Raw genomic sequence first — 69,757 nt, forward strand, 5'->3', positions numbered from 1 at the left:
AAAAAAATCTAATACATGAAAGTAATTTAAAATATTTTCAGTATAATAATAATAATATTTTTTTTAAAAATTCATAAACCATGGTTAATGACCTCTCCATGGTAAGTTTCTGCATTATATCGCAGGGGCAATTAAAGATGTTTTTTGGTTTTTATCGATTTACTATCGGCAGGATTTCCGTCTCAGAATCATTCCGAATCATGAGTATATTATTGAATTTAACCATTTTTATGTATGTTCGAGTATACATAAATGGTTACAAAATAAAAGATTTTTAGAAGTATACTTAGTTTTTGCTATGTGTTTAGAGGTTATCTAATTATTTTGAAATGTCTTTTTACTCATATTTTTTTGTCAAACAGATTCATGCTAACCGAAAACCTTTTCTTTTATGAGTTTTTAAATCTATAGAGAGTATTGAAACTTAAAAGAAAATTTAATTTTAGTAAAGTTTTGATTATGGTAAATAAAATGATTTTTCACGTGTAAAAGCTGTATTTGATTAAAAAAAAAAAAAAAACCACATTTGTATAGAATATAGAAACTACTAAATTTTTGTTTGTAGAAATATTATTTTTAATAATATAATATAATGTAATTTTTATCATTGAAAATAGTTGTACTATTATCTAAAGCAATATTATGTTATTGCATTTATTTTTGATTTAATCAATAAATATTTGATATACGCTTTACGATATATAATTTAGATTATATATTTAATTAATTAAATTATACCAAAAAGTATATAAAACTTTTCTATAATGATAAATTAATAAAATATCTGGTCAAAGTATGAACCGGGGAGATGCAAAGTTTAGAATGTAACACAATTTCTATGCGTCGTAATAACTAATAATGTGATAATTACCGACAGAATTCTGCAAAGATAAAAACTTTTTTATAAACAGAAAATACAGCCCTGCTTTAATAGAATATTTACGGATTTGGTTAGTTACAAAATTATTAGTGTGTTCGATTTTAACTTTTGCGCGCGACCGGTCGGAACTTTTCACGGTTATTGGAACTAAATATATTTACTATATTTATATTATACCTAACCTACTATAGTATAGGTGGTAACTACTTTTGTATTTAAATAAATAAAAGAAATAATCAACAACTAAAGAATAATGTAACTAATTTATACAACTAAAACTGTATAGGTAGAACAAAACATATAGATGACTAATAACCTACTTTATTAAACCGGTATAATAAATTTACAAATAAAATTTATTCGCATAAAAAAAAAACTGACCGAAAATAATAATAATTGCCGATGAAAAGTAATTAATTACCTATGCAACTTCGGCGTTCATGAACTATAATGTGAACACTCATAGATAGGTTCAAAATAAAATCGCACTACTCGTTCAAGTCGACATTAATTTATGTTATTTTTTCAAGTAATAATAACGATAGAGTATAAATGGTATATCATTGTTAATTTGTTATGGACGACGTCATCATTTCGGGAAAAAAATAAATAACAATACTAAAAATAAACTAGCAATACTGTTGATCAGGAATCTTGATTCAGGACAATGTTAATGATGTCGATTACGCGTCGAGACCATGGCATTGAATGTGTTAAATATTATGAATTAAATAATATGGTTAACTTTCAGTAAAATTACGTAGATCATGAAAAAGCTTTTGATGCCCCCCGTGGTCATGGCGTCTGGTGCACGCGCACCTCTGGCACCCCCCTAAGCATGGCCCTATATGTAACTATACTCTGATAACTGATAATTTTGATTTTGACATGTCGGCCGTGCACGTGGCCCGGAGGTGCGCTTTCGACACGGTCGTCGACCCGTTTTGCGGCTGGCGCGCACGTGCCGAAAGGTGATCGCCGTGGACATCAATCCGGCCAAAATACGGTTGGCTCTCCGGAAGGCCACGAAGCTCGGAGTCGCCCACCGGATTGAATTTCGGTTGGGCGACAGCTTCGCGATGCTGTCCGGAGTGACGTCCGACGCGGTGATTACTTCACTGCCGTGGGCGGTTCCGGCGTGGGATCGAAATCGGTGGTTTAGTGCCGAAGATTTGTGCGGCCGCCAGAAGGGCGAACTAGCCGGCATTCTCGAGATGGCGCGTAAGATTGCCCCCGTTGTCGTTCTCCTCAAGCCCAAAACCATCCACATGACTCAGATTGTGGTAGTGTCGAAAGACAATGGTTTTGGGCGCTTGGAGATCGAACACGTCAGCGTTGAGGGATGGAAAAACTTCTCAAACGCCGTTCTGTACCTAGAGAAGTTGTGCGAGGCCGGTGGAGTGATCGAAGTGCTGTTAAATCTGAAATCGGTAGTAACGAAATCGGTAGTAACGAAATCGGTAGTAACGCCACAGAGACCATATGCGTAATCGCATGTTTAATCGGCAGTAGATGGAAGACAATGTGATCCAGAACATTTTTTTTTTCATCAAAACATTTATAATTCTTGTATTGTTTACTTATTTTTTTTTTTTATTCCTCAGCGACATGGACGGACAAGTCCAACCGGTAGTCTCGGGGGTGAAAAATTTCACCACCGAGACTATACACTTAGTTGACCCTTTCTTCTTATTTTATACATTTTTATTTATTTTTGTTCATTTTTTTACATTGCATACATTTTTATTCATTTTTATTCATTTATATACATTTTATACATTTTTACATAATTTTTTACAATTTTTATAATATATTTATTTTTTTCATATAACCAAGATTTCTCTTTTTATATAACAATTTTAACTTTTATTTTTATATTTTCATAATTTTTACTTCATTACCTTTTTTCTGTGTAGAAATTTTATATTTTTTTGATCTTAAAATTAGTGTTTAAATAAATAAATTATTGTTTAATGATTTGTCATGTTTTGGTTTTTTTTCTTTCTTCACAGGGTTTTTTCCTCTAAACCTATACACCTTTCATTTTAAGATGCTATTTTTTTTTCTAAAATATTACATATTGTATTATAATATATAATATATCAATATATATTTGTCTTTATATATTGTATTACATATTGATATTACAATATTACAGTATTACCGAATAATTACCTTGTTTTTTATATTAACTTAACAACTTTCATTTTTTCTTGAATGTGGAGTTTTTTTTTACTTTACTGCCCTACGTTTTTATTTGTACTTATTGCTAATGATAATTTTTTTATGATATTAAAAAAATACAACTAATGTTGTGATAAAAATTGAGTATAATTTTTATTTTATTATAATGGTCGAATCGTATTGTCTCTTGATTTAATTTTTTTTTTCATTTTTATTATTGTGAAACTTTTAAATGTATGCCAAGCTCATGGAGCTGAAGTTGGCTCCCTGCCTATATCGAATCGAATTCGGACCTATCCCCAAATTAATAACCTTTTAATAACTCCTTGTTAGTTACGAGTAACTCGTACTCGAGAGTCTCGTATAGAATTTTTATTTTCATACTCAGGATGTGACGGAGAGTTTGTCCAAACGGTAATGTTATATAATGTATACTTATAATATAATATATGAAGACCTTTATGTAAGTGTTTTGTCAAGTTTACATCGGAAGAAAGAAGAATCTATAATATATAAATGATGCCGAAGAAATAAAGTGATTTGTTATAAATGTAATTAAAAATAACAAGTTAATGTTTGGTAAAATATTTATCTACTATTAAACTTGTAAAAATATATATAATTATATATATATAGTTAAATCAAGGTGTGATGCTTATTTGATTTTCTAGCATGATTCATTTATTATTTATTTTTTCAGTAAACCATATTTTTATTTCGTTTTTTTGTATTTATATTATTATTATCATTGCAGTACACACTTGAATTTTGAATGTATTATTTATAAAACTAATATAAAAATATAGTCACCCACCTACGTATATTTTTTTAGTAAAGGAAAACTTAAATTTTTATTGATATTGTGTGTATTTTTGTATTTCATTAGAATTCAGAATGAAAAATACTAGATGAAACAAATAAAATGGTTATATACTTTTTGTTACAAAATATTTTGATTTATATTAAGCAATGTCAAAATATCACTGTTTATACTCATTGTTCATGGTTTTATATTTATAATTTGTTCTATGTTTATATTTGTTTATTTTTAGTTTTATAAAAAAAGCACCAGTTAAAAATGTGTTTATAATTATGTATTTATGCATAGGTTACCTCATAAAAACATAACTTAATTATTTGTACCAAAAAAACCTAGACTCATAATATATTGTACCCATAATAATCAATTAACTTATATATTTTACTAACAAAGTAAAATGCACACTCTTTAGGTAAAATTTGTATAGTTTGATGTATTTAAAATTAATTGTAATCATAATGATTTCTAATTCCAAAAGAAAGTTGATATTGCACTGATAATAAATCACCAATAATTAAATTTATACAATCAAATTATTTATTCATTATTTTTTGATGATTATAAAAGTACTAAATATTACATCTTTTTTTTGTTTATTAAACAAAAAATAATTGGTTCTTAATTAATATTGAATTGGTCTATAAATTCGTATGTCTTATAATTAAATTTTTTTTTAGAATAGTTTATCATAACGTTATATTTTAATAAATATCATAAAGTCAAGAAAAATAAATCATAGTTATAAATGTAGGCAGGGTGTATTTTATATTTTGCTTAAAAAGTTTTTACTGAACTTTTAAAAGTTGTAATACCAAATATAACGCAAATAAGAAATAATGATAAATATACCTAACCTACTCTATATTAGTCTACACATTCTTGTTTTTCATGAAAAAAATCGTCTGAAAATTAAATTATTTTAAAACAACAGTACATTTAGTAAAATTTCTTTTACCGCAAGAGTTTGGTTAAGTTAAACATGAGGAGAAACATACATTTTAAACTAGAAGATGCTTGTAAAATGTATACCAAATATATTCATGGAATCTTTGCTCTTCTACGCATTACCTTGAATAATAATTTATTGAATTCGATAGGTTTTTCAATTTTATTTTTAAACATAATGTAACATCATACTTGTTTATAATAAATATATAAAAAAAAAGTCTTTAAAGAAATAAGTTAAGAATTGAAAAAATAACAATATAAACATAAATACAATTGTAATCAGTTAATGATCTGACAGAAAACCAGTCTTACATTTTTTCGGTTGATCTACAATAATATTACATGCAATATAAATCATTGATAAATTAATACATCTAATATTGGTCATCGAAAGCCAAACAACTTTAAATTTTTTGGACATATTAACCAAATATAACAAATTTCACAAAATATCTTAACACTTACGTGGAAAATGGAAAAACATACTTTATAACATTAAAAGAATAAGTTAATCACTAATCACAATTCATAAAAGTAGTCAATTACATTCGCCATTTTTAAGCAACAGGTATGAAATAATGAAATAAAATCCTTTTTACATTTTTGAATAATAGGTCAACTGTTTTTATTATGATTTTTTTGGTATTCGTAAAGTAAAAACAATACTTTCAAGAATATAAAAAATTAAAGACATAATATACGATTTATAGGTAAATTTTCAACATTCAATTTTGCACACATACTGAGTTGTACCTATATCAAAATATAATTTTATTTTATTTTACTAGTATAAATGTAAAAAAGAAAAGAAACCTAGCAGGCTCAGAATGAAAAATAAAATTTTAATCTAATCCAAAAACTATTTTCAAAATAATTCACTCTCGTAATAATTCGAAAAATAAGGAAAACTATTGAAATGCTGTGAGAATTTCCATTATCGACTTGTAACTATTAATAAAATGTAATTAATGGTTATTTCTAAGTAAAAAAATGTTTAATTATTGTTAATTCCCTTTTGATTTACATATTGTAGTTTGTGTAAAAAGATTCCATGTCAGGATGGCCGAGCGGTCTAAGGCGCCAGACTCAAGGGGATCCCTTGGCCTACTATGTAGGCTTGTGTTGAGCGTTCTGGTCCTCATCTGAGGGCGTGGGTTCGAATCCCACTTCTGACAAATTTTTTGCAATTTAAATGTAAAAATTGAATATAGTTTTGATTAATTTATCTATACAAAAAAAAAAACCATTATTACCTACATTTTAAACTATTTTTGCTTGTGTTTTTATGAAATTATATTGAAATATTAGTTATTTATGGATATGAGTATTAGAGAAACATAACAATTACCTTGTTTCTATACATATATATATTTTTTTGATTCACTTTCGCATAGTGAATCTGAATTTAAATATTAAAGTATTTCTTTCAATCAAAAAACATCAAATTATTATACAGAGTACATTTTTTATTTTTCTTATTATTTATATTACCATAAAGTGTATACTTATTATTTTTCTGATTTTAAACCTTAAAATCATATAGATTATCAAAGATTTTGAATGTGTTCGCTACACCGTTTTAGAACTTAAAACCCCTCAAAATCTCAAATCCTATTTGCGCCTATGACGGTATTTGAAGATATATACAGCTAAACTAATTATTTTATGAGATTAGGCATCTAATTTTAAGTTACGTTAATGGTTTTATGGTGACAAATTTATACATTAGCCAATATATGTGTTTGAGCCGTATATATACATAACACCAAGTGGTTAGTGCAAATAATTCGCAATAAACTTTTGTTCAATTATTTATTGTAATTTAGAAAGTTTAATGAACTTATTTTACCTGCAGGTTTACAGGAAGTTTCTACTTAAATTGTGTTTTAATCTATTTAAAAGGATTATCTGACAGAGTTCGAGAGAGAGATTAGGTAAAATAAAATGGATTGAGTGGATACAATTTTAATAGAATAAGCAATACAAAAATAAAGATGTTTATTCGTAGTATTACAACATTTTACGCACTAGAGTCTAAGACAAGTATTTAGGATTAGAATAATCCATAACAGTGGTTCCCAATCTGTGAGACGCAAGGTAAATATTTATTTTATATATTACACTATTATATATTTACTATTAAATCGACAGTAATTTGCTTTTATTAAAAAAAAATAAAAATTTTTATTTTATTTATTCGTGGGAGACACTGTTAATTTTTTGTTTTGTTTTGGGGATACATGAACCAAAACATATCGGAAACCAATGGTATAGTTACGTTAGGGAGGAAGGGTGTAAGGGTATTCCATCCCCAAAATTTTTTTTTTTTACTGATATTTAATTATTATTTATTAATATTTACATATTATTGTAAAATTGTATTAAAAATTAAGTAACAAAATAATTTTCATTAAATACGGGACATAATAATAATACCATTTTAAATGTAATATTATTGTATAGGACCTCGTATTAAGATATACTATAAGAATATTATGAATTGACTCTTTAACACCCCCCCCCCCCCAGAAAAAAATTATATACACCATTCTATAAATTTTAATTCTTTTAAAAAAAAAAAAAAAAAAATTGGACTGGATACGAAGAACGAGTTAAGGCACTCGTTTCATAAATTTGAAAACGATAATAAATGATTGCAACCGAAAAACAATTCTGAGTAAAAAAAAGTTTCATTGATATAATATGTTCAGTGTTATGCATTATCTAGATGATTTATCTAGATAAAAACCTTAATATTTTTATCTTATCTAGATAACAATAATTTGAAGTATCTTTTTATCCATGTTTTTAAATAAAATGGTTATCTAAGATAAATTATCTAGATAATTTTGAAAAAGATAATTTTTTTTGTGGGGAGTGAAACGAGGAATAATAAATACTTAATTTTACCGTATCTACATTTTAAATTTTAAATATACATAGTCTAAATACGAAAAAAAGTATTGTATAATTATTTACACAGAAAACAAAAATGAACGTATTTCAAATAATACCATTAAATTTTATAACGATTAACTTTTTTTTTCTATATAATCGACGACTGGGCGATTCCCACTGCCCAATGCTTAGATACGCCCGGAATTTAATATACGTGTACCTAATAGCTAATATTATACTCTTATAATAATAATATAGACAATAATTGTGTTAACACATGGCCATAAAACGTCAATCTTTGGCCCGAACGTTCCATAAATAACAATGTATAAACTTAGATTAAAGTAATAAATAATGATAAAGCCAACCAGTAACCACTGAATAATGGCCACGAATACATAGTATTAGTGTATATAGATTTTAAACCGTGTTAGTGAATATTGAGAATAGCATCAAGGTAACAGCAATCACTTATTAGTTATTGGTGAATAAAATAAATATACCGATTTATATGGAATAGTTTTAAAATTATGATATATTTAATCAATCTTGAGTTTCATAAATTTAACTTCCTTCATCGGCACCTGTCGAGCGCTTGTTCAGTAGCGGAAGTCAAATACTAACACCAAGAAGGAACCATTTAGGTGATAAGACATTTGAAATGTTGTTGTGTTTTATCCAATAAAATTAATTTGTAAAATATTGTATTATTATATATATTTATTTGCGTTTAACTGCATGTAAATCGAAGACAAAGTAATTGAGTGATCACTGATGACTATTAAATGAAATATGAATATTACACGTTAACAATGTAGAGTTACATACATCTATAGAAAGTATTTTGTAGATTTCTAACCCATAAATACCTAGGTATATGTTTAAATCATAAAAATCATAAAACTAGGTACTTTTACCTTACTAGGTATTTTTAACTATACATTATTTAAATTATAATAAATTAATTTGATCTGTAAACTGATATAATAACATAAAATAAAAATAGTTTATTTATAATATCTTAAAATATTTATGTTAAAAAATTTGGGTAATGAAAAATAAAAATAGGTTTATGTACAGTTTTCTGTCTAAATTAGCAAAATTAATTAAAATTATTTTAAACCAATTAAATCATAGTTCATAATTAATTTTTTTTATTCATAGAAAAATAATAATTTTATAAATGTAAGTTCTGATTTATGAAACTGTTTAAAATAATGTTTTTATCTAGTTTTATCTGTTTTTTATCTAGGTAAATGTAGTTATCTTTTACCTTTTATCCAGATAAATTTTTAAATAATTATCTAGTACCTTATCTAGATGAAATTTTAATGTATTATCCGTTATCTTATCTAGATAATATTTTGGTTATCTATGTACAACACTGAATATAACTTAATAATAATAATAATAATAATACTAACTTATTCCAAATTCTTAACGCTCGAAAATATATCTAATAATTAAAGGTTCCTAACTGTTTTTTCATATAGTATTAGAAAATACATCTTCCTGAAAACACTTATGATTGTACCCAAAACTAAGAAAAATATTAGTTTGAATCCTAGATCAACTTTTATGATGCTGGAATCACTAGTGACTTCTGTTTTCTAATGTGTTAATTAACAGCAGTTTAAATAATTGTGAAAATATTTTTATTTTTAAAATCATAGGACACAAAATTAATTATTTATTTAATAAATGTATAAATTGTCAGGGAAAGAAATTTAATTATTATTTCTAATCTTTTTCATTTTGAACGAATCAAGGTTAGGTTTTACGAATATTGATGAATAATTTGATAATAATAAAATAGTTATTTAATAATACCCCAGACTAAGCATTTATTTATTTATTTATATCTTCGTTAATTTAATATTTTTTTAATTTTTTAATTTTTTATTGTTTTATTATTTGATTTTATTTAAGATTTTTAATATCTTACCTATATAAATATGACTAACCTAAGAATTGTTTTTTTAACGTTAATTTTATAATACTTAAATCTTTAAAATTTTCCTTAATGCTTAATAACACTACAACAAGAATTCGAAGAATCACTTTTTTAGAATCATCCTGGATTACATTTTTAGCCATATAGTTGCATACACAAAATTCTAAGAGTAAATTTACTTTACCTGAAAAATTTTTAAATATAAAAAAAAATAAAATACCTTTAGGAAATTAAAACATTTTATTTTTTTATTTATAAATACACGCACCTATATGCAATTCTATAATATGTGAATCCAAAGTATTTCTATTAATTTAAACTTCTTAATTCAATAATCTAACGGATATTTTTAAATTACAATAAATTGAACGTGGTTTTATTTTTATATTTTTATCATTATGATAGTAGTGTAAAATATATCTAACATAATCTAAAGAATAGAATGGAATGTATCAAGTATATTGATGAACTGAATTAAATTTCATAAGCTTGGTAATACTGGGTTTGTACAAGGCTTAAACGCGTTAAAACTAACACTGAATTTGTTAACTCGTATAACTCGTATATTGAACAGTATTGTTACAGTTAAATAACTGATAAACAATGTTTGACTTCATCAAGACCAAGTATTACTCAGTGGATTAGATGTGAAAGTTAAATTTTATCATTAAAATTATAGAGTCTTATACGATTCCAAATGATTTTCAATTCTTGATTTATTATTTGCAATATCATAATTTCACGACAAGTTAAAGTTTTTTATTTGTTTTTATTTATGTTGAAATATTTGGAGTGAAAAAGAAAAAAAAATTTAGGAGCAACAGTTCTATCACAAAATTAACATTTTGGTTTTAAATTCTTTAGTCATTTGTATTTCAAGAATTTTAAAAACAACTTTTTATTTATAGTTTTTTCTTCTTTGGTCCAGTATTTTTGCTATTGTATTTATTTTATTATTCTGTAGTACTTTCCTACTTATATTTATTTGCTTCATAGTACCTTCTATTTTTGAGTGAACTCCGATACAAAGTGTGTAGTCCGAAACTGAAAGTATGTAGTACGCATTCCAAAAGTGTGTACTTAGTTAATACTAATAAAGAAGACTATTATGAAGGTATTTTTCAGATAGGCAGTTTAAGCAAGATAACTGACGAGGACATAAATATATCTATTATATTTTAAATTATAAATCCCATATTAAAATAAATAATTTGTAAATAGTTTTCACATTTATACCATGCAAAAGTATATTTTCAGTTTAAAAAAATAATGACAGATTGATAGTTACCTAATTATAATGTGCAAAAAAAAACTATTTCTAAAAATTATCACAGAAATTATACTAAAAATTATTATCAAATGGAAGGAAGTAGAAGGAGCTCTGAATCATATCATTGTAAATGTGTAAAAAATGTGTAGTACAAATTTTTATGAAAAATAGGGGCTGCTTCATAGCATAATTTTATTATTGTACATTCACGACGTAATTGTTGTAATTGATAATATTGTCTTTCATGAATGCATCTCTTTTGAATAAAAGACAATCGAAAATGCACGTTGCATCGGTCAGATCCCAGCCCACAAAATCGTTTTCGTTACATGTATTATTCGCCTAGTTGTATTTTCATGAATATTCCAACATGTATAACAGTGTATAGGCCTGACCAAATCTAGTTACCAAATTCATACGTCACACACGCAAACATGGTTAACCACATAAGTTTAGTGCACCAACGTCATTTCATTATCCCACGTACATAAATTTTGAATTGAGTTATTAAAATCGATTTAAAATATTTATCAACGCATTATATAATAACTACCTGCTGAATTTCAAATACGCATACAGTATCGCTTTTGATAAATTACGAATGTTATTTTTTTATTTTATGGTTCCGTTTTTTTTTTTTTTTTACTATCTCTTAGTATTAATATTAAAACAATCTATATCCAAATATGATCAATATGGTTAATATATTTTTTTCCATTCTCACGTTCAGCTGTGCTAAAAAAAAAATCATTTCAGGTGCGCATTTACTGTGTTTGTTCAAAACCATAATTAAACATTTTATTTGTGGTTTTTATTTCTCGTATAAAAACATTGCAGTTGTAAGGTAATTTTATTTCAAGTGACTGGAAATCCTAATAATACATTTTATTGTTCCTTCAAATATTTTATTTTCTTAAAATAAATTGCTTCATTTCTCAAAAATGTTGTCACTTAGCAATATTGTACCCATCGTTGGAAAACATTGGTTTGTTCAAAACGACAACTAGATAAAAGTTTGTTCATTGAATTTTAAAAATGAGTTTAATATATATACTACTATTTGTCAAAATAAAAATGAATGATATATAAACGTTAAAAAATACATTGTTTATTACGTCTTTTATTTCTCATTGTGGATTAATGTTTTCTTTGTTATAATTGACCTCTCTTCAGCCAGTTTTGTATACATGGAATATGCATAAGAATGAAAAAAATAAACAGAGAAATAAATAATTAGCTTTTTAAATCTAACTGGAAAAGGCATATATGTGATTAAATACAAAAGAAACTATAATAACACTATTGTGAGGTAGATCAAAATATAAGTTCTACAAAAGGGTCTTCGGACTTTTTTTATTTTTATCGATTGTAGTCCTTAAAATCGTAATGAGTATGTGGTGTTTCGTCATCTGTTTTATTTGGTAAAATAATGTACCCAAAAGTGTTTTTATTATTGAGTTACCTTGACTACGCAATTATTGTACTAAAGGGAAAATGAAAATTTTAATTAACAATGGACACGACAAAAGTTTAAATAAGATTGGTCAACTTTTTATAATTTTTTCCTACTTTTCCAATCTTTTGAAAAGACAGTTTTGTATTTGTTCCAATACATTAAAAGCTTAATCAAATTAGGCTTTTAGTAATTTTAAGAGTAATTAATTTGACAAATTTAATTTTGTAGGTATAATAGAATAGGTTTAGGCAGTAAAAAAAAATCCATACAAAACACAATAAGTTTAGAAGTCTTATAAAGAAGAAAGTTCTTAGTTTTCCCTCCATTTTATCCTTACAAATGCGACTTTGTGTTCTCTTTCACCTTATGAATTTATTTATTTTCTAAATCGTTTGATTTCTTCTTGATACAGTATTATTAATAAAGTGATAGTATTTGTATATATATATTGGAAAAATTGTATTTTTATATTCAATAAATGTAATATTAAATATTATATTTACTTTTTTAAATCTAATTCAAACATTATTCTAAAATTTCACGTATGTTTTTTTTTACTGATATGGTTAGTTAGTGTTTATATTTAATCCATTTACTGAACTTAAATAGAAATTTAAACCAATTTTGGTTTACCAACATTTTTAGATTTAGTATTAAAACAATCGATCTTCCTACAAAAAAAATCAAAATATGTTAGGTTTGTCTTCAATAAATATATTACTCAAAGTTGCATTGTCCTTCAACATTATGTTTTTTTTTCCACTTAGCCAGAAAAGCGAGTAATCAGTATAAACATGTTCTTATAAAGTTAAATACAGTAAAGTCCCGCTAATCCGGACTAGATGGGACCGGACTCTTTCCGGATTATCAAAAATCCGGATTAAACGAAATTACGTTTTTTTTTTTAACTTACTTATTAATAAATACTATAAATAATAACACAATAAAATGTATTAATTAATTATTATTATAAACGTTATAAACGTAACGGTCTACCCTGGTACACAATCACCACTAAACGATACAATATCACAATACATATGTACCTAATCGAAACGATAATACATATCTTAATTATGGGTATTCCCGAATATATATACTATACATGAGTACATACTAAATACCAAACAAATTGTCCGGATTATCCGGATGTTCAGATTAGCGATGACCCGATTAGCGGGACTCTACTGTACATATATTTGCAAGTGTACTCTGAAAAAACTAAATAAAAATTTAATTATAACTTTGAAAAAAAACTGTTAAGGTAAATAAAATGAGATATATTAGTAATTATGTGATTTGTGTCTTGTCATTATTTTTGGCGAGGAAATATTTTTAAACATCATGGTCAATATAATTCATTTTTATTATTATCAGAACAAATAATTGTTATAATTAAATGAAATTCAGTATGGGTACTTCGCAATATCGATTATAACAAAATACATTTTTCACAAAATGATAACGAATCTTTTAACTTATTTTAGGATTAATTTCATGATGGGAGTAAAAGAACACATTTATATGATGATTTGATTAATAGCGATTGATAAATTCCTACAGTTAAAACTTTTGACAAAAAGTAATACGTTATATTTCATTTTACTTTATTATACATAATATATTAATTTTATCAATTCATGATTCTAGATACATTTTGGTTTGAAACACTTTTAATGTATTTTTATAATTTACACATTATTTATTTATAAGTTATATTTGTAATGATATGATTTATAATAATTTTCCGTTAATTAGGAATCAAGATATTTTAGATGTCTTAAAATTTTACAGTACACCTAGGTAACGTAATTTTAATGTTAAATTGAACTGTGGAGTTATTTTGTTAACGGTACAGTTTGAAAATTTGCAATTTTTTTTCAAGTACTGCACTACACCAGTAACAAAAAATTAATGAAGATGACACACAAGTGTGGGTGAATTTTTGGAGTTATAAAGAAAAAATTTAATTTATCAAAAACTACTATTCATTTAATTTTGCCGGTTTTTCGCGTTTATTGGTGAGATTGTTGAGACATTTTAACCTCTCTATTACACCTAACTAGACAATATTTTCTATTGGAAACCATTACTTCTTTTGAAAATTGGAAAAATTCTTCTGGTCGAAATTGTTCAAAAAAAAAAAAAACACTTTATGGTAAAACCAATACAATCCTGGCTTCAGTTTAAATCTAAAATAACGAAATTATTTATTAATGAAATACGCTCGTAGTACACTTATGAATAAATGTAATCTTGTTACTTCCAAGTTATTTCATTACAGTGATGAGCAGTTCACATTAGTGCCCCATGTATATAAATTGCTTTTGGTTTTTTCATGTTTTGCTGCGCGCTTAAACGTTAAACAACATTATTAATAGTAAAGCACTAAGCCCACCGAATATGCGTCACACGACACGCGTACATAATGGGCTCGGCGATGGAGATCGACGGTAATAATATTTACTGTTTATAAAGATCGAACATCATACCTTGTTTGTTAGAAAGAACGATGTCTGAACTCGTCTCAGATCGTAACAGCAATGCAGTGATTTGCCACGAGTATCCGATGCTAATTTTAAACATCAACAGGACAAAACGGGAAGCCGAAAAACAGTATTGTGTGGCTTTGTTAAAGATACTAACAGGTTACTTTGAAACATATACCGCACACCGACTACCGGGATATGTTGTGTGCAAACGTGTGGCACGCGGCGGCATTGAGAAAATCAATCGGGTTCGAAAGACAAATCGCTTTTTTGTAATTGATCGGGTGAAGAGCGGGAAATCATTGGAAATGGGAGGGACATTTCTGTGGGCGATTGAATTCCGTGTGCGCATTTAAACTATTACAAACACACGAATGATAACAACACATCCCACTCGGGTGATTTTTCCGCGTTCGGGATACGCTCTAAAATATTAGTCGGACGTCAACACGGAATTGCTAGATTTGTATTTTTAAAATTACGGTCAATAAATCTAGTAATATAATGATAATATTATTGTTGGTAATACAATCTTGAGTTCCAATAGAGGAGACATCTCTACGGTTTAAAATGTTGAACAGTTCGAAGGCAACGTTTTAAACGGGTAACGAATAATTTTTTTTTTTTTATTCGTTTTTTTCATTTTACGTCAATATTTTCCATTGCAATCCACTGTATCAGATAATGTCAGTTATAACGAGTAGGTTTTATATAAATGTATGAAAATGTCAATAGTGCTTCATAGGTGATTATTTTGATCTCGGTTTGTATTTATTTAATTACTTATGTCATACTGCAATCAAATACGAACGTAAACAATGTACGTTTTTGTACAGTTGTACAATAATTTGATTTATTTAATATTTGTAATCGATACAAGTACATAAATTATATAGGTGTATGTTATGTTATGTGTATGACAAATGTGATCCCTGCGGTATTACTTGCCATACTGATTTATGAATTTTTTTATATATAATTAACTATAGAATATTAACCTTGTTTCACATACTTATCATATTGGTTTTATCTTCTTATATTGCACTGCTCATTTGGACATTTTGTTATAAATGTATTGCATTTTTTAAAAGCAAACACAAAACAGTAATCTACCTTTTTACGATTGGTTGTTTGTTTTTCAAGAATTTCAATTTTCATCACTTTTTAACCGGCAGTTATATTCATCATATGACTCATCAGTAGGGACCAGATTTATATGCACAAAAAATCCTCAAAATATGCTTCTAAAAATACTGTAATATGCTATAAAATACGTATTTATTTTTAAATATCTACTTAAATATTCATTTAAAATGCTGTTTAAAATTATGTACAAATATTATAAATGTAGTATTATAAATGTAAAAATAATTATTAATTAATACGGTATTAAAAAAAGGATAAAAAAGCTTTTAAAATATTTTGTCGTCTTTATCGCCATTTAACATTCTTTATCTTCAATCTATAAAGTATAAATACCAACATTAATAAAAAGTGAAAACAAAAATTGAATTCATATTTTACCTTATTGCATTGGATAATATGAGTATGTAATCTTATCTTTGGAAATAAGAACCGGTCGCAATTTTATCGATATTATGTAGCTGTGATCGTGAAAATACGACGAAAACGAATATATGTGCTATTAATAATAATATGCACTATAAAACTACAAATATGCATTGAATATGCATTTAGTAGGTAAAAACGTTGAAATATGCAAGATATGCAAAATAAAATTAGTGTTATTTTGATAAGAAAGATCTAAATCGAGGACAATGCTCATCAGATTTTAAAAAGCTTTTTCCAATACATATATGCATTTGCATATAAATCCGGTCCCTACTCATCAGTAATTATTGAATTTGGTATAACTCGATGAAAAATATTTGACATTTTAGAAATATTAATAGACCGTTCGGAAGAAAAATTTCGGTTAATAAGTGATTATATCGTATACAATACTATCATAGTATTTCAGATAAAAACGTATGGCCGAATTGGACTCAACAATTTAGTGAACTCGTTACTTATTTACGAATCGCTGCGTACTTATTAAGTGAACATTTAAATTATAATTTTGTGATTTTATTTATTAAACCAACTAAGGTACTCATGTTAATATTGTAATTATGTATTATTATTGTAATTATACTAGTATCGTGCATATGTTCACAGTACTGAAAGCATTAGAAAATTCACGATTTCGGATAAAAGAATAGTTGTTGGAAATATTCACATAGTAACAACAGTGATTTTACAGCTTCATTTTATGTCTTTTGCATTAACTATTCGTCCTGATTGAAATTACTAAATTTTTTTTTTTTTTAATAAAGATTTCATTAGTAAATTTATTAGTAAAAATATTTTGATCAATGATCAACTTTGTTAGTGCTGAATGATTAAAATCATTTTAGTGTATGAGCTCAGTTTTATAATTTTTTTGATCCAACAAAAATTTTCATATTACATTCATGGAACACCAAATCCAAAGTGAAAATGATCGTTATTATTTTACTAAATAAATAAAATCCATAATTTATAATCTGTGTATATTAAAAACTATGTTTGTGTCGTTAACATAATGATATTATTTTATTCTTGTTTGCTCATGAACTTATTATTATACCTAACGGCTAATCTTTTTTTCAATAAGCCTTCTCACTATTATACTTCTTTTGTTTACTTTTATTACTTTAAATAGAAACCGTTTTATTATTTAAATAATATTTCATAGATTTAATATGAAATTAAGTTATTTTTTGTTGTTAAATGTATTATATGTAACTCAATTTTTTTTTATCATTAATGAGTGATGATTGGCAGAATGCAGTTCATTGGTCAATTTTATCAAAATGAAAAAAAAATCTAATTTTTATGTTATTATACTGTTATAAAATATCATAGACTTAAAATTCGTTCAGGTATATTGGTATTATTTTTGAATTCTTTGAAAAACTACTCTATAAACATATCGCTTAGTTTTAAAAAAAACATAATATTATTTAATGCACACATTATATTATATTCAAGTAAATAAATACACTTTAACCAACTTATTGATTATTCCTAAATATATTACAGTATCAATTTCTTCTGAGCAAGTAGACCTTAATTTTTCAAAAATACGAGTACCTTAAGTAAAATAAACTGCAAAATATTTTCTGGAAACTTGGTTCAGTTGTAGTAGGTTTGAAATCTTAAATTATTCTATTAAATTTTTTATTTCTCTGGCCGATCTCGATTTATAAAATATAAATTTTTCATTTGATATCTTCACTACTTTTGTATATAATATTGTTACTTCATTCCTTTTATTTTTCTTGTTCTAATAAATATCATTTACTTATAATATGTTTTATAATTTTTTTTTCATTAATTTAAAAAGATCAACAAGATAGACATATTATAGATGCTTTAAAAAAATAAAATGATAGTAATTGATAATTTTACCAAAAAATGGATTTAATATTTTTAAATATATTAATCTTAAAATGTTTAAATATTCATTAATTAATTAAATTAATCATTCCTACATAATGCTAGGAAAAAAAAGTTAAAACAAAACAAAAATATACATAAGTTTTTTTGAATACTTCTAGTAAAATACGAGTTATTGGTTATTTTAATTACATTTTTTCTTTGTTATTCAAATATAAATACTAATCATACCTTTGTTAGAATTAATGATTTTATAACTCAGAATTATTAAAATGTTCATATATTCTAAAGCCTCACGATACTATTATCTTACTATAATATCTACTATCATCCAAGATCAAACACTGTACATTTTAATGTTAACTCCGCCTTCCAGGACGATATATAATTTCATTGTAGAAAGTATTCAAAATAATTAGTTTTGTTTTTTTTTTAAATTAGTGAATAGTCACTGTAAAGAATAAACCACATTTCCTTTGCGTTTCTTTATCGTCTTAACTACTTATTGCATCGGTGGAAAATAGACAATACAAAACTAGAACTAAATTTTTTTTTTTTTTTTAAAAATATTTAAATATTGCCTATCTAAAAATTACACCACGTCTGCCTTTATCTGTTCCTTGCCATCGCAAACAGTGAGTCAACAAACACGTTTTAAATTTAGACCATCGAACTAACTATGCTTCAAACACATCATTATGCAGAATTATGGGCACTGTTAATAATTTAAACATCAATCTATATCTCTATCCTGCCCGGCATCCCTTCAATTACCATTCGAGATCAAAATTACACCACGGGGTTAAGTTAATTTACTCCAATTATTATTGTTACCTATATTTATATAAATATATTAAGATATTTTCTTTCCTTATATTTATATTTAAACGTGTTTACGCGTTTAAACTGTTACTGCATATTTCTCGCTGCATAATCTTTATATAATGTTTAATACAATAATCCCAACGTCAAGAGTTTTAATAATGCTAAATATATAATATATAAATTGTATCAAGTTAAATTATTTACATGGGAAATATTTTTTCGTTCGATATATATGATATTAGTAATACAATATAATATAGGGCTATAGGATAAAACTATAATATTAAAAAAAAAAAAAAAAAAATCAAAAAATCTGATAAATATGTCATTTTGTCATTTGTTTTAAAAGTAAATAATTTTTTTTTTAAATTTTTTAAAAATGAGTTATATTACTACAGTAATTTTTTTTCTATCATATCGTACTTAATCTCTTAGTTTTTTGAGTTCTAAACCATTAAAATTGCAATACTAAATAGTTTAGGACTTTCATATTTAATTCACAGCTAATATTAAATTATGAATTATTCAAACAATTTTTGAATATTTATCAATATTATACCCGTGAAACACTATAAAGTGAAGTGAAGTGTACGTATTATACGTTTAGTCGTTTTCTTGACCAATATAATCGAACACATTTTGTAGTTTTGTATTTTTCAACATCAAATGAAGTTGCACAACATTAGAACATTGCCACTTAATCACTCCACAGTCGATAAGTCGATATATTGGTTAGGTTACATTACTTATCATGGTTTTAATTTGGACATGTGTACGTGATGTATTTATCATTTTGTAATTTTGAAATTAGGATATTGAACTAATATGGTCGAACGAAATAAATTTTGATTTATCGGATATTCTTATTGTTGTTACTTGTTGTACCTATGTCATGAACATTTGTTTTTAATATAAATTATATTTTTCATACTAAACTTTAAAAAGAAAAATAACTCACGCTATTGTATGCTGTACAATATTTTAGCCTTTATTTTTAATTAGTTATGTTCTATAAGAACAGTGGACTGTGTTTAGTAGATTTAGTGTGATTATATTTTTTTGTATTCAGTCGCAATTTTATTAACTATACCTGATGATAAATTTTTAATTCAAAATCGGTCGTATTTTACAAATAATATTCCAGGCTAAGCTTTTATTTATTTATTTATTTCATTTCGTGTAAAAATAATATAATATAAGACTTTTATTAATACATTTCAACAAAATATTTATTCATATAATATTTTACAGAGATTATCAATATAAAAATGAAGAAAACGGCAATAAAAAAAATATAAATTTAAGTTACGAATATTATTTGAATAATGTCAATACATCTGTTATTAACGTCCAAAATCTACAGTATAAATGTACAAAATAATAATTTTTTAGCTGTGTCGAGTTAATTATTATTTTATTTTGGTCAAATGCTCGACAATAGTATATTATGCACATTATATTTGTCGTAAAACGCACTGCAGATTTTTATTATGTGAATTCGATACATTATTTAATTTTATTTAGAGAACTATTAGATTAATTTCCGATTCATTTTGATTTACAAAATATTTTTTTAATTTTTTTTTTTTTTTAATGTTATTTAATTTTACGCGCAAAAAAAAAATGCTATCAAAACGACCAAAGTTCGAAGGCGCTTTAAGCGGAGCGTTGTACGTGCTCCGCGATTGGTGCGTGGACGGAGATGCGCGTAACTGTTACACGGCTACTACAAAAGTACCGGCTTTTAGGCTGCTTGTGATTTAATAATTATTTAACTCTTTGCGGGATAACATACACCTTACTGGACGCTAGTAATCAAGGTAACATATTTTTTAGTCGCTTTAAATTTTCTTTACACACTCTTATATTAGTATTTGTTTCATGGATTTCACTTTTATAAATTTGTTTTATTTATTTATTTATTTATTTTTTTTTTAAATAATGTTACTGTTACTGTAAACTGTTACACGTAATATATTAATTCTATCGTCTCGAAATGAATAATAATTTTCAACAAAACTTTGGTTAATATTATTTGTTTAATTTTATTAAATCGTGAGTACATAAATTGAATACTTTTAAAAAGTATGAAATAAAACTAAGAATTATAATTAAATTGAAAATAAAAAGAAGAATATAAGCCATAAAAAAAAATTTATTACATTTACGTTATTTACATATAAAAATAAAATAAATGTATCATTAAAAAATTCAACATTAAAATATAACATCGGACTTTGAGAGTAGTATTAATTAAATTTCATTATTTTGTTGTATTTTTGATTATTTTTCTTTCTTTCTTTTTTTTTTTTTTTTGACAACATATCATTATAAATTAGGTGTATAATACTTTTTTTGCACGATATAATTATAAATAATTATTAATAAGTGAAGTTAAATATATTTACGTTTATCATAACTTATAATAAGATCAGAGTAATCTTAAATTATATTATTAAAAAGTTAAATATTTCACAAACAAATTAAATATTAATTTTGGTTAAGAATTTATCAAAAAAAAAAAAAAAACATCATATTTTATTACCTTATATTATAATATTATAAATAAATAGCTATTAAATTTATTATGTATTATGTTTTTAAAAACTAATTCGATACTATATCAGGCTCAGATTTAGTTAAATTAAATAATTTAATTCAAACAAATCTCGTTTCAAATTATTTTTTTTATAAATGAGTTCATTTAAAATATTTAAATTATATTTATAATTTTTATTACAGTCGAACATATATTTTGTCTATACCATTTATCCTTAATAATATAAACATAAAATTATCAAATTTAGAATTAATATTTTAATAAAATTTCAAAGCCGACCGGTGAAGTAGATATTTTGATTCAGTGAATACTGAAGTATAAAAATTGTATTTAAATTATAGTTAAAGTAGTTAATAATCGATGGATATTTAATTTAATTCGTTTAATTACATAAAATAACATGTTTTTATATATTAAAGGTAAATTGAATTTTAAATGTATTCAAGTATTTTTTAACGCCCATAGTTGGCATTTTTTGAAATAAAATATTTGTCACAAAAGTTTTGGCTGTATCCTAGAACTTAAGATTTTTGTAACAATGTTTCAACTAATAATATTTGAAAGACGAACAAAAAATTATGGGAAGGAAAATTAATAAACAACCGATGAGTAAAATTGGGTGTTGTTAATAAGGAACAAATATAAACTAAAAATAATGATGTATTCATTTATATGTTAGTTTTATTTTTTGTTTTTATTTATCGTTCACACACATTTTAACTTTTCAGCGAATTAATTTAGCTTTTGTTTGTTGATTTGTACATATTATTTTGTTGAGCCTTTCTGTGAATTTTATTCATCTGAAATTTATTATTTGAAAATAACCGCAAAAATCTCAGAAAAAGTTTTAAATATCTAAAGTATCACGAAAACTTAGTGATGTTAGTAGTTGATGCCGGTGACGGCATTTTATTGGAAGACGGACGTAATGACGTAATGATGACGCGTAAAAATATTCAACTTCATTGGTTCATCTCAAATGTCAAGTAAACTTAATTATTAATGGTCCCACGTTATGAATTAAAGCATTAAATTCCCTTGTCTCGGGTCTGCGTTTTTTAAGTGGTTTGATTCAAATGAGTGTTTGACGAATTACAATAAAAACCGTTTGTCCATCGTTAATGTGAACATGTAAAAATTGTCGATTTCACCAATTGTTCCGTTTCACGATTCTTATTGTTTTTACATTTACAAGAATCAAGAACATTATTCATTGTGGTTATAATTGATAGTCTATGAAAACAACTCTCATCGTTTCAGATATAAATCATCTAAATTATTGTACTGTATAAGAATTATACGATGAAAATGTTGCGTGTTTATACCCGTAGATGTTTAATTATGATATTTATATGAAAGAACTCCATTATTTAAGCTTGACGGATAAACTTACGACTGTTTTACACACAATCACACCATGTATATAATTGTAGTATACATATATATATTTGTATCGTTATAAAAAACTCAATATAATGTGCAACTTGTTTGTTGTAACAAAACATTAAAAATTTTATTATTTAAAAACTAAGTCCGAATCATATAACAATGTTAGACCAAGTTTCATTTGAGCTAAACAACTATTAGACTATTCGTTATTAATTCAAGATTCATTATTGCTAGTGTTGGTAACCGCGTTCACGACATTTGATATTTTTGAGTTTTCAAATACTATAAATATAATGAAAATTAAAATAAACATCGAAAAATAATAAAATTTAGATATTTGTTACAGAAAAAATTTAAATTTGTTTAGAATTCATGTGATATAATTTATCACGAAGTCATCAAATCTATGCTATTTGTATATATTTTATTATAAGTTAATTTTATTACAGTTGCAGGAATCGATCCAAATTTATATAATTTAAATACATTTTATACCTGTTGAAAGAAGCAGTTATTTAAAAATTCCGAATTTTTAAATTTGTTATTTCCAAATTAGGAAAAAATTAGTTTATGTTATTTTACATCGGTCAGACAATAAACATAGAATTAAAATGTAGTTTTAAAATTGTTGATAGTTAAATTACATATAAAGAGAGAACACTCTAAATAAATTAATATTAAATATTAATATTGAATTCCGTTGTAGGTAAAATTGTAATTTTTATTTTTTTATGTTAATGTTTGCAAAATGAAAATTAATAAAAAATTAAACTTAATCTGATTTTTTCAAATTAAACTATGTTATTAGAATCATTTTTTATAATATTTCACATTCCGTAGATAGCAGTTCATTTTACATTAAATTAAAGCTATTAATAATTTACAATAATTTATAGAATAATTTTTTTCTTAAATTCAAATATTAAGAAAAAAAATTTGTTAATAAACTTTTATTATTATTTAATTAAAAATATTTTACTAAGAATGGAATTTTTTCCTTTGTCTTGATTTTCTTTATAAAATAATGAAATGATACATTTTATAGTTAATTAAATATATAATATTGGAAGTGTGATAATTCCATATTCAATGTAAGTATTTCTTTAAATTAAGTTTCAGTTTAATTTTATAATAGTACTTTATGATTTAAAAATAAATTTAAAGTTCTGTTGTTTTCAATAAACTTAAAAATGACAGAGTATATAATTTTTTAAATTATTTGCGGTTTATTGCATGTTGGTCGACTACAGTAAATTGATAACTTTTTTATACAAAATAATATTTTTCGAATTAATCAGTTAGAATACTAAGTATTCAAGTAACAAGTCTTGTTTTAGCTATTTTTTGAACACTATACAAAGATTACAAAACGTACAAGATAGGATGCAATTGCAAGATTTTATTTATTCGAAATAAAAGTATGTTAAATTAGTTGTAAAATGTTCACAGGATTCAACTATGTAAATCACAATCAGTTTTTATGTATATACTATCTTATTTAATTGCGAACGAATGCATTCACTTATATTTTACACTGTGTTTATACTCTCGATTATATTTTGTCCGATTTACTACACTGCCCAATGCACTATAGTAGCGAGTCGTGGATATTTCGTTTATTATGGAAACGACTGGATTCCCCTATTGAGTTTTATCTGAAATGCCGATGTTGGTTTTAAAAAGTACACTCGTATACGCATAACAGTTAAAAGAGAAACTAATTTGGTATATCATCTGGTTTTCGAAAATAAAAACGTACAGTTCAAAATCCCAGAGGAAGTATGCGAGATTGTTAAAACACACCGAATGTAAAATAAAAGCTGTTGCTAATTCTTTTTGTCAAATAGGAACTATCATCCCTTCGTCTGTTTTCCTCTCGGAGGTGTTGTTCACAACGAATAAAAAGGTCAGGGATTTTATACTGGATCTCGCTCCCGGGCATCATTTATCAAGTTTCACAAACAGACTGATCGGATGAGGAGGGAGGGTGAGGGTTTGTGACCCCCAACAGCCGACACAAACTTAAGAAAAAAATTTATTTAAGAAATTATAAGCTTCTGGACTAACCCCGTTTCGGGATGGATTGCGTACCATTGAATGCATAGGCATTATGTTGCGTTAAAAATGTATAGTAAATAATATGTCACGCGTTTATCGAGTTATTCGCATACGATTCACGCCCATTGATAATACTATTTTTAGTGCGTCTAAACTCGTCTCTATGAATTATATTTGTACGTCTTTCTGTGCAAGAAAAATATTCATTCCTTCGGTAATAGAAAACGACTGCGTATTATATAACATGATACCCACGCCGTAGCGGTCAATAGTGGTGGTAGAAATATGCAATTTCGTATCCATAAGGAATATCATGTGGCATGTTCGTCCGAAATGGCAGTGCTTTTTTTCGACGGTAATGAATTTTTACATCCGTACCACTCCTGAAATCAATTTGTAACGTCCGACAATAGCAGTGGAAATACATCAGATTTGACCCGTTCGTCGGTAGAATGGTCTCCTCCGCAATACTTTTGTGTGCATCCCGTACAAGAAACGCGATCCCTCGTCACACCCCTACTTAATAGCGCAAGCGGGTGGATTTTTATAAAGAGTATATAAATGTATATATATATTTTTATTTTTTATTTTTTTATTCACGAAATCATTATGCATTTCTCCGTGAGTAATATACTCACTAAGCACTACGCAACACCGGTCGCTCAGTTACTTCAATATATACTGCACTTATACATTTTCGAAATAATAATTTACATGAATCATGCAAGAGAATTGCCCGCGCGACATCGTGCCGTTCGTCTTTTATTATTATTTAACGTTATCGAACAGCTGCACAACGATGATATACATATAATTTCGTTAGCCACCGTTCTCGGGCATTTCGAGATTATCATCGTTAAGGGGCGTAATTAAATTATCAACTTTATTTTATTAGATATGGCAGTAAATAGTATATTCTAGTGCATCCCTTTAGTAACCTTCCATGTTGCAGGGATCATGCGTGCATTTTAATTGTTGACTACGTGCACGCCTTACAAAAAAAAAAACCCAGTACGAATGGTGTCTGTTTAATACACAAGTCGTGCAATTTCAAATTCTTGTAGACATTTTTTTTTCATAACGTTTGGTGTTAAAATAAACATTTTTACAGGAGATAAATTATAGCTGATCCATATTAAAGATTTTCCTAGTAATGTATGAAAATTTGATTATACCTTGTAAATAATTTATGTATATTCAGAAAAAAAATATTGTCAACATATAAAATACATTATTTAGTCAGTAATCCAATGCTAATATAATTTAGATTTTTTAAAAACATAAACTTTTATTAGTTATTGTAATTTTATTCCATCTTTGGAAGTATTAATAAATAATAAATATTTCTACTATTGCCATATCTATATTAGTTAACTTAGTTAATAAGAATGTTTAGTAATGTATTTGCAAGATAAAACAGAAATGGATACAAATCTAGAATCAAAACATCACAGTATATTAAATTTAATATTGTCAAATTTGGTCAGATTTATCTTAAAAACAAAAACTGAAATATTTTATATTTTTCACTGAAAATTCATAACCGGTAAATTAATAGTTTAGGAATGAATCTGCAGATTAGAATACTTACTTATAACTAATGATTGACCATAATTGATTATTTATTAAAAAAAATATATTTTAACATTAAAATATAATTATATAAATAGTACATTTTAAACTAAAAATCATGCATTGAATAGCAATCTGGACATAAGTATTTTTAATAAAAACCTGCAAATTTAATAAAAGTTTAAATTATAATAAAATTCAACAATTATTTTCATATTATTAAGATAGTTTAAAAATGTTGGGGAAAAGGTTAGACCGTTACATGATAATAAATAGCTTTTACAAAAATATTTTAAGTCTGAAAATAATTCTTGAAATTCATTCAAACATATTATATTAAATAAGTATAAATGTAATTGTATTACTCTCTATCTCTAACACAAGCTTTTAGCTTAAAAGAGATAGATAATTCATGAATAATTTTTAAAATTTAATTTTTGTAAATTATGATGATTTCAATAAAAAAAAAAAATAAATAAAAAAATAAAGTTTTACGTATGTGCACATAATAATCATAAGCTAAGTGAACTTTTATCATTTTTGAATAAATCGTTAGTTAAGTTTTTACATAATATTAGTACATATACTGTGACCTGTTTACATATTTACTTTCTATAAATTATGCTTAAGTGCTTTTATAGGACATTTTGAAAATTAATAATTTTATAATTGAAAATATGGTTAAAAAAATGTTTACTACATTGTATCAAGTTGTCCTTATCAATATTTTAATGAGAACTGTCTTGTTTTTATTTAATAAAAATATCAATAAATGAAGTATTTCTGTACTTCAATTATTGTAACATAATGATGTCTTCAAGTAATTTTTCTCATAGAAAATTCATTCAACTTTTATTCATGAAAATATCACTTATCGAGAAATTGTATACTACAAACGGTCGACGTGAAATAATAAATAAATAAAACGTGACGTCCTGTGATATTTTTTTGAAGTACACAAAATTCGAGTTCAAAGTATTCGTTTGACAGATTTATTATTAAAATATGTTGTATTAACAGTTTTATATTATTTATCGTTATTATATTTACATATATTGTTCGTTTTAATAAAAACACGATTTTGGTTGTAAATAAATACCAATAAGTTTGTTACACAGTTAGAAAGAGAAACTAAAGAGTCAGAAAGCAATGAAGATAGAAAATATACTTAGGTATATTCATAAGTATTCGAAAAAAAACATTTTTTATTTTTTTTTTTTTTATGTACACTGTATCCAAGTGAAATTAAAACAATAAATTAATTAATTTAATGAACATATTAAATTATTCATAAACGATGAACTCTGTAGAGAGTTTACCTACCAATATGATATATAATGTACAATCAAAATTAAAAACCACCCGAAGGTAGTTTTGAGCCGTAATATAGATAAATGTGGTATTGTTAGTGAGTTATAGTAAACTTGGATATTTTTTGTTTGAGTGTATTCCACGATATTATTTACAACCATTGTCAACCTTTTAGATATTAATCTGTAAGCTTTACCTAACAACCTAAAAATTTTTTTTAAAAAAAAAAAGACAATAATTACTTTAATTTATTGAAATTTCAAAATTTCATAAACAACTATTATGATGGTTTTATTAACACGGTTAGTAATAATAATTTCATTTTTTATTTCGATTTCTATTCGATTCGTGTGAGATCATCAGAATAATGTTGAGACAGTTAATTTCATAGACGACCGTTTACAATAGTTCTATTCAAACCGTTTGAATTCTAAAAACCTGTGTCGGGGTTCAAGTGAACACGTGTATAATAAGTACTATGTACTTTGAACGTTTTCGTTCATCTGCAGCAGCATAGTAATTGTGCATAGTTTACGCACAGGGTAAACGTCTTCGAAGATCGTTTTCCCGCATATTTCGATGTCAAAGACGGCTTCAATGATTTATTTCATTAGTGTCACACGATATAAATAGAAACACATTATATTTTATATTACATCAGCATTGTTTTGTGAGAAACTATTTCCTGATCGACGTCGTAGTCCAAAACTGAATTTCACGGTAGAACGACAGCCCGTGGCGCGATTACGTCATAGAACCGGCAGTTCATGGACGAAACCCATTCGACTTCATAAATTCCTCCATCTGGTACACAAAGAGTTCGATGTGAATAATATCAGCAACCGCGTCATTGTCAGTAGTCTGTGTGTGGAACAATATTTTTATTATTAACAATATCTCTCGCGTTACGTTTTCGATCGTTCGCACTTTATGTTTTGAACACATTTCTGTGGCCTTTAGACGCGATTTGTATTTAGAGATGCCACGCATATTGATATGAAAATATCAAAGGAATGGTTTAATTTTTTTTCGCATTTAATAAAAATCGATTCTTGAATATTTGTAAGCAACTGTTTCTGTGACGCCAACGAATACGATTTTATTACGCGCTTTCTAATTTCTTAGTACACATAATTGTTGGCCCGGGTCTGTAGGTTTCTTGTAGACCGTCCAAGCCGGTTTCTGTGACCAGTAGTGCTGTTGTGAACGATCGTCACCGCCGTAACACGTGTAGCCAATGATGGACGGAGGATTTTTCGTATCAACGAGCGATTCTTCTCGGCAGTTGGACCCTAATTACTTAGAGTGCCAATCGACAAGCTCGTATAGCGTTTAATACCTTATAATTTGTAAGACATCGCCTACCCACGGTCGGGGCGAACACACAACGATAAAGAGATAGAGGGGGATTTATGGTGGCTTGTTATTTTTTTCGTTTTGAAATCGGGTTGAACACGATTGAGTTTAGTGTCCAATAACCGGAAGTATCCGCACGTGTAACATCGTATTGTAACGTAAAATAAAAATGTTTGTTTTACCGGAATTCCTGACAGTTTATGTTTATATTACCGCGTTGGCGCGTCAGTTTTGAAGACGTAGTTTCTTTCTGGGAACAACGTAATCGATGGTAGGTTTAGTGTTATACTTTTGTTTTTAAATTAAAAAAGCACACACGCACGTACACATCGCACCAATATGACTTGTATACTATATTTTAATTTGTATGTAACCACATTCAATTTATTATTCTGACCATACCGAAACGAAAAGAAACTTTCCGCATACAATTTATACATTTGTTCTCACCGGAACTTTATTAAACCTTAATATTAGGTCAAATATTTATTATTTATTTAATTCAGTGGGTACGTCTTAAAGTTATTACTCCAAAAGTTTAGAGTTTTATGTGCATCCAAAAATATATTATATTCCGAATATACTTATTAATATTTAAAATAATAGATAAACACAACAAAATATAATTATCATAGATTTTTTTATTTATCTATTTATTTTTTTATATGTTATACTCTCACTTAGAAAATGTTTGAAATATAATTTTAGACGTAAATCTGTATGTTGTATACAAAAATTTGATACAGTAGAGATACTTCTTAAAATATGTGTGAATATAAAAACTATCATAAGTGGACGATTTAGAGTACCAAACTTATAGGGATTTATAATATTGCAAATGAATAGAAAACTTCGAAATATAAATAAATAATATTTAGAGGGAAAATATGTTAGTCAAGAATAACTTTTTTCAATTATTCAAATGGAATATTGTTATGCTTATATTTTGTACTAAAATTTTCGTCTGCAAACAATAAAAGTTTAACTTTGACATTTCTGAAATGAAATCACAAAATACTGATAACTCCGAAAACAGCAGTTGAATATAGATATTATAACAGTTTGTCTTCGGCAAAGCAACATAAGGCACCGATTATTACGAATGTATTGAACGTTATCCGACCGTATCCGTTCATAGAATGAACGTAATATGTACGGCGATCAATCAAATTGTATCTCGACATAAAACGATTAAAATCACAGCTTAAAACCAATATGTAATTGTTCTTCGGGGCCCCTAAATCTCGTGACTACAAGCATGACCTCTCACTACTCGCCAATCCAATGTGTACTCATGATCCTCTTGTAGTGCTGATATTGAGGTTAGGCTACTGGGCCTAATAACAGTGTGTTTTGTGATGTTAACAGTCCGATTCAGCGGTTTGTCGTTATAATAGTTATATTTTATTTTATATATTAGTTAAAAAAAACATTTTGAGTTATGTAATATAGTCCGCATTGATTTGAAAATTCAATGAGATTCCAATAATATTTTGATTTAGTGATGAAAAATATTAAAGCTAACAAGTCAATGATTTAATAATATTATAATATCAGATAAGCGTGTACCAAACAGTAAGCGACTTATGTACCTGTGTCACTAATATTTATTATTCATTTTAAATCCGTTACTGTTTTATAAAAATGTATTATATCTAAGAAATATCATTCGTTATACTCATATTATTATTGAAATTGTTTTAAAAACTATTGGCAATCATTAACCACCCTTTATATTTTTGAAGAAAAACTGAGAAAATATAATTTAACTTTTATTCTATTTATTTCGACTTGTTTTTTGAATAATGATCGTATTTAAATATTTATAATTCAGTTTTTAGAGAAAAAAAAAACTTAAAACCAATTTATTTACGATGTATTTTTTAACTGCCAGCTGCTTGTTTGTCCTTTTATGGGGCGTCAAATTTGTTTTGGCATAAACTTAATATCATTTAAATATTTTAAAAGTTTAAAGATCGGAGTAATCTAGGTCCAGTTGCAGACCAATTAGTAATTTAAAGACAAAACACAAATAATTAAATCTTCTTTTAACAAATCTTAAAAATATAGAATAAATTATACGATCAAAATAAAATATATAATTCAGTGTTTATTTAAAAATAAATTATGGTGAGGATATTTTCAGATATTTATATATACGTGTAACGTATATCATGAATAGTATATATTATTAATATTTTATAGTCTCTGGTCATATTCATATATTATTTAAATATATGTAAATAATACTTCAATAATACTTGATGTTTGTACTGCTGTCTAATGATATTAATATCTGATTAATTTTCAACTGAATTCACAATAACACTTACTACCTATAAAACGTAATATATAATGTACGATCGTACAGATAATGTTATCAAAAATAGTGTGCCACAAACTGTTCAATAATATTTTTGGTACTTCTAAAATGTAATATTTTTACAGATGTATAATAAGAAAATGAAATTCAATAATAATTTAAAACTTTCGTATACTTTGAAGTGAAGTATTATTTTTTTTTTCGGAAGCTGAAGGTATCGCGTTTTATAAATATTATATTGCACCGAGGTACCGTAATCTAATAGACTGAAAAAACAATTTCAAACGTATGTGTATATTATATACGAGTGTGTGTGTCAAATAAAATATACTTGTACTTTTTTAGCTGTTCCAATGACTTTTATTTATTTTTTTGTAAAGTTCCCCTTTTGGACCCTCAATCTTTGGGTTTTGTAATTATTCATGGGTTCAAAAGCTATACTGATCATTGGCTGTAAGTATTTTATGCTTCTTAAATACCTTTTTGCCGCCATCGCGTAAAGGGAAAAAAATAAAGTAACCAATGTCCGAAGTTTTTACCACCAACTAATTGCTAACTGTTAGATTTATAATTAGAACGAGCATTGAAATTCTTTATTCTGTTATCGGGAGTACCTTCGCTGGGGCTAAAGTGATTTCCTCCAGGGAAATCATTTTTGTCTTTGTCTCTATAGTCGCTGTAAGATTAATAGCTGCTTATAGACAACCTTAATGTGAGAAAATTCCGGAATAGAAAGACCTTTGCTCGACGTCGTTTCACGTGGTCGTATTGCCGCCAAAAGTGTCATGCGTAACGTTCACGCGATGACGTAGGTAACCATTGAAATAAACAATGGTCTCAAATGTAAAATCGATTTTATGGAGCAATCTTTATACATCTGTTAAGTTAACACAATATACATTTATAACTAGGAATGAAAAATAATATAAATGTAAAATTAGATTGTCACACAACCTTTTTGCTCGAATACAAAAAATTTAAAAAAACATTCGTTATAGGTATGATATGTTTTTACGATAGTTTTTCTTGTTTGTACTCGTATATTTATATTTATTATTTTTTATTTTCTCTAGTGTGATGAGATTTCTCTTCACAAACATAATCATAACTTGGAGCAGAAAAAAAAACATTTAATGACCTGTATAAACTTTTAAATTTAATAATCATAAGAATAAAAATAAGATATATTTAAAAAACGATCCAAACATTTATTTTCAAAAATTATATAGATTATAAATTTTAATGTCTCGTAGTCATAGTATAAATACTTGATTCTTATAAGATTGTTTTATCATTCAAACATGTTATTTACTAATGTTATTTCACAACAATTCACACCAGGGAAAAAATGTTGAACATAAAAAATAGATTGTGTGAGAATTAATTTATTTAAATAGGTACTGATATTTATTGTTTTTCAAATATGTTTGCTAAAGTCATGCACATATCAATTAAGCGACTCGTTAATATTAAAAGATATTTAATTTTGTATAAGTTATACCATATTTCATTTATAAAATGTTTCTTGAAATAACTTAAAAATAACTATATCTTATGGTTATAAATATTACATTGTTAATTTAATGTATTTTAAATTGTTTTCATTAAATTAATGTTATTGTGGGTTATTTTATGTTGTATATATCTGCATACAACATTTTATAAATAAATTTATTTATACTCAGATATTTATTTTTAAACTAACATCTCCCTCATCATCAATTTTTCTATTAATGCCCGCTTTCTAATTTAATTTACAATATTAAATAAATTATAAAATATAATATATAATATAATACAATTGGTGCGATGATATTATACAAAAAAAAATTGATTCACGTTCATTCTAATATTAAGTATAATTATTAACCAAGTATTATTATATTTTCTTACTTATTTTGTAAGAAAAAATACATTTTATAGTTTAAGTATTTGTTGGTAAACTATTATTGAATTGATGTATACAATGTACAAAAAATTCAGAATTTTATGAAGAATTAGAAGATGAAAATGTATTGGTAGAAAGGAGATACGAGTGACTTAATGTAGAGCATAAATTACATTGGAATACATCAACTATTAAAGTTTTAAATACTATAATAGTAATAATATATTAGTCGATACATACATAATATTTTATTTGTAAATGATCAAATATGATTAAAAAAAAGTCGCAACATTTAAAGTCGTTTCAGTATGGCACTACGATACGTATAATTCTCAATCGAAATAGTCAACTACGGAAAACTTAAGAAATGCAGACAATATAATTATTTTAGGGTTCATTGCACTCATTTTGGACGTTTTATTCTTAAATGTTCGAAAAAGGGTTCCAATTTAGTTTTAAATATTAACATTTTTATCCATATCTTAAATGGTTTTCGATGGACGTAATTTCTCATCTCGTGAAATGAAAAATAAAATATCTTTTTCATCGTGCACACTCGTACAGCCGCGCTAGTATACGTCCATCGGTGTTATACTCTGTAAATTGGTAGTATTTACATAAACATCATTTCACTTTTTAGTGAACTTGTTAAGAATATAGTTTTCATTCCAGCACTGTGTTTTACGATTTTATCACCGAGGGTTTCATTGTGAACATTATGCGTATACGCACAGGCAGCGTTGGCACGCGATTCGATGATATAAATCGACTATCCATCAATTAATTAGTACGCTAGTTGACATGTTTCATTTCTCTGCTAAATTTATAGGAACAATGAAGATTTTTAAAAGACGTAGTAGGTGCCACGTCATTCATCAACATCAATAAAACGCTTATTGTTTTCCCGTCAACGGTTTATTTTTAAAATCGACAATCGTGCGATATAATACATATATTATATGTATTATTCATTATAACGTATTATTGTTGACCTACACCAACGGTGTTCAATAATGAGTACGATTTTAGTTTACATCGAAAACATGAATCATTATCGCGCCATGGCGGCATTCGTAGCATCACCGTACATTTCGTTTTCTGAGTAAAACAATTTCAATTGAAATTTTAGGCGCGCGCGCGCATGCCGCGGAAAACTAATTACAACAAGTGCTTGGTCAACAGCAGCGAATCATATCTCGTCGGAAGTGTTCGGAAACGATTGCGTTTTCCCGTCGCCGTTTGGCCACGTTCGGTAACAATCGGAACGCGTGTGCATCCGAATCCGTTTTTACAGCTGGAACTGCGGTGACGGTAAAACGCGGGTTTTTAATTCCCGCGGGAGCGTGCGAAACGCATAAATCACCTGCGCGCGCGGTTTCTTTTATTTCTCCGCCGCGTTATTTTTACGATCACTAAACATTTCGGTATTCAATGATTGATGTGGACAAAGCCGCCGGCCGATGCGTCATTGGACACGCGAATGTTTCAGGAAAAACCGAATATAAATCAAACGGGAACACCGGGGGTATTTTAGGTTTAACAGCTTTTTAGTGCACGACACGTGTACGCGCGCCTACTACTCCACCAAATGGGGTCCGTTTCTCACGGTTTAATTAGTACGGTTACGCGGTACGAGGGGGAACATCATGTTTATTTTAGGGCGCGCGAGCGTACGGGCGTACATCAACGTCATTTATGACCCGGAATTGCATACGCGAGACGCCGTGTTCCGCAAACTAACCGTCCGCGCGCATTTGTTATTCATCAAGTCCGGCAACTCCGGTCGTCAAAAACGTTTACGCATTATCGACCACCGGTTTCGGTGTGATTTTCCTTCGTCGATTCGTTTGTTCCTCGAACGCGCGTTTCGTTTCTACGCACCAACAGATTTTACGTACTAGGGAAATACATTGGCAACGATATACATGTTTTTTATTTATTTATTTTTTTTATCGGAAAACGTGTTGACATAACGCTCAGCGAGTTCAAATGTTTTTTTTTTTTTTTCATTTCATGTAGTTTAAGCTTCAGTGACATCCGACCCGTTCCAAATCCACTGGGAGCCTGGCGCCTTTGGGCTGTTTAGCTACGGTTTTTTTCTTAGTTTTTTTCCCCTTCTTTTTCAGACCTGTAGTAGTTTTTTTGTGATGTAATTGTCCACTCTATAGTTTTTACTTCCAAGTACTGTATTTTTATGTATATTTATAAGAATAAAACAAAATAATACGTTTCAGAATTCTTATTTTTTTTTTATTTCATCAAACTGCTATTTGAGTTGCTTAAAGTTCCTGTTTATACTACATATAGTACAAGAAATAAGTGAAGTAAACGTATATCGAGAATATATTTAACTAAACTAATGTAAAACATATTCAATTTAATTTCCCATAAGTTATAATATCATCATGATACATCTCTGTTAGTATTGTATAAATAATGTTTTTAACACCCACCCTCTCAATGTACAATAACGTTCTATTTTTATTTTGTTGTACTCAGTTTCTCGAATACAAAAAATGAATGAGGGGTAAAATATAAATTATTTCACATTCCAAAAAAAAATTATATTTTATGGTATCGTTTTTCTCGTTGTGGCTAATAATTTTATTACCAATTTCTTATTACTGCTTATTTAAAACCCATTTTAATCAAACTCTTTTTTTATATAACTATATAAAATTGCCAATTTAACACGTATTTAATATAAACGATTTTTATTTTAATATAATGAAATAAAAATGTATATCTTAAAAAGAAATCAAATCAAAGAGTTTTCATTTAGGTAAATTATATAAAAATATAATAAGTTTCTTACACTGTTTAAAATTTTTTATGTCTTTTGTTATTAATACTATGTGAATACAAATAATTATTTTTGATAAATCAATTTAATTTGTTTTTTTTTTTTAACATAAAAGGAAGTACGAGTGGTTTGGTCATTCAACTGTAATCATTCGACAGTCAGAAATATACGTACTGTTGATTTAAAATTCTAAATTAATTTTTTGCTGTTATATTAATCATCGTAAATGTAACTATAATTATTATTTTCTACAAACCCAAGTTTTTTTGGTGTGTTGTCTGTCGATGAAATATCGTGCTGTGTTTAAATTAATATTTACGGATCTAAAATATTATTATATATTTCAGCTAAAATCATGTTATAGTTGTATTTCATAATGTGGTGAGTTACACGGGTCATAGGATATGGACCTCTAATATCTCGACATAGTATTGGTACTAATAAGATACATATACATTTATATTTTATTGTATTAATTTAGTAACTCCAATAAATTCGTGATACTTCATACGTTGATTACTCGAATATTATTGTAAGCTTGATTATAATATTCGATCAAATTAAATATGCTTGTCAACCATATGCATTTTAACCACAATTAGTTTGTCCTTCTATGTCAGAATCTATCTAACGTGAGTCGTGATTTAACTGAATTATACCACACAAAAGTATAAACGGTAAAAATATATAAAATTATGCAAATAAATATAAAACGTATTTATAACATGATTATTAGACAATTATTATATATATATAAAACTAATATTAAAACTAAAGTATTAAATATAACGTACAAGTACGTAGTGATTCAACTACTACAATATTTTGTTTACAATAAATTGTATTTGAAAAATGTTATAAATATCAAAGCACATGCTGTAAATAAACAAATGAAATTCATAACAGTTATGAAACTTTTTTTTTAAATTTTTTATTAAAGATAATAAAATAATAAAATTGTTAAAAATCCTAAACACTGTCCATAGCAAAATAATTAATTAAAATAGTTTTATCCTACATAAAATTACAAGTGAACGTGAAAATTCATATTTATTATGAAAGTGTTAAATATAATTTTTATTACATTTTTATATCCACTTAACATAAAAAAAACAATACAAAATGAATGCATAAAAACCACCATACGCTAAGAAATATTTTGTGAAATAAAAAAAAAAAGTACGTTTGATATTTATATATTTTTAATTCATATATTTAACAGACCAAAGATATTTTCAACTTGAATCATATATCAAATGTTTTGAATCATAGGTTAGTCAAATTTTATTAAGTCATCATGATGCTTTAAATGAATCATAGTTCAATAGATAATATTCTCGTTAATTCCATGTAATGATTACATGAACGTTGGGAGTTAAAGGAAACAATAAATTGTACAGAGTGATAAAGTAAAAAAAAGAAGAATTTACATTCCTTAAATCATGTTAGTACGCCGTTATTTGTTTTGATGATTAATTGATAAGTTATGCAGTGATTGAAGTAAATTTATTTAAACGAATTAAACGAGTTAAGAGAGAAGAAACGACTTACTCACAAATTAAAATAATCCGTTCGAAGTCGACCGTAGTCAGAACGTGAGACGTTTTCTATTAAACAGAAAAGTTTTCCGTAACAATTCGATTTAGCCAGATTATATATGTTTTAATACACGCAATTGGAGATTAAAAAGGCCAAGGTTTGACTATAAGTTTCCAATGTAACTTGTGAAGTTTTCTGCCGCGTAGTGTGAGTTTACAATAATAAAATTGTCTCACGTCGAAGTTTATTTTTAATCAAATTTTGTAGAGAATATTCCGTGAATTGAGAGACAAGGAGTAAACGATAGGGTATTAAAGAAAACCATCTAGTGAGGTCATTGCTTATTCGAGTGTACAAAAAGCTTCTGGCGGATAACAGACCGAGAGCGAGGCGTTCATGCGTTTACTGTAATATTTACTTCGTGTTGAACGAACGACCACGAAAAAATACTCCATGGTTTTCTTATTCTCTTTTTATTTTTATGATTTACTTTTTCACCGAACAATTCAGGACATTCAAAACGTCTGTAGATTTCTTATATTGATGTGTGTGTTAATCGAATATTAGCATTTTTTGTCGATATAATATTATATTGGAGAAGTTTCTCAACATTTTTTGGAAATTACGTTTCTTTATTAGAGCTATTTAGTATTTACATCAATATCTGAATACTTGTTTTCGTTTAAATATTTTCGATCAAGTTCTACTACCATATTACAGTAAGAAAATATATGTTTCAAAGTAATATGTAAATAACAAAAACAAAATTTGGAAATAATAAAAATTATAGAAATATTTGTTTCCTTTTATACTATTAAAAAATGTACACGAATTTCGATAATTTTAATTATTTAAAATATTATTACAATAAATAAATATATTATTTTTATAAATGCTTAACAATAAATAAATAAATTTTACAGGGGTAACATGAGGATATTTATAAATAGTTTAATTGCTGAAGTAAATGTTATTGTTTTTCATTCTTTTCACCTTTTTAAATAGGTAGAAGTTTCTTGTAAAACACTGTACATTTGTATATTATTCTGAAGTAAAAACTACATTGTATTATTATTAAACTTCGATAGCATAATTTCAGTGCACTGTTTCCCTTCAGTGCTTACATAAGGTTTATGAAGCATGGACCTTCACAATTTTTTTTTTTTTTTATTTTAGCAAACATACATTTTTAACTGATGTATAGTGTAAAATATTTTCTAATCATAATTTCACATAAAATATATTGATATTATTTATTTTTTCAGTATTTTTATAATTTTATTATTTGTAAAAAATATTAATTAAATTGTTATTAATAATATAAATTGAAAAATGTAAATTATATTTCATATTATGGAACATTACAAGTTGAAACATTTTATTTTATTTTATAATAATAAACGGGTTTGAAACCCTTTTAAAAATGTATACAGAATACATAATTACAATTACATCATAACAGAGTATAAAGTTTAATTACAAATAAAGATAGATAAATAAGATTATTAGATTTAAGTCGTTATAGCAGATTGATATTAAAAAATGAAAAAGATTAACAATAGTAATATTAAAGATCTATAGAGGGATCCTTATTGGCCATTAACATTAAACGCCTAATAGGCTCATTTTTCATATAATTGCTATGACATATAAGAACATGAAAAGGAACACTAGAACGGTTTTGACGGGGAGAGACTTTGAAATTAAGTAAGGATAATAAATCAGATAAATCAACTTGACCAGACAACAGTCCCTTTAGAAACTTTAAGCAAAGCATATGCCTGCGTTCGGCTAAAGAGACGAGATCTAATTTAGCAGACACAGATGAATAATCGTGCAGAGGGTGTTCAATGCCTAATAAGAAACCAGCAGAACGAAAGAACCGGCGCTGAACTCTTTCAAGTTGGAGAGAGTCATTAGCAATAAAAGGACTCCAAACAACCACGCCGTATTCTAATATAGGTCGTACTAAAGTACAATATAGTAGTTTAAATGGTAAATCTAATTTAAAATCCCTAGCCAGCCTATTGATAAATCCAAGAATTTTCAAGGTCTTACAACATACCATGTCAATATGTGGTCGTTGATCAAATGAGCTGGTAAACTTGAATCCAAGATCAATAACAGATTCATTAGCACGTGAAATTTCAAAGCCTAAAATAAATAAAATAAAACGTGTGTAAGTGAAAATTTTACATTTAAAAACATTTAAGGATAAGCCAATAATTTTAAACCAGTTTACAAATCTATCCAGATCACTCTGGAAATGAAGACAATAGAAACCAACACGCAAAAATAGTTTAATATCATCAGTAAAGCACAGAATACGAGAATGACAAAATACCCGGTTGATATTTTTAACAAAAAAAGAAAATAATAAGGGGGACAGATGTCCACCTTGAGGAACGCCAGAGGATGCTAAGAACAGCTTGGATTTGGTACCAAAAATATTTACTTATTGATGTCGATCACTAAGGTATGAGGTGAGCCATGACAAAAATGGCTCACCAAAGCCATAACTGTTAAGAATTTTAATCAAAACCTCATGATCAACTAAATCGAAAGCTTTATTAAAGTCAGTATAAAGTACATCAACTTGCAAACGCTGTTGGAATGATTCGAATACAAAGTTATTAAATAGGAGATTGCATGTTGTAGTGGAACGACCAGAACGAAATTCATGTTGCTCCTCCATTAGAATATTATTAACTGGGCGTTGGATTTCCTTTAAAACCAACGATTCTAATATTTTTGCAATATGAGATTGAATAGAAATTGATCTATAGTTTAAGATTGACAAGGGAGTACCCAATATAAGAATCGGGGTAACAGAACTAAATTTAAGCATTGAAGGAAAAATGCCTTCATTTAAGGACCTATTGAAAATAATCCATAGTGGATAAGAGATAATTAATCTCAACTGGAACAAAAACTCACCGGATAGACCATCAGGGCCAACGGATGATATGCCACGAAGTGCAGATAGGCTATTGAAAACATCTTCAACACTGATGGAAATATTGTAAGGTAGATCAAATGATGGAATATTTAAGTGTTAATATTTAAGTCATCGAAATTGAGTGAAGACCTGTTATTTGAATATACAGATGAGAAGTAAAAGGCCAAAAGATCAGCAGCTCCCTGTTTATCCAATGAGACATATCCATTGAAGGACAGCTGCTTAGAAATATCATTATCAGAACGATTACAATTTATGAATTTTCAGTAACTACGGGGATTCTTTTTTAATAATTGTTTGGCTCTTTTAGCATAGTTACGCAAGCATTTTTTTGACACATATTTAAATTTGACACGAAGTAGGGAAAACTCTCTGTAATCACAGACATTAGAAGATGCTTTAAATTTAAGGTGTGATTTTTTTTTTAAAAATAATATTTGTTTTAGCTCCTTGGAAAACCAAGGTAGATATGAAGATACATAAAAAACACACTTAGGAACAAAATCAATTATTAAACGGTGCAATGCATCAAAGAGAGAATTCATAGTCGAGTTAAGACTCAATAATGAAAAAGTGGAACTCCAATCAAACGATGATATAAACGAACATATTTTTGAGTAATTAGGTTTGCGAAAGTCAAAGTAGGTTTGGTCACGATCACAGGAAAGCGCACTCTGAATATTGGGAAACTCAATATTCAAGGTGGTATGGTATTTATCTGCAGGAACAACAGGTTCAATACAGCACTCAACTTTTAGGTTGGGATTATTACAAAAGATTAGGTTAAGTAAGGAGCCATAACTGTTGAATACAATAATCTGTTGATAAAAATGATAAAAAACAAATGAATCAGGAATACATTGTGCGTTGGAAACAGAGGATAAAGATTATGTTAAGCCATCAATATCTCTATCCCATGATATTTCGGGTAAATTATAATCACCACAGAAAATAAAAGAAGAACCAGGATATTCATTGACAATATGATTAATTAGATCCATTCTGTTTAGAATTGCTATAGATATCGATAAGACTATCAGCTTCTTCCTTAGAGTTAAAAATGATTTTTATGGGTCGAGAAGAGCCATCGCGAAATTTACCAAGGCGTATAACTCTAGATGACACAGGAATAACATAGTCAAATGGCTCCAAAATATGACCGATTGCGATTCTGTCATCTAAGATACGTTGAGAAGTAGTTGAATGAGCAGATTCAGTGATACCATAGATGATAGCGTTGGAGGCGCATCTCTCTCGATCAAATGTTTCATGCAATATATGAGATATAATGGCAGGTGTTTGTACAACAGGCCCAGTAGCATCCGAATTATTAACCTTCAACTTCAAATCATCTAATTCAGAGCGCAATTTCGCATTTTCCATTTTAAGCTCAGATACTAGCGATGATAGGTTATTGAAATTATTCATTAGATCAGACAATGATGGAAGCACTGATTTGTTCGAAGATAAAGACTCATTACGCAACTCAGTAATGGCTGACATTAAATTAGCATAAGAAGGTGAGCATTAGTTACTAGGTACCACTTAAGGCGAAGTTGAAAAAGTATTTTTATTAGCAGTACCCCGAGTAATACGGGTTAGGGATGATGAACTCATTTCTATGGACATTTCTAAGGACCCTATTTTTTAAGCTAGTATATCTTTTTTTATTTCTCTAATCTGAGATAATTAATAAAATTAACCCAAAATATATTATAATATCAACTAAAACTATAAGATTTTTTGATTACATAAATATAAAAATGATTATACAGTTTATAAGTAATTTGCTAGAAAATTAAAGAAATATGATAAATCTTTCAATATTTTTTTATCAATTCTGATTATAATAAAGTTACCCTAATTCTCAATTATAGTGTTGTTGATTTTAATAATTAGATTTTATACTTAAAATGTATTACTTTATGTGTTAAACATTTTGTTTTATAAATATAATTCTTTTTTATAAAGGTATTTTCTTTTTGTGTTTTATTGTACAAAAACCGTTTCATCCATTATTCTGTATTCTAAAAATTGAAACATTTTATTCTCAGACAAATTATTATTATTAATGAATTACTAAAAATATGATACCTTATTTATTTTACTTAAAGCTATAATTCAATGAAAATATCTGAATATAGTATTTGTTAATATTTGTTAACATTTCAGTAATTCAGTCATATGTTTTAATATTTTTTTTTTTTTTGTATGTGTGCAATTTATAATTTGAACGAAATGAAATATTTGTCTTTTTTTAGTAGTGAATAGTTAAAAATAATGTTTATTGCGCATTTATAATAATTTAAAAGTTTTTAATGCTCGCCGCACTTCCAGGCGAAGACAAAATGTGAAAACCTAAAAATACTAATTACGTCGACTATTACAAAACCATTAAGAAGCCATAAACATTACTTCGAGTATAGAAATTGTAAATTGTCTAACATTTTAATATATTTCAAAAAACGTGAAGACTGATTTCAAAACAGCAATGTGAATTAGTTTTGGATATATTTGTCGCGACTAATATAATAATAAAGCTGGATGTCCCGATCATATTATTTCAATGTGGATTTTAGATTTTTTCACGTTATGCAAATACACAATTGAAATCAAATTGCATCACGATGCATTTTTCGATATCAATCGTTGGTGATATAAATTTTGTGAACGTGGTATAATATTTTCTAATCCCTCTCACAAGAATAGCCAGAGATTGTTCACAGTAATTTACAGTTAGAAGGGCTTAAAACCATTTCTATAATGTTTTGATTCCGATAACGGTTTGTAATTATAATTTATAATAATATGACAGTTATCAGGTAACCATTTCTTCAGTGGTGTACTCGTATATTTAAATATGGTTGCCATTTAAAAAAATATTGGTAATCATTTTTGATTTAAAAATCGGTTTTGACAAATTTTAATTTGCATTTAATAGTCCTGATGTACAAATTTTAAATAGTAGACTCTCTTGGACACCAAAAATAGTATTAAAATGCAGTAATTATTTAATTTATTTTATTTTATTTCTATTACTAGGTTCTTCATTTTGTACTAGTCTTAATACAATATGCTTTAAAATTTAAAATAGCCAATAAATAAAATTGCCAAAATGCAAACCAAAATGGTTATAAATATAAAAAAAAAAAAAAATATAAAAAATTAAAATTATAAATAAATAAAATTCTAATGGTACATAGACATCATCAAATAAGCATTTATTTGGTTGAGAAAGAAATATTCCATTAAACAACTACGAGTAAATATCAAAAAATAAACAGTCAGGAGCTATAATAATATAATATAAAAAAAAAATGCACGAATAATAATATTAAAAATAGATATTTCTGGGATTATACAATATGTATAACTAAGTATAATTAAATACTAATTATTTGTAGACTAATATAAACACACAACAGTATCTGTCATATGCTAGAAACCCGGCAAGAAAAATTTCTAATATTAATTTGAAGATTAACATTAAATATTAGCAATATTCGATTCCGAATATGAAAATCAAAAACTTATAGAAACCATTACAAAATAGGTTTTAGTTATAAAACCGGATTTGATAAAAAAATGTAATAATTTGACTTTTTATAAATGCAAAACTGTATTGATAACTGGTAATTAATTATCGCTTTTTGTTTATTAAAAATTAAAGCAGTTAATAATGTCGGTTCTCAAAAATTGGTTTTTAGCGGTTTTTGTTTAAAACCAATAATCATTTTTAAGCCGTGACAATTAGTGATTAGAATTTTTTAGTTACATAATTGTTTTAAAACTACATTCTCGGAAACAGCACTGAAAACAGTTAAGTACAATCATTGTGACAGAAATATCTAGAATAAGAAAATAGTTTATTAAGTTCAAAATCGAATCATCGCATAGCAATTATTCAATTGTTGAAGACCTTTGATAATAAACCAAAGTAAAGTTTTAGGTTTATTTTAATTCAAATATGAATGTAAATGCAGGATAATTTTATTTTGAATAGTTACAATAACTATATGCTATATGGTTCATTGAATTGAAAGGAAAACTACTGAAGTTAAACATGATAAATCTTCACTGGAATATTAAACATAGAGATAGTAGTATACTGAATACTAATTGAGAATATTGTTCATAATTATTGCACACAATTCGAATTGTAATTTACTTTTAAATTAATTCTACGACAATCCCTCAGCCAATTATTGGAAAATCAATAGATTACACTCAAATATTCTGTCTTTTACTTTAGTACATATATTAATATTTTGTTAAGTAATAATAATGTAATACCTTAAAATACAATTGAAGTAATTAAAAATAAAACTTGAGTTTATATTTTAAAAAAATCGTTTTATAAAACTTCAATAGTCTTGATCTATATAAAAACATAGTAAAAATAATATTCTATTTATCAAATAAATATATATATATATTTTTATTTAAAAACATATATATATATATATATATATATATGTAAATTAAAGAGACTTAGACAAATTAATAATTATCGAAATATAATGGAAAAAAAACATGGTTTTATCATATGTTGTAAATATAACTAGTAGGAAAATATAATTTAATCGCTTTATTTTGATTGTCATAGTAGCATTGAAAAACATTTTATACTATTTATTGTAAAAAACTCAGTATAACATATTGAAGTAAAATATAATAATATAAGAGATTTTGCAATGCAATAATTGACAAATGAGTCATGTTAGAAATTTGAATAATCTGTAGTGTCTTAAGAGCTTTGAGGTGACATGATTCGCAAGTGTTTATTTTATATACATATATGATTGTGAATTGTAAGTACTTATTATTTCGCAAATACTTTAAGAGGTATTTTTTTTATATTTTATGCATACACATATACATAAGCGACACTTAATAAAACGATAATATGTAAATTAATTAATTGAGTATCATAAAATAAAATAAATATATTTTTTTAATTCTTTATATTATTAATTTCAATGTCAAATATTCTTAATCATACAAATAATGAAATATTGAATATGAAAATATATCTTTTGATTTTTTCTATGTTAAATATACATTACAATCCCATTTGTTTTAAATTGACATAACTGATGCCGTTTTATTGTTGTTTATTTCATGTAAAACCTAAAATAATATAAACAAATAATAAAATCATGACCTACGAATGACCGGTTATTATTTGCATAAACTTTTTTTTATTATTAAAGAATAAATGTTAATTTTTTTACTTAATATATTGATTATGCTAATTTTATGATGTAAATGGGTAGTCTAAAGCATTGGTTTTGTAATAACGTATTTTTACTTCCTTCAATAGTAAAAATGTAGACTAAATGTAATAGTCACTTATTCAAATGTTGAAGGGTTAAAACAAAAATCGGACAAGATATAAGTGAAAATCACAACATATTTTGTCTGAATCCATTAATAGGTTTAAAAATGTAAAAAAATAATATTATGAAAATATTTACTACAGAAATTTACTAGCTCAGCTCATTGTCACGTGTTAAGAAATTGTAATGAGGTCAGACGGAATCGTAACAGCAGTATAGACACATATTTATATTACATAATAGGTACCTACATAAAAAGGAAAAACGAAAACGGAATTCAAATTTAAATTTTATTGAAGGATAATTCCTTGGCTTTTTTCGCTTATTACCAAGTTAAATTATATATTCATCTCATTCAATCTATATAATTTACAATTTAAATTACATAATAGTCTAATAAATAGTTGGGTACACTTAACTGTTTGTCGTGTATGAGTTATTCGATTGACACTTTTGTTTGTAACTCAAAACTTTTTCCTTTTTTTTTTCATTACTCATCTCCCTTCCCAAAATGAATTTACCATATGATACTATTACTGACCTTTTAAATTATAATGGCTTTATTCTGAGTTATACTTTTTTACGGCTTAGTGAAAATTTTAACTGAATTCAATTTATTATTTGAATAGTATATATCATTCAATATCTACTCAAAGTATAGTAAAATCCAACAGTTGTTTTGTGATTTTTCCATTAAATATTATTTATTGAGATATCAAAATATTTTGTTGGTCATAAAAGTAATCTGATTTAAGTACTAATTATATTTTTATTTTATTTTATTTTTTTTGTTAAATCCAAATAGTTTATTCACTTATACTATCTTGGAAGGGTTTTTAATCATATTATTTGTCATTGTATAATCAATAAGTTTGTGAAAAGTTAATTGTTAGCAATATTTTAATTTTCTTAACCGATGGAAATTCTAGCAGAAACAGATAAGAAAATTAATACAAAACACAATTTCTTAAAATTACTCACTTTATAATAAAGTATTGTTAATTCAAATGATAAAAAGTTTAAAAATAAATATAATATACTTTGTACAGCATCAAATATTTCATACTTAAAGTGTTCTAAAATAAGATTTGAATGAAGTAATCATAATATACGAGGAATCCAAATTCGTATAATGTAATTTTTCTTATCCGACAGATTACCACCGTAATTGGCAACGAAACTTAAACATATTTAAAACATGATTTATTTTTGTCTTATTTCTAGAATTATAATCGAATAATTTATTTTTTCTGTGTACTACAAAATCATCAATAATAATATCGTTTAAATTTGTAGACGTGGTATAAATAACAAATAAATGTGTACAAGACTATAAAACGTAGGTATAATAAAAAGTTATACTTCAACATGTTGTTGTAAATATTCGAGTGTAAGAAAGAAAGTATTTATTTTAATATTATTATAAAAAGCAAAAAGTAGGTATAAAATATTCTTAAACGTTTATAGCGTGTACATAAAAAATGCATAACTTAAATTAAAGGTTTCTATATAACAAGCATCGTGTTACCTAGTAAGATTTTATTATTATATAAAAGTGTTTTGGTCATATTTAAGGGCTTGCTATTTACCTTGCTATTTACGTAAATTATATTTTTTGATTTGTTCCTTGGTGTCAACTAATAAAATTAAAACAAAAAGTAATATTTGATAAATAAAATTCACGTTGAATTTTTACACAATTTTTTTTTTTTAAATAACAGTTATGATGATTAGTTTTTGAGATGATATCTTGATAATAATGGCAAGAATCTCGTCTACAGCTATTTAATGTCTAAAGAATATTACTCATATGTTCAACTGGTAGAGGTCAACATAAAATTAAACTTTTATGTTTTATAGACAACTATAACTTCAAATAGTTATGCAATCCCATAAATTTTAAAAATAAAAAATCAGCCTTATACATTCCTAGCATCAATTTATTGTTAAATTTCTCACAGTCAATCGATAAATTATCAATATTTTTAAACAAATAATCATGTAAACATCGATAAAGTCTCTGAGAAATATAGGAATAAAAAATATATACTAATTTTTTTTCTTTATATAACGGAACATAGATATAAGATGTTGGTATAATTCAAAATAAATTTGAATATGTTTAAGATTTGTTTTTGATCATGGGACTTTTTTCTTTTTTTTTTTTTATTAACTTAAAATATCAAAATACAAGAATTGTATTCTAGTATTTGTCAAAAAATCTATAAAAGTTTCATTTTTCAGTTTTTACAACAATTTTGACCTAAAAAATAGCGAAACACAAACATAATTAAAATGTAAAAATAATGAAAATCACCACAGTAAAAAAATTATTGAATAAATAAAAGTAATTTACAATATAAATTTATGCAGGTGAACTTTTAAATATTTGAAGAAAAAATCGTATAATCATGCACCTAATTAAAGTTTTAATGTAAAAAAAAAAAATCATTTTTATGATTGTAATCATTTGTATTACTTGCGAGTTTCGGAAAATTAAGGAGAAGCAGTTTAATTTTCTTTCAAATAATTATAAATTACGTAAAATTAATACTACTTCAGGTTCACCTCGAGTTTTTGCAACCGATTGAACACCATATCATGATATAATTGTAATAACGGGTAACAATTTTTTTTTAACGTTTTTTAAACCACTTACCACTGTGGTTAGCTTTTACCAAAATAGGTTGTAATTTTCCTCCTTGTTTTCGAGGGTTTCAAACGGACATAATACCGTTTATTTTGAAACAAATCGCAATGCAATTTCCATAGCATTAATTTTCTTTGTTATTCGATTGATATAGGTTTTTCACCGAACAAGCCCCATTGGTAACGTTTACGAGGAGAAAATAAACGGTCCCAACCTGTAGTATTGCTCAGAAACGATATTTGCAAGGCTTCGAATGGTTAATTTCAATCTCAGCCCTCGTTATTTGAACACATCCTTTATTCCTATGTTCGTCTTAAAACGTTTGGAAAAATATGGAAAAGTCGAATTCGACGAAACGTGGTGAGAACGTCGATTCGCCGCCCCGTCTCGTCTCGTCGACCAGCTCAATGACGAACGTCAGTTTCCAGTCGGCCGCGGTACGAAACGAATGCCGTATCGAGTGCGATCGTCGTTAGGAAAACCTGTGAACGGGCAAGGAACAAATGCCAAACATAGGCGCAACTAGAGGGGAACAATAGGATTTTTAACAGCCCCGGGTTCAAACGTAGCACTCCTGTTTTTTTTTTTTCTTCGGATCTATATGATCTACATTAATTGCAGTTAAACGCCGATTAATTTTATTTTCAGCGTTTTCAGCAATCCTCCCCCTCCCCAGTAATATTTGGGCCCTAGTTACGCCCGTGATGCCGAAAACGAATTCTTTATCCGTTTCAAGCGCGCGCGCACGCGAACACTTTCAACGTTATTTGTACCGCAACGACGAGTGCGGCTTTCGCTGAAAAACCGTTGCCGGAACGCAGAGGGAATTATGAATGGTCGCGTTGTAATGGATCTGTGCGGTGGTGGCAAAAGTGAACGTTTCCGTTCTGACCGACCACGTCGGGCCGGTGCGCGTTCGCTTTTCGCCGAAACGTCGACCGTCAAGGGGGTGGCGGGAGAAGCGCGTGGTACACGCGAATTAATGGTCTTCCCGTGGTTTATTTACGGTCACATCATCCGCCGACGGCGGTCAGCGGTGTTCGTGCCGGAGGCGTAAAAACTGGTTCCCGCGTTTATATATTTCACACGAATAGTGTTTCCGGAGAGATTGCTCTTTTTCTTTTTTTTTTCTTTTTTTCTCTCTCGTCCACTTACCTTTTACGACCCTAAAATGTCGGCGTCTACGTGACCCCACGACAACCCTTATATATCTGTATGGCCTCCTCTGTCCATATCATCGTTGAGCCATTGTTTTTAACACTTGCCGTTTTTTTTTTTTTTTTTCTAAACGGTGCGCGGACGAGTGGTGTAATTATAAAGGTATCGGGTGTGCAACAATAATTCTTACAGAGCATCACGTCAAATTATTAATTATGCGTCATAATTAAAATCTCATTTTCAACGTCATTCAATAAAAATTTGATGGTGTGCCACGGTTTGTTATTCGATCGTACAAAAATTTGAATACAATTACACGCTTAAACAAAAATAGAATTCGTAGAATAAAAATGAATTTTCGTTTTGAAATATTAATCGTATTGATTTTGATTTTTTGACGAATGTTTTATTTCATTTATTTATAGCTCGGTTTGGTCCTTTAGGTAATATAAAGTAAATATAAGAGAGCGTAACATGAGAACGAAGTATTTGTTACTTATTTTATTTGTTTAGGAAAGTACATGGCCGAGTAGACCAAAATAAAATAAAATACTTGATAGAAATAATAAACTCCACAACGTTGGGTTGAAAAGGGTTATTTTTATTTGGTTACAAATATTATGTTATTAATATTTAATTATAAAGAAATAAATTAGAATTTTTACTTATAAAAAGAAAATAATTTTGTGCAGGCACAGATGATAGAAGTGAAACTTCCTCGGCAACGGTCGTGGTGATATCAAACTATCAATGTACAATCTACAATTACTGTCGTACAGATTTCATTTTTATTATTTGTCTTTGCAGAGAATTATTTAGTAATCAAAATGATAAGATCTATAAAGGGAGGGAAACAGGGCCGGATTTAGACTTTCGGATGCCCTGGTCAAATCGATTTTTCGAGGCCCCTAGCAGTAAGAAATTAACATTATCCATGTAGAAAAGGAAAAATTAAAAATTTGCATACTTGCCAGTTAAAATTATCTGCCTATACTTTATTATTTCAAGTTTAAAATATCACTGTTCATGCTTCACAAATCACAAATTTCTGTATGTATAATAATATCACAGTTAAATTAAATGTAATATACAGTAAATACTAAATAGTTAGTAATAGCAATAGTAAGTAATAAAAAATAAATATGGTAATTTTAGAAGTAATAAATCTGACTTAAAAAATTAGATATACATTTGGTATTTTTAATGTCACGCTCATGCGTGTGTACTTATAGGTATAAAATAAAGGTACGTAACGTAGGCCGCGCGCCGACGGCAGACTGCGTTACTATCGGTGTCTGCGTTTGCTATCTCCTACAAAATGACGCCCATGCGCGAGCACCCATTTAGATCTCACTTATTTTGTCGTTGAAATAAATAACCAAGGCATATATTATAGTATTGAACTTGGATCTCATTTTACATTTATATTTTTTATGGGATATCATTATTTCTTGTTAGTAAATTATTAATAGCTACTAATCCATAATAAAATTATTTTCAAATGGTTTTTGTTAAACTATTGTATTTTCCTACGTTTACGGGGTATAATTGTCTTTTTTTTGTTATTATTTATATTTTATATAAAAATAATATAATAAAATAATGTTATATAATTTTATATTTATTTATATTTATAAACGACTTTGTCGTCGATAACAATAATAACATTTATTATAAAATATTTTCTGTTGTATATTGAGTATAAAATATAAAATTATTTTATTTGTAATTTTTTTTAAAATTAATATTATTATATAATTAATATAATATATATATATTATTATATAATTAATTACATACATAGGAAAAAGAAAAAAAAATTATGTTGCTGCTCGCGGGTCGCCAATATTGACACATATTCGACTGAACGTATTTTTGGTACGGCGATACAGGAAAGGTTAGCGGAGCTATATAAGTCAACATTACATTAAATTAGAGACACTTAATTAATTAATTGAAAAATTTAATATAATAGATCAAATAATTGAAAAATTAGGAAAAAATCAATTAATTAAAAAATTATAATAAAATTATAAAAATTTACAAATTTCTGTTTTTTTCCTTTGTATTCGCCTAACTACCTATCTGTATGCTAAATTTTAACTTTTTACGTAGGTCATCTGGAACTGGGTTAGAATTTCGATCTATAGATAAGTCAGTGATAAAAATTACGATTTTGAGACGTTAATATCTAAATGACGATTTGAGGTGTGTTTATGAAATTTGTAGCTCATAAGTCTCAATATATAAGCCAAATTTGACAGTTTATGTGAAATAGTTTTTGAGGTGGTCAAAAGTGGCTCCAAATGGTTGGTGTAATATTACACACGGTGCTGCTTGCCAGTTCTGTTAGCTAGAACTTGACTTGACGCGTCTAGATTAATAGTATGGGTACTCAGTAATTGAATTGAGCCACAATGTCGTGTTATTTTGGCTTATACTTGTGAGATATGTTTCACATTGTTTGATTGATCGTCACTCTTGCAATGACAATAACGTAATATGAAAAATGTGATTAAGTAAGCAGTAGAATCTAATATGTTTTCAATTTACATATTTTTCAAATGTTAATATTATTAGAAGGTTGAAAACTATAGCAAAATGCTAGGACTTTATATATATCTTGGATATATACCTACTATAATGTAACTAAATAAATAATTATTTTTAAAAGTAGCATTTGAAATGATTATATTTTAAAAACAATTGATTGTAAACAAAATAATTTTTAAACGATAATAACATGATGCTGATGATGATGTTAGTTAATGCTAGTAAGTTAATTTTAGTTAATTTGACTTAAAAATATGATTATATTCAATTAAAATAAGTATGAAGAAACATAGTTTATGTTTGAAATATTGATTTCCTCTACTTAATAATAGTTATCGGCTGCTCAATAGTTACTATTACTGGACAATATACTTTTACAGTATAACCGTAAAATTAACAAACTGCATTACACGACATAATTCGTCAACAATTTATTTAAAGCTTAAAAGCGGTATTGTTACAATTTTATCAAAAATATACGTCATAGAAATATAATGTAAATATTTAACCTGACCAACTACATGTAAGTCTAGGACCACAATTAGAAGCAACATATAAAATGATAAATTTTATCAAACAAACATATTTATATATATTAATTAAATTCTAGAAATTAAGCACATAAAATATATTATAAAAAACATAGCATTATTATAATTACTAACTAATAACCATTATAGTTGAAGCTTATACATCGATAAAAAACAAATAAAAAAAATTATTAAACCATTCATTCTAAAATTGAATTGTATTTCAGGCAGTCAATACGAGCCGATGCATAAAATGATTTCTGGAAAATGTAAAATAGTTGTTGCTGTTTGCAAATAACAACATAAAAAAATTAATTATTCAAGTAAAAATGATTGTGATGGAAAATAAAATTGGTTTTTTTTTTTTTTGTCGCAAAAGCAAAAATTTCTTTTTTTTAGCAGAAACAAATATTACGTCTGAAAAAATAAATTATTGTATTTAAATAATTTATTTTAACTACTAACAAAATTCAGTAAATCGTAAAAATAAATAATTTGTAGTATAATGAATAAAAAAATAATTTAGAAAAATGCATATGAATCCTATTTAAGTACTGTTTAATTAGCAAAATGAATATGTTGGGTAAATTACTCTAGGTGATTAATAACACGAACGCTAATGATTATGTAAATTACCCATTGTTAAATTCACTTTATTGCACGTCAGAGTTCAAACACTTAGGCATGTCTGGAAGTATTATTACCAGTATGAATTCATTTAAGAGATTTTGTAATAATAACGATGTTTTTCAAGATTTACCACACACAATAATGTCATAATTTCAAAATGTTATTTTATTATCCATTCATACTGTATAGAAATAAACTTTCCACTTGTGATACAGGCAATTTTTATAAAAGATTCATAAAACACGAATAGTACCATAATATTGGTGTATTAACTTTCTATTCTCATTGATTTTTTATAGAACTTAATAAGTCTTATCCACGCCGTTATGATAATTTAATAAAAATGTAATACATTTTCATAATAGGAATAATAACAAAAATAATATTATACAATAAAGATAAATCATATTGAATAATTAAATCTTATTTTTTATTCTATTATCAATTTTTTCTTTTATTGCTGAAAAGTTTATTGCGTGTTTCTTGTTAACTAATTTCTATAGAATTTACTTAAAAATAAAAATATTTTTATACTCATTTCACTTCAAAAATATTAAAAATATGTGTATATATTTAAAAATTATTAAAGAATCTTCAATGAAGATATATGAAAATAAACTAAATTTTTATAATTTTAAATTTTTTCAAATCTAACAATTTTTATTCTAAGGCATTCATTTGAGTAAAACTAGTTACGCACACATACATTCCTGTTAGATTGTAATCTTTAATGACATATGAGATGTTTTATATCTAGTGCAATGTGTGTACCTACTCAAGTCCAATTTTTATTTTTGTGTACCGGATGAAAAATTATAAAACTATTTAATTTGTTTAAAATTCTTTCTGTAAACTATTTATTTATAATACATTCAATATTTAGTTTTAACTTAAAAAAAAATTTAGTTGATTTTCATGGTTTTTTAATTGTGAAATTGTATCATTCAATAATTTATACAATTTTTTTCTTTTTGTAATTAAACTCAATTTATTTTCTTCAATTAGTTATAAATATGTATAAGAATCTCTATAATAAATGTTCAAGACTTTTTGTCAAACCAAAATTAATTTATTGACATTTTCAAACAAAGCTAAGAAAATAATCTTAATTGCTTATTATCAAAAGAGAATGTTTCAATTTCCTAAAAATATCTAATTTTTTTTTTTTATAGAATATCGTGATGTTAACACTCAGTGAAAATTTTTAGTATGTACAATTATTATTTCAGTTACGATGAAAATTAAAATTGTATTCGACCGAAAATCTATAATTTCGTTTATAAATATAAATTATTAAAAATATCTATTATATATATATTATAAGTATATAAAATATATATTGCAATTATTAAAAAAAACTGAAAGTCCTAAAATGACTTCCTTTAAAGTACCAACTACAACCCATTTCCTTTTTTTCATTGGTTATATCGTGATGATTGTATCAATTATTCTGGTCGAAATAGTGCACATATGATAGACACAACAAAAAAATCACGCATGTTAAAACCAATATATAACTCGTTTCACTCAGAATCTGAAAAAAAATAGTATATTTTTATAAAATATCATTACGTTCGGTATAACAAATATATTAATATAATCATTAGATTCTAATGAAGAAGAAAATAATTAAATGAGGACAAAATAAATTAAACAACTAAGCAATGAATACAGTTGAACAACAGTGAAAAGAAAGAAAAAAGTTGACCCGTTGTGAGTACAGTTTACAACATTTGTGAACAATTAATAGCTAAATAAAATCAAAAGATTGACAGTGAAATATTACTGGTTTATCACAGTATATAATGAAAAAAGTTAGGGAGAAGAATGAGAATTTATATACAGCATAATGTAATCCAATGAAAAATAACTTGCTCAAATAAATTATGTGTTTATGGTCACTTGAAAGCCTAAGAATTAGTATATTTAAAAATAATTCATAGATGGTTGGAAAACATATAAAATAAATTATAATTTTCACTGGATTGAAAGCATAAAAAAAATTATGATAAAATAATCAAATAATATTATACTACAATACTAAATTATAGATTTTTTGGGTAAAATGTTAAAGAAACTAAATCATTTTTAACATTTTATACGTTATGTTTTGAATTAAGTATTATTCCGTACTGAATCATATTAACTACAATTTATTAAAACTATTAATAGTATTAAAATGTAAACCAAAAAAATGAAAAACATTAAAATAAGAAATTGTATCTGGAAAAATGATATATGTACTTCTGTCCTTCAGAATTATTTTTAATTCCTACTTTGCATTTTTGAAACTTGTATAATGTATCCCCGAATGGTAATTTGTATCAGAGTACCTTGATCATTAATCAGAACTATTGTAAATACTTGTAAAGTCAACAGTGGCCAATATGATTAAATCCTCAACTAATTTCAAGGTAAAAAAGGTTATAAAATAATTTACCTTCGCCCAGAGGATCGTATCATACCTGACATTATTGGACCCTTTCCTCTTTATGAAAATACATTCCTGCATTTTAAACGGGTCCTTTTAAAGGGTTCAGTAGGGAATAGCCTCACGTACAGAATAGCTGTTTTGCTGATAACATTTACACACACAAACATTTCATTAGTACTGGTGAGAATAATAAAAAAATTGCATAAATTAAATTGAATTTACCATTAATTTTTTTTATTAGTACTCAAGTAAATAAACTATACAAATATATTTGAAAAAAAAAATAAATACGTTTTGAATATTAATTGTCATCGCTAATTTTCATCAGAAATTAAATAACGTTAACACAAATTTAATAGAATACATATATTATATTATTCCTAAAAAACTATGCCTAATTTATTACTAAAGATGAAGATGACTATCAGGTTTCTAAGGCTTACTAAATAAAAATTATTTTGTTATAAAATGTATTATCACACTGGTGTTTTATTAAAGTTTTTTATTACTATACTATGTCTTTTTTTTTTTTTTTTTTTATAAATGTTGAAAATATTTTATGCACACACAAACATGTATATATATATATAATGATCATATTAATAATACATAAAACTAAAAGAAACTAACTCTTTCCTATTTTTTAAAAATTTAAAAGATTATTGATTACAAATACAAACACATTTAATAAGTAGTTGATCGAGAAGAAAAAAAAAACATCTTACAATTAGGCAATTAATGGAAACAAAAAAGAGAAAATACAACTTTTGATAACTAATTAATAATAAGTAATTATTCATGATCGATAAATATAATGTTGGTAAACAGATCGTCAAAATATTAAATACAAGCAAAAACAATAAGATCAATGCCTGTAATGGGGTGGCGAGGAAGTTCGTTGCATCTATACCCTTCAAATAAATTATTATTGGGTTATTTTTTGGTTCCGGTCATCGCTTTCGATATTTACACACAAATCAATATATTATTTAAAGCTGAAGGCTCATAATGACGCATTGGTTTAACACACAGCTCGGTATTGCTAGCTCTCAAACGTATGACCGTACGAGCTCTTAACGATGAATCCATGTCCTCGAAACACGTATTCCAAATGCGTTACTCTGCTGTGCAAGCACGTCGTCACCACTGCCCAGTCCAAATAGTCGATATTATTGACTCGATAGTCGAAGAAAAAAAATTATATTTCCATCCAAATGGATATCTAACGGTAGTATTATTTTTTTTTCAGAACGTGTTCAGCCCGTGGAATGCCGCGCAAAATCAACGTGGGCCTCGTCACGCTGGCTGCACTCGCGACGGCCACATTAGCCGACCCGACCATGGACCGGCGGGCCAGTATGGGGTTCATGGGAATGCGGGGCAAGAAGGATGATCAAAGTGGCGGCGGTGGCAGTGACGAGGCGTCCTCCGCGGCTGCGATTGATCTGGACAAGCGGACGCTGGTGTTTCGGCAACCACTGTTCGGTGGCGACAGGACCGCGTTAGGCGGTGGCGGCTCAGCGGAAGGGTTCAAGCGTGCCATGGGGTTCATGGGCATGCGTGGCAAGAAAGAGTATTACAAGGGCTCGGCAGCCGCAGGGTTCTTCGGGATGCGGGGTAAGAAAGTGCCGTCCGCGGACGCATTCTTCGGCGTACGCGGAAAAAAATGGCCGGGCTCTGTACCGCAGCCATTGCCGTCCCGGGACGACGGCGCTGACGACGTAGACGTTGAACGGGCCGTGTTTGTGCTGCACAGGATCATCGACAACTTAAGGTCGGATCAAGGTGAGCGCGTCGAATCGTCCTAGTTCGCGTCACTGCTCTGGTTCCCTCGATACTATGACGAGGGGGCAGGGAATTTTATATCCTGTGCGTATATCATAGTTGATTACCGTTCTTGATAACATGCAATAAGGTACTTTTATAATAGCTCATATTGACCGTGTTTTCCATGTTCAGTTAGACCTAACACCTATATATATTATAGTAAACAGGGCTTTAATGTAGAATGATTTGAATATTATAATTTATTGAATTAATATTTTAATCTTCATCGGTGGTTAAGTTAGTTATTAGTTAATATTCATGGTTAAGTTAGGTTGTTAATTCATTCATGCAAGGTGTAACTGAAATACTATTCATATCCATCCATGTATGTATATATATATATACATATATAAATTATAAGTTGGGCATTAGTCAAATAAAAATGTATTCGATTAATTATTTAAATCTAAAATTATTTGTTATTTATTATTTAATTATTCATTATTCAATTATTTGTAATAACAAATCATCATTCCATATGATTATCTCAAATCATTCGTAAATAACTTGAAATTCCAACTTTACTGAAAATTGAATTGTATCAGTATTTAATTATAATTAAATATTATAATGATATAATATAATATAATATAATAATAATAATATAATAATATAATATAATATTATAATCATAATTATCAGCTATCGAAAATGTCTGAAAAAAGTCATAAATTATATTTTTATAGAAAAGGGGCTAATTTAACTGGTAGATACTTTTAAGTATCGCTACTGGTAAGTACTCGCTATCGACATTTTATGAACTCACACATTGGGCTTTATTGATTTGTGAGTATTTTTTACAATTTATTTTATTTATTTATTTATAAATTAAGCTATTCAGATTTACTTATTATTATTTTTTTTTTTTTTTTTAATTATAGCCAACAATATTTAAAATAAAATATTATTTTTTTATTCACAAAATAATCAGTTATTTGTACGTTTATTATTTATTCATCATTTAGATTGGTTATTCCCCAACTGAGTGTGTAAAACTCATGAGTTTCATAGAAATTTTGTGGTCTTTTAGTTTTAGCACTATTACACAATGTCAACTTTAGAACTCGAGTTATACAAAAAATATTCCGATATCTTTGATTCACATATTTTGTAGTACATATTGCTTAAAAAAAAAATAATATAGGAAATCTGTTAAATATATTCATTTTTATATTAATTCAATAACTATAATTTTTTTTGTAATATACTTTATTTCAGAGCGAAGCTTCGTGGCAACTAAATTCAACGAAGAACAAGAAATGCGTTAAATTTTTTTTTTTTTAGAATACTCCGTAGCACAAAATCAATACTATGAGTTTTACCATTTAATATTGTTTAACATGATTTATTTAGTAGTTTATATATTATATATGAAGTTAAAATAAACATTTTATTGATTGTATAAAGAATCTACGTAATTAATAATTTTTTGTCAATATCTTATATAATACAATTTTATTATAAAATTAGATTATTATATAATAATAATATAAAAACCTCATTTCACATTCTGTTACATTCATATTTGGAATTTAAAATAAAACTAAGTATGAATTTATTGTATTCGAAATAAAGTCATTGATGCTACAGTTCCACCCACTCGAAAAACCATTAATCTTTCTCAACATATTTCATTTCCCTCGGTGTTTTATGCATGAATATTAAACACGAAATATTAATAAATATATTTTAACATAAAAGCATGGTCATCAATAATAAGAATTAAATTCAGAAGGAAAAAATAATAACTCATTAAGAAAAAAGATAAATAAGTATATAAATTAAAGCAATTGCAATGGTTCGTTTTTAGTTATGTATGTTGAATCAAAAATATATTTGCTTGGAGAATTAAAAGAAATTATATGAATTATTTATTACTAAATATAAAATTATTAATAAGCTTAACATATTACAAATTTTCAAATAATTATCTGTCAAGGAAGTTTAAAATATTCTTTATTTGTGTTATTATTCCGGGGGGGAGGGGTGTTTACTATATTAAAAGTTCATCATAATAAATGCGGAAATATAATTCAATTTATGATTACGTTGTGTTAGGACTTGTGAAAAATAGGAAGGCCTGTTATACATAATATAATATATCTGTAGATATTCTAATTATTTATCATCTAATTATAGATCCTTGGAATATAATTATTTCTATAGTCACAACATACAATAATGATTTTTATTTTAACACCAAGCATAACGATACTTAAAAATAAAAACAATATTGTGTAAAGCAAATAAAAGTTACAACAGAAATAAATATGATAATATGTGAAGTATGTACCTGTTGGTATACTTGTGTAAAAAGTTAAAAAACTTTTTTCTGTAAAAATAAAAATAATGAGCGGAAGCGTAATTGTACAAAACGTTGAAAATTACATCGTAACTCGAAGGTAGTTTCATTGTATTAAATTGTATGTAATTTTAAAAATTAAACTCCTAATATTTGTGAGCCTTGAATTTTAATAATCGTGTTGATATTTATTTTCCGAAGAAAAACAAATTTCATTTGTTCATATTGAATAAAATATTAGATTCAGTCTTTGAGCAATTTTAGACATGACGTTGTACATTAAATATGTAATTAATTAAAATTTACTTTATACATTTTATCATAATTTTTCAATTGAAAGTATCTTTTTTATTAGGAACATGTAAGTACTTTGATAGACAATATTTACATATTTATGTATGTTTCCAGTTTATTGATTTATCTTGTAGAGTTTTTATTATTGATGAAGATTTTACAAATTATATCGTATAGTATACATTTGTATAGCAAATATGTATCATTCGGTAGCCGCTGCAACAGGTTGTTCTCAGCACTCCGTTCACATCAAAGGTTCGTGTTTCTTATTAAAAAATCTTATTCAATGAATTCCAATAAAAATAATGGTTCTCCTCAAGAACGCAAACTTCCAGACATTTAAAAATAATAATAATAATAATACAAGAACCAGTAGTGATGCTCTCCTCCTCATACAACTAAAAATAGATTCGTTCCACTACTAACTATTCAAGTCAATGACGAAACGGACGGAACTACAAAAAATACTCAAAAATAATCATTAGAAACCTCCTTGTAGGTATATCAAAAACTTGTATTTATAAAGAACTCGTAGAACTGAAATACGAAGTATTCACACGTTTTAAAAATAAATTTAAACCCCCTATTCTTATCGTAGTGGTGTTGCTATCCAAATCGTCTACTAAAATTTACTCTCTAAACAGACTCTTACATTGTATAGTAACGGTTGAACCAAGTCAACCTTCCAAGGACATTCCTCAATGTACTAATTACCAACGATTTTCGCATACAAAAAAAGTTCTGTCATTTACCTCCTATTCAGTTCTTGTCCAAAAGAAATAGAAACTCAACCAAAATATGTAAACTGTCTTAGTGACCACCCAGCGAGCTACAGAGGTTATACTTTCTACAAAGAAATTTAAAAAAGACAACAATAATAACAAAAATAACGCTACTCAACTTCGAAACTAACGAACTGGAAGTTAGCAACAATTATACTTATTAAAAAGTTGGTAAGGACAAATTAAATACTGATAAATAGTCAGACCGATAAGTCTACTTACCTCCCTATCAAACATTTTGGAAAAAGTTGTATATACGAGACCACAAAGTAAATTCAATTTGGACTTAGATCAAACCACTCGACCGTACAATAGCTTTTTCGTATAATGGAACATATCAGTACGTCCTTTGAAAAACATTGCCATACTATTGCTGTATTTATAGACGTCTCAGAAGCGTTTGACAAAGTATGGCACGAAGATATTTTATACAAACTAAAATATTTCAATACGCCGAAGTAGTTATTTAATATTGTTAAGTTCTTTCTAACAAATAGACAATTCTCAGTTAACCTAAATTTGATTTAATTAAAATTTTCTTCAGTTACTGAAAACACATGTTTAAAAATTGTTAAATATTTGTCTTTAGTATATAATATAAGCAACAGATCAAAAAAGTTATGTGAGTTTTTTCAATACGAAAAATAAATTGTTATTTATAATGCATAATGATTTCAAATCGTAGGTATAACAGGGTTTGTTTAACATGAAACACATAACTGCATCAAATAAGTTGATATATCATATAACTTAACAATAGACGATGATTGATTCATAATGTAATCGTAATCAACTGGGTAACACGAAACACATATGTATGTGTATTACTAAACAAATATCAGTCAAATGTAATCCATCCGAAATATTTAGTTAGTAACAATAATTCCATAACCAGTCTATATCCGGCGGTAAATATAAACATTGTTGAACTAAAATAAAAAGTAAGCTTTTGTGTCGATGAAAAATAAGTGCTGATTTATATTATCGTAGTAATAATCTACGACCATTTGTTATGCTCATTCACGCCATTGGTTGATAGATTTTCAGCACACAATGTTTTCAAACATATCAATTGCAGGAGTGCCTGTGAATATATATATTAATAATCTGTCCGCGCTTAACGTACCGCAGTATAAATATTAACCGCAAACATTTATAATTTTTTATTAAAAATTGAAACCGAAACATATAGTTAATATGTTATCCATCTAGTATTGATTATGAAAGGCAGTTGAATTATTTCCAGGGTACGAATATTGACGATTTTCCAACAAAATCAAGAAGTTATACAAAGCTATAAACATGCGACCACATTGCATACTTTCTAGTAAGATTAAATACAGCCAAAAAAGTTCTAAAGATTCTTAGGGCCTGGGGTAAATTATTTGGGCGCTCCTCAATCATCACAATAATACACAAGTGTGATAAAAAAAAATACACACCAAGTTTGCAAAATGTTGGTAAATATAGTTCTCCAAACCTCAACCAATGAGGTAATTTAAATGCATCGTTACGATGAATTACATTTTTAGTAACTTCTCAAAAATACATTACCGATTATCGTATTTAATTAAAATTAAATTTATTCCGAGATAATTTATGAACAGGCATAGAAAATAAGAACTTAGATTTTGTCGTGTCGATATTTGAAAAAACGAATTTCTACGTAGATTTGGAAAAAACTATGTCATTCTTCACACTTCGGTAATAACCATAATAAATTATAGTTATAAATATTTAAAATTAGAATAATTGAAAAAGTAGCCTATATAATAGCCTTCAAATAAAAATGTAAGTTAATTTTGTTAATATTTCATAAATAAAAATACTTTAAAAATAATATATTAATATTAATAATATTTAATAACACAGAGTATTTCTAAACAATCTAGACTTCAAAGGGGCTAATTTTAAATTTTAGTTCGTCTTGGGGCAAAGTGTTCTCATTTTCTCTCCCTGACGACGGCTCTGAATGCAACGTGTACGTTCAATATTTATATGCAAGCAACCGATTAGAGTATCTTATAGTATTATAGCGTAAATTTCTTTAAATTAAAAAACCATGATAATGATGTGATAGAAAAAAATACAAAAATAAATCGAAACACGAGAAGTTGAGAGGAAGGAGAATTCGTAAGTTACAATTAACTCCATCGTTTTAGAAGATGCGTTATTTTTAAACTATGGTTAACGTTTTTATGCTGAGTTCTTCGACGGCTTATTCATCATCAAACAAATCGATGATATTCATTAAGCGTATAAACGGCTATTTAAACATTTTATGTTCTACAAACAATTTTTGTTTTGTCTTTATGTTTTATAGAATCGGTTACATGGACTCCAAACTCATCTGACTCGAGTTGCGTTCCAAATAACGAACAAAACGGATAGAAAACGATTTAATTCTCAAAACGCTCTAGAAGAAATAGTTATTTTTTAAAATTCATCATATTTGAACTTACCATTTATTATCAGTGAATTAGTATTTTAATTTTTATTTTTTTAAGTATTTGGACTTAACAGTTCAGAAAAACAGGTAGTACGTCTTTTTACCATTGAATTAAATAAAATCATTCAATCAATTATTCTGTTCATACAAATTATTATTTATTATTTTAGTTGAATTATATGTAAGCATGCTTATAAGCATATAATCTTATCGATTTACTCCCATAGTATGTGAATTTTTCACTCTTTCATTTAGATACAGTCTCCATAAAAAATAAAAAATAAAAACATCCCATTTTTTACTTTTTCAAGTTTTAAGTCACGTTATTTTATTGACCTTATATAAATAAATCACTATGATTGAGGTTGGTAGTATGATTATATCGAATAAATGTATAAAAAAGTTGTTTGAAAATAATACTACGTGTTTAAAATTTTAACTTTCCATCATTATTATGTTTGTAGCCTTCTCTGTCAGATGCAAATGGAAGATATCATCTCGCATTAGACTCGTAATTTATTCATTCGTTTATTGGAATATTGTTGCAAGTCTCAATTTTTTAATTCAATCAAATGAACGAAATTTAAAACTTTGAACTTGATATGTGATAGTTGATTACAAGATTACAATTATAATATTTAATTCAAAAAATCTTAGCTGTATTGTTTTATCATTAAATTTAATACATACTTACTATTATTTTTCTACAAAATAATATCTATAGAGTGCTCAGATTTTTTGGCAAATTAGAAGTAAAACAATATTTCTTTACTTAAATTTAATTACTTTACTTTTAACTTAACGTGACCATGTAAATCAAAAGAAATACAACGTTTTGCAAAAGCATACGATCAAAGGAAAATTGTATTCCTTAAACACAATGTTCTTCAAGCACTTTTTTAATGACCAATGCTTTAAATAATTAAAGTTATTAAGTGAAATATTTGAATATATGAGTTCTTAGAAAAAATAACTAAATCGTCAGTTCACTTTAGTCTAAACATTATACAAACAGGAAGTGTACACTAACAAATTAATTTATTCTTACACAACTAAATATCAAATTTTAAAAATTATATTTTATGAAAGAAAATATTTTTTTAATGAAATATTTGGATCGAGTTATGCTGAAAAATGCAGATATAAAAATAAATTACGATTCCTAAGAGTTGTACTCGATAAACAAAAAAAAAAAAATAATAATAATTATAATTAAGTCGTTATGTTTGAATGTTTGTTTGAACTATATTTGACACAATGCTATTAAGGTTTTACGTGTTAATTTATTGGTACTTCGTTGTTATATATACATCCAAACACAAATATCAGTATTAATTAAATTTTATTAAGTGCAAACGTGATATACGTATCTTACACTAAATATCTTGTAAAAGTATCGTGTCTATACGATAATTTAATACTATGATAAGCAAAATATTTGCGTTCGACGGCACCGCGTGTAGGCAATATTAATACATATATGTATACGTGCAGAAGAACAAAGTCTTACGTAACTTATTTTAAACTTTCAAAATAAAACTACGATGAAAATAAAATAAACACATAAAATTACCATATAATTAAATTTTATTTTGAATGGGCTATTCATGAAGATATAACTAGTGCGATGAGTTTCAATCAGTGGTGTAAATAATTTTATGTCATACTTTAAAAATAGATTTTGTTTTGAATTCATAAAAACTGTAGAAATAACTTGAATTTATTAACATTTATTTACGATGTTTTAGTTTCAATCTTAACTGTTTGAACATTAGACGACATTTTAACTTATTAAGATATAATTTATAAAAAAAAAAAAAAAATATAAAGTATCGTGTCGGAAAACGTGAAAAGATTGATAGGTACCATTCAAAAACAGATGGTCAAAAAAATAGCATTTTTTCAGAGAAACTCAATATTTTTGATAGTTTTCCAGCTTCTTTGATTCGAAGAACTTTTGATTATATCAAGGGAGAGAAAAGTGAAAATACATTTCGTATTGATATTCCATGGAAAATGGAATTCGTCCCGGATCTTACAGTACATGTTGTTACACGAAAAAATACTCAAAGAAAAATAAGTTTGAAAACCAATAGATCCTTCGCTAAACTCAAAAACAATCTAAACCTACGTTAATTTATCAGATCAAAGATCCTGTGCCCACGACGTAACATGACATACGCGCTTCTCCGTCCTCGTTAAGACACATTTGATGTTATCAATCTATACCCACGGGAAACACTTATTTTTGGTAATCACTCCGTACACCGTTTAAACGCTGTGCAGGGATTCGTATAACTCAACGCGTCCGTAACGTTTCCGCAGACCGCGTGTTCGGGGGCGTTTATAATTGCAACGAGTTCAGTTGTACAATTACCGACCTTTGTCAAATGCCTTCGTCGCCGGCGCATGATATGGGGGCGCAATAAGGTTTTTAGCACCCCTGAGTTCAAATGTAGCACTCCGGTTTTTTTTTTTTTTTTCATGTCAATATAATCTATAGTAATTACAGTTAAATACCATTTTATTTTATTTTCAGCAATTTTAGCAACCCTAATATTTGGGCTCTAGTTGCGCCCGTGGTTATGGTAAGCTATAAGAGATGATGATTTCGTCCGTGTACCGTTGAACCGTTAGTGTCACATCGCTGTAGACATAAACGATAATAATTATCAACATTTATTATAATCATAACAATTATTGTGCTCGGTGTATAATGGCGGTTTGGTTTTTCGTCCGTTTGAGAAACGTCACCGAAACGGTCACGGGCGGCAACACTGCAAACGCGTATCGAACGATTGATGAACACGCGTAATTATTCAAAAACCTTTTAGATAGGTCGCCACTGTATTGCCGCTGCAATACAATAATAACCCGCGCACGGTTTGCGGTGTACACTATATTTAGTTTATTTGTGTTTGCTGATTTCACGCGAACGTCTGCTTCTCCAAAACAAACCAAATATTTCCACAGCGGTGCACGCAACCGAGCGAACCGCGATAACGATTTATGTTTAAACACTTATTTGCATACACCGGAGTTTTTCATGATTCTTAAATTTGATTTCCATACCAAAATCAGTTCAATTGCCGCGAGTTTCGCAGAGCCCAACGGTTATTAATTGAATTTCGTTAATTGTATTGTTTCAATCGATGAAATCAACGGAATCTGATTAAACACGCATAAATGCCTGCTGTTCAAAGGTGAACGAAAAATCCGTTTTAAATGTCCGTTTTGCATTTGGTTTTACATTTTTCCCCCGAGCACAAATCAAGCGGGTTGCACTCCTAGCGTTTTCGACGCAACGTTCGAGAATCACAGTGTTTAAAACGCTACATGCATGCCTCACACACGTGCCTGCGGTTTTTGGATGCGTGGAATGATAAAAAATAATATTTTTTACAAAAAAAAAAAACTAAAGTTTGTACATCCACTTGGTTTAAATAACTCGCGCGGAGAAGAACGGTTTTGAGTTATTTTCATGACGATGAGACAACGTCCAGAAAAATGATTGGTGAAACGCTGAAAAACGCTAGGTGTACGACCATCTTTAATCGTTACCCATGTGCAATTATTAGATATTTATCATTCGATGTGTTCAGATATTAAATCGCAGTGTAAAATAATTTTCGAAATATTCATAACGAAGGTACGATTGTGTCATAAATAAATTTTAACGGTCACGCACAATGTGTGTTTTTAAGGGAAATCGATCGCATACAGTGGTTAGGTACGGCAATTCATCAAGATTATATTATACGTACTATACGCCTGGTTGAGTAGGCGTGACCGGTATTTTTCATTTTTAAAAATAATAATATTTTTAACAAATAAAAAGAAAAACTTTAAAAATTAATTTCCGTTACGCGTCACTGATATTCTGGAAGAATCGAATCAGTGGCGAACAAGAAGTATAAACCGAATAGTTGTTGCTACAGTATTCGATCGGTCTAACGACGTGAATAATAAAAAAAGGATTCGGAAAAATAACATATACATATTTGAGGCGACCTACGGCTAGACCGAAAATTTTTTCCGCAGCATAATTTATTAGTTTTTCGAACATTTTCTCTTTCCGACTAAATAGAAGGTTTTTTTTCTGACCCTGAACAGGCGAAATTATTAAAAATATGTTTATGTTTATTGCGATTCACGATAAAATTAAAAATCGTACAAAAACTGTATATTGTAATAATAAATATTTCGCATTTGTGAATACTTTAAAAATTAACAGCGTTTATTTTATTATTCATATGCTATAAAAAATGTAAACATTACATTTTTTCTTGTTCAGTTTAATAATTTAACGAATGTTATTTTATTACAAAAAAAAATTAATTAACAAATGAAATAAACCATCCATAACATTAACCATACATTTAGTTGTTTTATGATTGGGATTTAATTACCGATAGAATAAATTAAAATCGTGCCACACAATTCATATGCCTTTAAAATATGATTCTATATAATTATTTCGCAATTTTATGAGATTCATGTTATAAACATATGTTAAAGACCATATGATCATCAAATATTTCAATACATTTATAGAACCTATAAAAAAGGACATTGGATAGGTTTTAATTCAATATTTTATCTAATGGAAATTTAAATAAAGTAGTTCTCTATTAACAATAGTTAACAACGATACTAAAAAATAATACAGCAAAAGAAATAGATGCGAGAATACAGGCTGGAAACAAATGCTTTTTCGGATTAGCGAAACTATTAAGGGTAGAATGATTTGGTAGGTTCTGGATAACCTCCCCCTTAAATTGCACGTGTAAAAGAATAGGCCTCTATTTTATAGGCCACTATGTATAGGCTAGTGCTCTGCATGGTCCGTTATTTCAAGGACCAGACCGGACTAAAAATTTTAACAGAGGACCGAAGTCGGACCGAAGTCGAACCGGACCAAACTTAAACGTTAATCAAAGACCAAAATTGAACTGAACCGACAGCTTCATATTATTTTTAGACCGGACCGGACCACTAATTAAATAACATTTAATAAATTAGACCAGATTGTCGGTCCGATCTTAAAACATTTTGGACCGTACCATTTTGTATGTTAAGACCGGACTGATTAAGAGCAGACCATGCAGAGCACTAGTATAAGCAATACGTAGTAAATGCATCTCCCAAACACCTCAGAAAATTGCAACAATTAATCAATATAGGCAACCCACCACACACAAATGTATCATTATAATTAATCCTGTTATCATATATTATCAATAATTCCATTTGATAACATAATTTAAATATTTTCATCTCATTTTGTTACTCGCTTATATCTCGCTTTGTTGACAATCATTGCAAAGGCAAGTCGCACCGGAATCTGCAAACGTTTAAATTCGAAAGACATATATTTTGGAATCATTAGGATGCGAGGCAACAGTACACATTCACCTTTAAACTTTCCGTTTAAAATTGTAGCTTCGATAATGTTGTTCATCAACTTTTTTACTGAAAGCCTGGTACCGTTGCAGTATCGTGGTGGATTGGTGGATTTCGTAGAAGAATAATGGGCACGTCAAATTTTAATGTTAAAACGTGCGATGGCATTAAAGCATTTTTTTTTTTTTCATATGGTTTTTGAGATAATGAGTGTTTTACTCTTGGTGAATTACCCTGTATTACTGCGAACTATTGTTAGTTGGGTCTTATAATTTATATTAATAAAATATTTTAAGTTCAGTTTAATCAGAATTGCGGGGCCTTAATTATAATTTAAGGCACTGGGCAACTACCCCAAGGCCGTATCTGGAGGGGGGCCCAGGGTGTCTGGACTCCCCCCCCCCCGAAATTTCTTCAATATTTTACGAACGTTTAAAAACCTTTTTTTTTTTTTTAAAAAACTAAAAATATTTTCAGTCAAAA

At 27.2% G+C, this 69,757-nt stretch overlaps 1 protein-coding gene and 1 non-coding gene across 3 annotated transcripts; both read left to right on the top strand.

Moving 5' to 3' along the window:
* Positions 1-5,885: 5,885 nt before the first annotated feature.
* On the top strand, positions 5,886-6,007 carry Trnal-caa. The gene is made up of 2 exons: positions 5,886-5,923; positions 5,962-6,007. It is a non-coding gene; the product is annotated as a tRNA-Leu (tRNA).
* A 14,880-nt stretch (positions 6,008-20,887) lies between these two features.
* Positions 20,888-59,402, top strand: LOC112692355 (tachykinins-like). Of its 2 annotated transcripts, XR_003149410.1 has the most exons (4): positions 20,888-20,985; positions 57,467-58,002; positions 58,731-58,830; positions 59,263-59,367. XR_003149410.1 is itself a non-coding variant. In XM_025567005.1 (3 exons), exons 2-3 carry the CDS (start codon positions 57,486-57,488, stop codon positions 59,310-59,312), a joined length of 567 nt encoding a protein of 188 aa, XP_025422790.1. In that variant the 5' UTR covers positions 20,889-20,985; positions 57,467-57,485; the 3' UTR covers positions 59,313-59,402. The 2 variants fall into 2 exon arrangements, 1 of the variants encoding a protein (XP_025422790.1); XM_025567005.1 differs by lacking the exon at positions 58,731-58,830 and having other exon boundaries at positions 20,889-20,985; positions 59,263-59,402.
* The last annotated feature ends 10,355 nt before the right edge of the window (positions 59,403-69,757 follow it).

Source organism: Sipha flava, unplaced genomic scaffold, assembly GCF_003268045.1.
Source record: "Sipha flava isolate LNK unplaced genomic scaffold, YSA_version1 73_pilon_pilon, whole genome shotgun sequence".
NCBI classification, from domain to species: domain Eukaryota; kingdom Metazoa; phylum Arthropoda; class Insecta; order Hemiptera; family Aphididae; genus Sipha; species Sipha flava.

Coding starts and splice junctions, on each gene's coding strand:
- LOC112692355 (XM_025567005.1), top strand. CDS start 57,486: ATGCCGCGCAAAATCAACGTGGGCCTCGTCACGCTGGCTGCACTCGCG. Junction 58,003..59,262: donor CAACTTAAGGTCGGATCAAG/GTGAGCGCGTCG, acceptor ACTTTATTTCAG/AGCGAAGCTTCGTGGCAACT.